This window comes from Sceloporus occidentalis, unplaced genomic scaffold (assembly GCF_023333645.1).
Source record: "Sceloporus occidentalis isolate IW3139 unplaced genomic scaffold, rSceOcc1.0.p SCAF_540, whole genome shotgun sequence".
Taxonomy (NCBI): Eukaryota; Metazoa; Chordata; class Lepidosauria; order Squamata; family Phrynosomatidae; genus Sceloporus; species Sceloporus occidentalis.
Genome location: NW_028317520.1, coordinates 1 through 72,089, shown reverse-complemented (window position 1 = coordinate 72,089; position 72,089 = coordinate 1). Strand labels below are relative to the sequence as shown.

Here is a 72,089-nt window from a genome sequence, read left to right as displayed (position 1 = left end):
ACTTCAAATGTGAAGTGGAGACAATGTATTTTTACATTCTATTCCTTGCAGCTCCACAAGCACCACTCGTGCCTCGGAAATCTCTTATCACCGACACAAACTGTGTGTCAACAAACCGCCTCATTCCCTGCCCTACAGAATTGTAGAATCTTTAAACTCCAGCATTATTTTGTCGGTGTGCGATATCATACGCAGCAACCAGATTCACTCGCCTGTCATAAAGATTGACACTGATATTTTTGCCAAAAGTTGGATGACGTTGGGGGTGAATGGAAGGGTTCTGTCTCTCTCTGACGGTCCAGTCCCTCTCTCTCTCTCTCTCTGACGGTCCAGTCCCTCTCTCTCTCTGACGGTCCAGTCCCTCTCTCTCTCTAACGGTCCAGTCCCTCTCTCTCTCTGACGGTCCAGTCCCTCTCTCTCTCTGACGGTCCAGTACCCCTCTCTCTCTGACGGTCCAGTCCCTCTCTCTCTCTAACGGTCCAGTCCCCCTCTCTCTCTGATGGTCCAGTACCCCTCTCTCTCTGACGGTCCAGTACCCCTCTCTCTCTGACGGTCCAGTACCCCTCTCTCTCTGACGGTCCAGTACCCCTCTCTCTGAAATATGGATTGGGTGAAAAGCGTAATCGCAATTTCCAGACTCCTGTGAAATAGAACTAAATTAACCATAGGAAATAGATTTTCACCATGCCTGCCCATCAATAGGATATGCGTGCTTAGGGACTTGCGCACAGAGCCGGCCTTAGGCGTTGTGGCGCCCTGTGCGGACTACTCCTCTGGCGCCCCCCCTTCAAACTACCCGCCCTCTCTGCCCCTTCAAACTACCCCCCCATGCCCCTTCAAACTACCGCCCCTCAAACTACCCCCCCTGCCCATTCAAACTACACCCCCCCTCTGCCCCTTCAAACTACACCCCCCTCCCTCTGCCCCTTCAAACTACACCCCCCTCCCTCTGCCCCTTCAAACTACACCCCCCTCCCTCTGCCCCTTCAAACTACACCCCCCCTCTGCCCCTTCAAACTACACCCCCCCTCTGCCCCTTCAAACTACACCCCCCCCCACTTACCTTGTTGCCGGAGTCCTGCGGTGAGAGCGGGAGGCATCCGTCTTCTCGCTCTGCTGCGGTGCCGGCATTTCATGTTGAGAGCCGGAATAGTCCGGTGCTCAACATGAGATGCCGGCACAGCGACGGAGTCACGGAGAGTAAGGGGCGCCGAGCGGTTGCGGAGAACTTCACGAGCAACCGCTCGGCGCCCCTGACCGGGACTTAGATTTAAGCATCGTTTTTTTTTTAAACTTTATTTAACATGAATGATGTTAAATAAAGTTTAAAAAAAAAAAACACAAAAAAAAAACTGATGCTTTAATCTAAGTCCCGGTCAGGCGCCCCTGCAACCATGGCGCCCTGTGCGGTCGCACAGGTCGCACACCCCTAAGGCCGGCCCTGCTTGCGCACATGGGGTTTTTACGAGACACGGTTATTTCGCTCATCTCATAAGCAAAAAGCACATAATTCTTAAAATTTCTATAAATCACCTTTTAAACTTCAAGTTGGGTAAACTATAAGATCAAACCTTTCGATGTTCGGGTTGCGCAAGCCAGACCGCTAGCCTGTGCGTAGATCAAAATGTATTTAGTTGTAGAACCACAACTGAAAACCAAAGTGACGCCAATCACCGGCACATTAAAAACCTGTATGTTTCGTTTGGTGGTTTTTTTAATAATTCATCAGTTATAAAGATATATTAGAAGCATCGGAAGGTTTCCTTCTTCCTTGGCTTTTCTTAGAACATATTTCCCGCGATGGCTTCTATGTTCATTGTAACCTTGCGGAGAATCCGTGTAACCGGTGTAGGCAGGCAGGCAGGTTGAACCGTCACTTAAATGTTTAGCTCCCCTGGCAGACGGTGTCCAGGTCCGGCTCCCACACACATTTCTCCTTGTTTTTTTCCCCTTTTTTGGTCTTTTGATGTGAGATCCTGATGAGTTTGTGTTTGTTTGGTCGGCCCCGGAGGGCAGGATGTGCAGGGTTTAGTTTGCTGTTTACAGAAACATTCACTTCGACGACAATATTTGTTGCACATCAGTTCCTTCACAATGGCCCAGCAGCCGAAAGTGAGGCGAGTGCTCGATCGGTGTCATCACAATGGAGTTTTTTAAACACTTTTTGTTTGATTTTTTGCAGAGAAAAAGGAAGCAGAGTTCTCAGGAACGAGATGACACCATCAGCGTCTGCAGCCTCGACACCGGCGATGTGAGTTCTAAATTCCGCATATTTATAAACATTAGAGCTCGTTGGCTTTATACGTCTTCCTGATATGAAGATTTCTGTGTGTAAAATTTCTGTTTTCTTGAGTAATGAATTCGATTCAGCGCGTCTCACACAGCCGTGTATCTTTGGGGTAAATATTTGAGGTTTGGCATTTAAATAGTGATTGGTCTGTGACACAGAACTATAATTTGCATCATTACATTTTAAATATTTTTGTTCACATTTCTCTATATTATATCACCTAATAAACTATAAAAGGCAAATAGGAGTTTTGTAGAAAAATAAAGTATTGGCATTTTCACCCCTTTCTGTTAAATTCCATTTTCCTGACTTCAGTAGAATCGGTTTATGTGAACGTTAGCCATATTTATCTTTTCTTATAGGCTAATAATTTCATACCTATAGTCACATGGCACAAGGAGAAGACTGTAGTAGCTGAAAGGCATTGTTGCCATATCATGAGAAAATATGCCATGAATTTCTGTTTTCTGTGTTAAATTCTTTTGAAAAAACAATCTGACCCCAACATGCATTTCTTGAACGCTTTGAGAAAACAGATTTAATGGATTGTAATAAAATGTATAAAAGAAGTCGAGAGAGTTGGTTTAAAATCTTCTTTAGATTGTAATTATTTGCATTCCAGGCCGCGTGTAAATCTTACAACTAAATTACAGGATTCACTCGGTATATATTATCCTGTAATTCCGATGCACGTATGTTTATAAATTATTTAGGGGATGATGTACCATTTATGTGAAATGATCTACGCCGAGGACAAAAATATATTATTTAAAATGTCAAAAGTACTTTTTTTAATCTGTTGATGAAACTGCTGGTTATAAATGTTCAAGAAGTTCTGTAACAAGAAAAGAACGTTCAATAAAAATGTACATTTTTTAAAGTGAGCAGAAGACAGAATGTTTAAAGAAGTTCCCACAGAACCACAAAGCACTTTTTATAGGTTTAAGTCTTGGCTTTTCGTACAGGTGTCCAGGAGATAAAAGGTTTCCGAGATCTCTGTGATGTTTTCCAGACTGAGTGATTCTGTTAGTTGGGTAATGAAGCCGGGGAGATGGGTAGAATCTCAGCCCCACTTAACCTTTCATGTTCAGAGCCCTGGTGAGCTCAAGACACTGTGGAAAATTGGGTCTGTTTACTGCCGGGGAGGTCAGTCGCCGACACATTCCAGGACCCACCGGCTTTCACTTAAAGTCCACCTATGGCCAATAACCAAGCGTGGCATCGTTACCGCTGAACAAATCCCTCTTGTTATTTCTTTCCAAGCAGCTGACGTGCAAAATAATCGGGGAGCGATAAATGTAGGTGGCCATCTTGATTCCTTTGCCTTCCTCGTTAGGTCAGGCATGCGCGTGTTTCTGCCGTCTCTAAATAGACGGTTCATTAGAAACTTTTGAGCTGTGGTCTAATCGACTGCCTCTGCCTTCATTTACACGATAATCACTAGTGGAAGAACCCCCCAATCTAGAAAGCGTTTAGCTCAGCAGCCTTATAACCCGGCGATTTCTACCAACACAAACAAGAAAAGCCGCTTTACATCCTCTGACAAAAACACATAAACTTTTCACCAGGTTCAGATTTTTACCCAAATGATGGATATATTCGCGTTGACAGAAAATGAATAGCGAGGTCTTTGTTGAAGCCAAAAAAGCGTGAAGTGTTCTCGGAAGCGGCAACGTCTCGGAGCTTCATTAAAATACATGCAGATAAAATGATATTAAAGAAGCCGGAAGCGCTACCAAGAGCTACAAGATTACAATTTCTATCAAAAAAACTTATCAGTGGGACCCAAGAATCAAAGGAGAGTTCACAATGGGTGGTGTTTGCTTTGATTAAGTGAATGGGCAGAATCGGGACATGGGAAGTTGTGTAAGAAAACTAACAAGTCCTCGTGATAACGGAGGAGATTTCCGTGTCGATGATAAGCGAGGAGATCTCTCTTCCTGTATGAGAGAGATAAGTCTGACCCTTGTGCTTCACTTAATAAACTGCATGCTGAGGTTCCCTATTCAGGTTATAAAAGCACCAAGGTTGGACATTTTCTGATACAATTGAATTAAAAAGGAAGCCTGATGTTTTGCTACAGCCTATGTTGACACCATAGGAATCCTCCAAAAAATCCGATCCCAAGGCTGAGGAAGGGGATGTGTTATATTTTATATTAGTAATTTATTACAGTCATCCTCAATCTCTAATCTCCCTGGCGTGGGATGAAGGAATGGATATACGGGGGGGGTAGTTATTAAGGGGCAACTTGGTGAAGTGCATTCATCGAGGCCTGGGATGAGTGGAGATCCATCTCATTAGCTCTGCGACTCTGAAGCTTCTCACTCACGTTTTCCAGTTTGGAAGTTTAAAGGAAGCTCATACTCCATTTCTAAGTGATCTCAGGAAGGTTAGAGGAAAAAGCGATCATTCTTGCGATGCTAAAGAATTAATTTCTGATAGGATCAATTTGTGATTTAGTGAATAAACCCCTAGAGAAGAAAGAGGGGAAGCAAAAGAAAGAAAAGGCAGAATTCACGCCAGACCAGTCTGTCCTAATGTATCAACAATGTATATCTATCTAATTAAACTGCAATAAACTCCACTCCTGTTCTATAAGTGTTTTCTAATCACTATATATATATAAATGCCTTATAAATATCAATAAAAATGGAGGTGCTGGCCGGCGTAGGGAATATGTAGCACATAGATATTACACATGTATAGGGACTATATAGCACATAGATATTACACATGTATAGGGACTATATAGCACATAGATATTACACATGTATAGGGACTATATAGCACGTATAGGTCGAACGTGGCAAACGTGTTTACTTCGTGAACCCATCGCGCACAGGGGTGCTGAAAAGAATAAATCTTATGATTTGGCTCTGAACATTGGAGCAAAATCATAACAAAACCAGGAAAATCATTTATAGTGACTCTGAGCTCCAAGCTGTCATTCATATCTGTATTTTCACTCCGAAATTCCACGTAATAAAGTTCTATTTTTCAGAAAAAGACAAAATTAATGACTTGGCACATTCCTGCGAATGCGCGTCTGTCATCTACAGGTTTTCAGATTTTTTTTTTAATACAACCATTATTAATGGTTTTCTGTCGCAGTTCGTAGGTTTTCTATGACTCTGCCAGAGACCGTGTTTTTTGCCTTTTATTACAGGCTTAGGGGTGTTTGTTGGATAAAAAGTTGGTCTTTCGGGGACGAGGTCAGTATATCAGTGAATAAGATTAGTTATTGAGAATAATTTTGCTTTATTGCAGTTCTGTGTCTTTGGACGTGTCCTTTTTTCAATGACTATAATGGAATATTCCAATCTGGCATTTATTCAAGGTCTGAAACCTTGATCGTAATCGCATTTGACTTATAGAGAGATTGATATAATTAAACTGCAAGGCCGTTATAACGAATGTAAGGACTTTTATAATGTGTATCAGTAGCACATAGGCACTGTGACAGCGCATGATCGAACCAATTATTTAAAGAATAAACTCTGTCATTAATAATAAAAAAAAAAAATAAAAAAAATGAATATCTTTAATTTGGCAGGATTTGATTGGCTGATGGATATTGCCGTGTTCTGCTGCCAGGTACAGGAGCTGGGGGGGGGGGGGCACAGTTAAACATACCTATCGGGGCAGAATAATGCTGGTTAACAGTGAACCCAGTAAAAGCTGCTCTGATAGGTAGTAGCTGCCCACCAACAAGGTAGGAAAGAGACTAGGTATCCGGTAAACCCCACGAAAAACTGGCTGCAAGGTATTCTGCCTCTCTCCTACCTCAGTGACGGATTCCCGGGGGATTTAGTTTCTCGTCTGTAAGACACGGATTCATCGCTGTTCATATTTACCTAAATTTCTCACAGGTTTTATGAAAGTCTGTGTATTACAGTCAATTATTTGTTTATTAATAAAATGTAGAAATCATAGCAAATCATAAATACCGCGGCAGTATTAGAGCTTGTCTCCTAGATCTGGGTGAAGAAAAGTAAATTTATATAATTATTTAGTTCTAGATAAACTACTACCTCGCCCTTTCCGAGTGTCTGTTTATTATGAAGAAGGTAACGTTACCTTAACAGAGTAAGAACATCACCCGGGTTCCCCAAAGGCAGAGGAATAACCTTATCTGTGAAATGTTTACAGCAAAACACACCTTGGCTTTGCAGGTGAGGATACACCTGTAATATAACACGGGCCCTGCTCCCGTTTCATGTGGTTCAGCCACATTCTAATTTAACACCAAGACAATGGCCGTCCTCTCGAGAACCAATTAGTGAAGCATCTGTTCTGCAAAACGGAATTTCTGCCCATGCACAATTCAGACAAGATTAAACTCGTTACTTCGCGGGGATCGTGTTCTGCAAGCTGGCTATAAACACATCACAAATATAAAACAAACCTCAGTGCATAAGGCTGACACGTTATTTTGAATTCTGTTTTTTGCCCTGTTAATGAACCATGAAATGTCTAAGTCCCTAGGTCTGGGCGTGTTGGTTAATATGGTATATAAAACAGGACAGGCAGCTTTTCGCATGTGAAGACAATCTCCGGGAGTCTTCTTCTTAGAGATTAACTTCCTTTGTCCTCTTGTTAAGCATTTTGACTGATAAAGTACTGTATTTGCTTCACATTAACCCTTTATAAGGTCCCACTGACTTCAGTTAGCTGGACACCAAGGTGTTAATAGGGTCATCTATAAGTCACCCAGTAGTAATCCACCGGGAATGTCAGTCACTCTTCATCTTTATTTCCAGTCTTGAATGACAACCTGCATGACAACTTTCTCATACAACAGAGTGCATTGTTCATGGGAAATATAATTTTGAAAAACATATTGGTGTGCATTGCAGAGCTATAGCTTTGCTGTGTGTGTGAATTATTGTATTTGAACATTTGATTGATTTGGAGTCCTTGCACGTAGGAAGCCATATTGTCTGTAAATGGACCCGCCCTCTTTCCTCTTTTACTCACGGGGTGACTGAAGACATCTCTTGCTGAACTGAGTGTACAGGTCACTTTTTTGGTGTGCTGTAAATATCAGGGAGGCATCCATAGGGTTTTTCAGGGTTTTTTAGGAAGGTTTGGCTGAATATTTCACTTTTAGATCTGTTTTATCATTTGGCCACCAAAGGAAGATTCTAATGCAGTTTTCTTCCCGAAGAAAATAGCATTTTGTTTCCAGATGTGTTTATTTCTGTCTCCGTGGCGTGTGCCCAGCCGCTAATAAATTAGGTGCTAAGTTTGATTTCTATATGCGGGGGTTACACCCAGGCCGAGGTCAGGGTGTTAATGGACATATTTCCTTTGCTTTGTTTTATTGTCCTCTTGTGTGTCGCATGAGAGAAGGTGTCCGGCACGATTACTCTTTATTATTTGCCTTTGTAGATGTTGGGGAATTGTCGGGAATAACAGGTCTGGGGAATTTAAATGATAGATGAGAGGTTTTGTTCTGGGGTAAATACAGAGCTTTGGGAAAGAACAAAGAAGAAAAATGGATGGCTGGCCACTGACTACCAGGTCAGGCTAATGGGAATTGAAGTACAAAACCAGCTAGACTCTTTCAGTGGGCTCGTTGGTGATGCAGAGCTTGGGCTGGAGATATTACTCCTAAAGAGGGAGTGCAGACTGGAATCCGGCACCGGGGGCATCTGTAGCCCTCCGAGCAGACATCGCTATTGTCATTCAGCAGGCAACACCCTGTCGTGGCCTAAACACAGGAAGGATGTTTATTCAGGGAAAAGCCAACTGCTTTTTGGAGTCAGAAAGTATCTCTCCAATATGGGTTTTTGAGGGTTTGATAATTTGATTGACAGGGGGTGCCAGTTAAATTTCTCCCCGCATAGACCATAGCCAGAGTCAGTGTGGTTCTGTGGGAGGCCCAAGGAATACTCCAGATGAAGTTAATGTAAGCTGGTGCAGATCCCGGACTGGAGTTACTCTATAAAAAGTGATATTTATTCTGTGTGTGGAAGTAATCACTGCTGGTAAAAGGGTCATTCTAATTAATTAGCGCCTCTTTGATTTGTGTGCAGCGGCGGAATCACTTTCATGTTGGGTTTTTGCGGCGGTTTTCAACTCACTGAACATCTGTCCGCAGCGGCTGATTCACTCTGTTATGTAACACAGTTTCTGATTACAGCATCTCATTAACATCTGAACATCAACCAAACAAAAGCCTGGCCCTGAATGGTGCAAACATGCGCCGCTACAGACTGGGGAGTGAGATACACACAATGTCGCTCTGAGGCTGGCTGAGAGTAATAAGGTGGTGAGATCTCAGCCCTGCCTTGTGTACAGAAGGAAATATTAATGGCTTAAATGGACAGAATTTGGAATAACCCTTTGATAAAAGCTCACCCAAACAACAATAAGATGAATGTAACGGGGAACCTGCACTGACCCTCCAGCACGGGGGTATCGCAGCCCTAGAGGCTCTGCTAATGAACCCGTGTGTTTGTGTCATTGGTAATGCGTGTTACCCGTGTAGCTTCACTGCTGTTGATTCCTTGGCTTAGTTTCTCTTTTACACCAACAATTACAGATTAAAAGATAACATGCGAGTTGCGTTCCAATAGGATTATTGTCATGATACACGTTATTCAAATGTTTTAATACAAACCATACATGAAAGCGGTTTATCCTCGAATCCGGTTACATTAATGTAAATTGCAGGTATTCATACATAATCCAAATGGTCCAAATGATCAACACATAATTATTATGATACTTTATTAATATGGCGCCAACAATTCCCGCAGCGCTTCTTACAGTCCCCTGACAGACCTAGAACCGACAGACTAAGACGGGCCGATACATGAATGACACGAAAATGTACGAAGACGGGTCCGGTTTTATCAGAAAATGAACAGAGTTGTAGGAGTTTTACTTCCCTTACTGACATTAAACTGGGTGTGGATGATCGGGCAGACACAGGCGGCCGGCCAAGGGAAAGACGGAGGAAGCGTTCCTCCAAACGGCACAGGCAGCTTTTGTTCTGTCCCCGAAATCCTCCCTCCTTCATTATGATCGATGCTGACAAATGCGGTTCCGCATGAGCGTTTTCACAAAAGGTGTTAACAGCTAAATGCAGCGACTTGCTTTTCACTGGCCCTGCACTTCTAAATATAGCAAACACAACCAGACATTTTTTGGCCAGTTTCAATAACCTTTAAAATATATTTTACAGAAGAAAAATCCACTTAGAGAGCTAGAAATCAAATAGGTCCGAACCCAGAGAGCGCATGAAGAGAGCGCATGGGCAGCTCAACCCGTCTAGGGCGTCTAGATGTACAAACCTAAGAAACATCTGCTATAGAAAGAAAGCCGTCCGAGTCGTCTCATGTGTAATAATGGAAGAAATGGAGAGATTTGTCGCATTTGGTTACTTTTTATATGTAGGGCAAAGGTTTTAAATATAGGTCAACATGTTTAGTTATTCACACTCCTATCTGCCCAAACTGTCATCCTCGTGTGTGTGTGTGTGTGTGTGTGTGTGTGTGTGTGTATATATATGTATATATATATATAATAATTATATTGATCATCCGACCCTAATACAGGACGAACAAAATGAAAAATGTGATGCGCTAATATACAATAAAGTTCAGAAGCCCATGCAGTTTTATGAAGTTTATTGAATTTGCCCCAGATAGAGATGTCGTTAGCTATTTGCCCTCTGCGTTAAAGCTCTACATAAGCAAACTTTTTATGCAAACAGATCACATGATTAGTTATTTGGCAAGCGCTCCATCACAAAACTAAACCGCTCCTCCCGTGACCGAGGCGCTTTATATCTGACTTACTGACTCTAATAATCAAACAGGATAATTTGCTGTGACAGCCAGAGCCTCTCACACCGTTTCCAGCTGGAAAGCAATTTACCCCGCCAGCTCCTCCCGGCTCAGCGCTGCCTGTTTAATTGAACTGCCAGGGACGTCACAATAAATCGCTCTGTTCATCTTAATATCTAGATTTTTGTTTCCAGAGAGGCCATTAATTGCAACAAGAATAAACACGAACAGATGCCAGGTGTATAACAAAGCAATACAAGTCACAGGACGCCTTCAAACTCTTCAAGCGCCAGCTTAAGGAGACGCAGTTACAAGCAGGAAGTGGATGGTGCACAGAGAAAATGCTTCCCCCTACATGCTAACAAACATGAAACAAAAAATATTTGTAAAAAATACCCAAAATTAAATAAAGGGCTCCTTGGATTCATTAAAAGTTGTGTTACTTTTAATTTTTAAATACATTTGAATAAAGTGGAGCTTTTTATATTTTAGAGTAGTTTTGGTTAATTGTATTCTTGGCTGTAGCGTGACATCCCTGGGGAAATATTTTCCGGTTGCTCTGATAACATCAATCCATGATAATGTGTGCTGATGGTTGTTAGACAGCGTGTCCAGGTGCTAACGTCTCCATTACCGCTGTCCCCAAATCATGGGGGCATGCTATGAAACATTCTGTGTGACAACCATGACCATTTTTATTATTTCTCTTTTTTGTGTGTTTTATTAATGTGTATATAGTCTATAATGGAGAAAAAACACAACACAAAAAGTATACTTTTCCCCTCCTGTCACAATGCGGAAAATCTGTAAAAACTGTAAACTTCTGCAAAAAAAATAATTAAAAAACTTGGGTGAAGTCATTTTCCTGAAAACTTGTGTCTGAAATGACGTGTTTTTCTGTCTGGGGTCCGGTGTCTGTTCCAGGAATCTCTGTTGCTGTACAAAGTCATCAATTCATCTTCCAGTTTGAGTGTCAGCCCTGTGAGTCTGACCGAGCCAGAGTGTGTGTGCGTGTGTGTGGTGGGATTGCGGCATCCCCCTCCAGCTCGTTGTGTTCTCAGATGGTTTATAAATGTCCCATGAATTAGGGGTAACAGAGTATGAGGCCATTTGCTCCCCCCCTTCCCATTTGTAATAATTTAGTTCTGAATGGCTCCGGCGTAGACCGCTCGCCTTGGAGGGGAGGCTGCGCACCGAGCATCCTAAGCTGATCCTTGCATATGAAAGCCAGGCTTGTTTTGCAATCAGATGAATTACAATGAGGTCCAGGTGTTTTGTTTTTTCCTTAAAGACCACATTTTGAGGATTTTAAGGCGTTTTTTGTTTTTTTTTTCCTTTTAATTGCAAAATATTTTCAAACCTCTCGATTATATTTACAGAGACAGCAGATCAATGTGTAATAATTATTAATGCTTCATGTTTTTAAGGAACCTTCACCCTTTGATAATGTTCTGGGCGAGCAGGCTCCCTTCCATCGCTGTAACGTCTCCTCCTCGCAGAGACTTATGAGAAGGATCAAAGTGTTAATTCGCGTGTAGGCTGAACACATGCCCCGTGGTACACGTGAACCGTACACTCATGAACTGAAAATGCTTGCAGGAAGCAGCTTGTTCCAGATGTCTGTATGTGAGCGCTCTAAAGAGAACTCGCTTGTCCAAGTACAAATTGTTTCGTGTTCTGCTGCCGTGATTGGCCATCAGGAGATTGCGTGAGAGAGTGCAGACTATCTCAACACGCGGCTCTTATTTAGACCTGGGGGCAAATGACACAGCCTAGCCCCGGCTGGTATGATCGCTTACAGCAAACGTATCAGCTGCTACCGAGAGCAGAGACGTCTTCATGCTTTCACACTCAGCTGGAGTTAATAAAATCAGTGCCGATAATACTCCGGAGGTTATAGAAAGGGGTAAAACGTGATTCGGTTTCATGGCGGTTCCCTAAATGTTTGATGAATGGATTTTTATATCTTTATTGATTATTTCTGTTTTATTTCAGTTTAATGTTACTCATTAAAAAAGTGTTTTCGGCCTCTGTGGGTCTGAAATCTGCTAAATATCATGTTTATCGCAGAAGAGCAACACACAACCAAAAACTTAACCACAATATAGTACGAAACTCATTTCATTTATAAAAGTACTTGGGTGAACCCAAAACATTTGATGATCGTACATATTGTTTCCGGTGAGTTTGGTTAAAGTTCTTTCCGCTTTACACTTGAGCTGGTTTTGAGGGATCAGGTAGGCAGAGAAGAAGCGCACAATGACTTCCCTGCACACTGACCAGCAGCGCGTGGAAATGCTTGCGCCACTTGGTAACCTATATTATTGACTTGCACGTTCTAGATTGCTGCTCTACATGCCATATAGCTTGTTTCTTTTGAGGACTCATTTTGTATAAGGTGTCTTTCTGCAGTAGCTCGTTACCTTTAATTGGATAATAGAATATTGTTTAAGTTTCAGTTAAAATTTCTCAGCCACTCTTGTTATATTTTATGCAAAGACAAAAAACTTTGAATTAAAAAAAATTCAGGCAGAGGTATTTCAGTTGCACTTTTCATTAATGTATAGTTTTCCCAGTTTATTGAAGTCCATCTTATAAGGGCCAAAGAAACATGTTAATATGTTGTTACCCCGCGGTTATTTGCCCCTCTCGGTGTGGTTATTGTAGCCCGTTACCCACTCAAGGTCCCTATGAGCTTTTTCAGAAATCAAGGTGTTTCCATTTTTCATTGTCCAGATTCTCTGCTTTTGTTTAGGTTTTTGAGTGTTCTGGGTTTTGTTAGAAATATTATGAATTCCCACACTCGGAGATGAAGTTATCTTTTGAAGGCTCTGGGACTGATTAATACCACACACCACGCTGCAGACATGAAACATATTGGACAAAAATCTGGCTCAGGACAATAGATTTCTACTGAAATATTACTGCCGAATGTTTCAGACGGTTTCAATGTTTCACTCCGTTAAATGTTTGGGTTTAAAGCAGAGACCCTCTCAAAATCTTGTGTTAGAGCTTTAATCATGACGTGATGCGGCTTTGTGCAAGAAATAAAATTCAATTTCTACGATTAACTGTTTAAATTGGGAAAAAAATGCCTCCGACTCTTGATGTGATCCGAGGTAGCAGCTCTCTCTCTATCGGCTGCGGGCCTTTCGTTATGTTTCGGTGATATTAAAGCTAAAGCAAAACCTTCAACCAACTGTATGAAAGTGTTTTTTTTGGTTCTGTACCCGGGTGACATTTACAGTCATGGTCTCCGGATACTTTATTATCCGGGAGAATTACACTCCCGCTAAATAAATTCAAGGTCCTTGGGCTGCCACCCACCACGTTACTGTCTGAAGGGGAAATACATGAATGATGATCCCTTGGATCGCCTGAATGTATTTGAATGATGTGACGGCCTCATCAGTCTGATAATTGAGCACAGGTTACGCATGGGTGAAATTTTTATTAATGAAAAAGTTTATGCTTTGGAGGAAAGTCGATCCCTCGTGTCTTTTATTTTTTTTCCCGGTGCTGCCCTAGGACTAAGCCTGCTCAGCGCCACCAGCAGCCCCTCCATGCCTTGTCCTTCTCCTGAATGTCAGCGTACAACATCATCGCTCAAACGTTTTCTAACATGACGGGTCATACAGATGATATGCCAGAGGGAGGTCAGATGGTATTTAGAAGAAGCAGGACTGAAGTTTGCTCTAGAGTTGGGAGAAGCTTGATTTTTAAATATTACATTTTCTGTTGGCCATCGGCGTTTATCAACGTGTTGCTTGTTCCCCTGGCAGTTAGATGGTTAACGAGTGATGTGTGTCTTATCCAGGAGAATTCCCCCAAAGCTATTATCAGAGCTTCTTTGGTGGCCAGCTACAGACACGTAGAAGCTTTATATAATCATCCGTCTCTTTCCTTGAGGCTTCTCCATGTTCTTAGTCATAGATTCCCAAAAACAGAAAATGTAGAAAACACCACATGACTGCGTACCATTCAGACAGCCGGCTTCCCCTAGATGGAAGGTTGACGTTGCGTTGTTCCTTGGGAGCCTGAACATTTTACCTCTTCCTAGCGATCGGTGGAGATTACACATTTTCAGTCTTTGAGGTCTGACGGTCCAGGACTGATACGCCTTATTGCCGGCTCTTAATGAACCAATCCAACCGGCCGAGTTCACACAAATATTTACGGGATAGATGTTTCTGCGCCTAATCATTGAAACACCCGATTACTTTAGATCGTTACACCAATAACATCAGGTGCAAAAGTTGTGTGCAATAGCCTTACTGTCAGGAACCACTTTTTCACTGCCTGAACCATGGCTTTTTCATACCTGTGGTATAGAAATCTGCTACCACTAGTGGCCATCCTCCGCCCTCTGGAGTGCTCAGAACGCAATTACTGGGATCAGGTGTGCCTTGTTACCTGGGTTGAGCCCCAGTCAATACATGCAGCTGGGCCTTGTTACCTGGAGTACCCTGCGTTTATGAACCTGCCCTGCTCTTCAGTCGGGGCCTTTGTATTGAAGTCTATGGACCTTTCCTGCTGTGGCTCTGCACCTGTACTGTTCCTGGTTCCCTGCTTTGTGTCCTTCCAAGCGGGCTCCCTGTCTGTCGTGCCCTTCCAAGCGGGCTCCCTGTCTGTCGTGGCCTTCCAAGCGGGCTCCCTGTCTGTCGTGCCCTTCCAAGCGGGCTCCCTGTCTGTCGTGCCCTTCCAAGCGGGCTCCCTGTCTGTCGTGCCCTTCCAAGCGGGCTCTCTGTCTGTCGTGCCCTTCCAAGCGGGCTCCCTGTCTGTCGTGCCCTTCCAAGCGGGCTCCCTGTCTGTCGTGCCCTTCCAAGCGGGCTCCCTGTCTGTCGTGCTCTTCCGAGCGGGCTCTCTGTCTGTCGTGCCCTTCCAAGCGGGCTCTCTGTCTGTCGTGCCCTTCCAAGCGGGCTCCCTGCCAAAAGACTTATTACCGGTATTTTATTTTGCCATACGTTTCTTGCTTAGACTGTATTACCCTTATTTGCTGGTCCTGTTATATACATAAAATACACTGCATTACCTGGATTTCTGCTTGTGGTGTCTTTGTTTGCATAATCATGCACCGTGGGTTACAGACTGAACCCCAAGTATCCCCTGATCCCCTGCGCATGGGCTCCTACCCGACCTGATCACCCGAGTCCTGACACTTACGGATGTTCATTACACAGAATTTTTCAAAAATGCTCAATCAAACAAAATCCTCGCCTCGATGGGGCAGAAGTAGCTCAGCTGAATTCCTGACGTTTAGAAGATGACAAATACCGCATGTGACGAGGGGCTTTGAAGCTCATTGATTCTGTCTTGAACACGTGCAAGAAATCCCATCCGGGTTATCTGGTTACACAGAGGACGAAGGGATAGCTCCGCTTGGCAGAATGATTAGCCTTCTTATTTCAGCTGCTCTCGGTGTTCATGTGATATGATTGTGAAATGCTGGATATAATAAAAAATATAAAAAAGGATCATATAATAGTTTGGCCAGCATGTTTCCCATGGACTCCCTGTAGTTGAAGCTTTGCTATTGGAAATGGCCAGTATCGGACACTTAGAAGCTTCAATGTGTCCAGTGTGACCATAATAAACTTAAAGACTCCGGAACTGGTTCAAAGGAGATGGAAAGCAAAGCCATGATCTTTAACCCTTCATTTAATGGGTCACAATACAAGAGTATATCGTCTATAAGTTATTAAAAGCTATTCTGTTCGATGTTATTTTTTAGACAATTACCTCCTGGCCGATTCATTATTACCAGCCATTGTAACATTATCGCATCATAACATGTTCCAAATCGTCCAAACTTTTTTATAATTTCATACATAGACTGTATTATCCCGCACGCACATTTACCAAGATCATACAACCCGAGATGGGTTTAGTTGGTTTGGTAAATATTTTCTTGTAGATTAGTGGGGCTATCCCTGGATATTTTTGTCTTCTGTAACGTGGATTGGGAACCCACTTGTACCTAATCACTTGAATCAGGTGTGAGGATGGACTAGAACATAGAGACAGAAAATTCGCCTTTTTCCAGGCATTTCCCGAAATCATCTGCCTTGTGCAATGCTAATCCCTGTAGATCTTAGACCATTAAACGTATTTCCCTCCCATCCAGAGACTGCAGTCCGGTTAGATTTGTAGAAGCAGGTTCCCAGCGACGGGGGATTTAAATCTTTTCCTGGTGTTGGTTTTCACATGAGTCAAGTAATACGGAGGAAGATACAGTAATTTGAAAAATGCCGTCTCGGAATGTAGTAGCTGATTTTCTGGGATCAAATCCAGTTTCAAAATTAAACCACAAGATATTAGAAAGTACCTGAGTCAAACCCCCACCTGAATAGAGAAAAACTTTAGTGGGGGAGCCTGCTTGGGCCCTTTGATGATGATAACTTTGCTCCATTTTCTTTTTACAGGAGCATTTTTGTGATGCAGGGGAGGGATGGATGATAGATAGACAAGGAATCATATCTACTGTGAATAAAAGATGTAAAAATAGCGCATTTGTCATGTTCAGCCATTTATCGTTTGTAGTAACGCATGTGCACCCAGATTGGCGAATACTATTTTCTCTGCTACACCAGACCTTTATAGATTTAGTGTTCCTTTAAAAAATTATATTTAGAAATATTATGGTTTATTTAATTTTAATACCGTATTTGCTCGATTATAAGACGACCCTGATTATAAGACGACCCCCCAAAATCTGAATATTAATTAATGAAAAAAAGAAAAAGCCTGAATATAAGACGACCCTATAGGAAAAAAGTTTTACCAGTAAATGTTAATTCATGTAAACTATGTGAACTATTGTTTGTTAATAAAAGCTATGATTGAGAAAAATCTGTTGTTTTTGTTTTTATTTTATTTTTTTCAACCTGCCCCCCCAGTTATGCACATCTGCCCCCAGGCTTGCCACTCTGCCCCAGAAATGCCTTATACCCTCTAAATGCCACTGTGCCCCATGATACGCCTTTTAACCCTCTATATGCCACTGTGCCCCATGATATGCCTTTTGACCCCCCTATGTGCCACTCTGCCTCCAGAATTGCCTTATACCACTATATGCCACTCTGGCATTTAGGGGGTTAAAAGGCATATTATGGCGCAGAGTGGCATATAGGGAGGTATAAGGCATTTCAGGAGGCAGAGTGGCGTATAGAGGATTAAAAGGCATTTCTGGAGGCAGAGTGGCATTAAGGGGGTTAAAAGGCATTTCACAGAGCACTCTGTCTCCAGAAATGCCTTATGCCCCCCCCCCCCCCCCCCCGTCCATTTAACACTCCCTCCCTCTCCCTCCTCCAAACTTAACGGTGCTTCTGAGTCCCCGGTGCTTAGTCCGGGCAGCATGTAGAGCTCTACGCGCTTGAGCGGAAGTTGTCTACGTGAATCACGTAGAGCTCTACGCGCTGCCCGGACTAAGCACCAGGGACTCAGAAGCACCGGTAAGTTGGGGGGGGGATAACACAGGAGGATCCAGGTCCCCTGCTTCTGAGTCCCCGGTGCTTAGTCCGGGCAGCGTGTAGAGCTCTACGCGATTTGTGTAGAGCTCTACACACTGCCCGGACTAAGCACCGGGGACTCAGAAGCACCGGTAAATTGGGGGGGGGCATAACACAGGCAGAAGATCCAGGTCTCCTGCATCGCTGCGGGGGATCTGGATCTTAGTCTCATAGTCAGACCTATTTGAGATTATAAGACGACCCCGATTATAAGACGAGGGGTATTTTTCAGAGCATTTGCTCTGGGGAAAAAAACCTCGCTTTATAATCTGGCGAATACGGTATATCAACATTCTGCTAAAATAAGAAGTAAATAAAGAAGTAAATAAGAAGTTAATAGACTTTTTATTAATGTCTTCATTTATTCCACATAACAAACCTTGTATTAAAAAGTAATATTATTGCATATATTTAAAAAAAAAAGGCCAAACTCTGGATATCTATGAAAAAATCGTTCCACAGACTCTCAGGATGCCCATGAAGGCCAAACTTGTTGAGGTTGTTGCATTGCATCTTTATGGAGCATGTCTTGGAACCTCAGCAAATGGTTACACTTCAGATGGATGAAGTGTCGGCCCCATGTGTGCTCTTTACTCTTTAAATGAAAATGTTCCGCCAGGTGATGCATCACGCCACATGTAGTGTTCATATGTAGTTACTGTCACAGCGGTGGCAATCCGGGTAGATTCTGTCCATTTAGTGCTTTCGAGTAGCCATCTGGCTCTAGGCAATCTTCACTGACATTGGAGGCTCTGGATGGCATATAGTGCCCCCCCGCAGGGAAAGATGACACCCCCAGCACAAACTTTTATCAGCTTGGCAGATGGCTGGTAGTCCTACTGAGTCGTCCGCCGTTTGCAAGATAATGTTTTTACATGCAGCAGGCTATGGGGAGCACGGTGGGTACAGGGGTCTCACTATGCATCTACTCTAAAGTTCAATCTTATCCCACTTTTCACCATCCGCTACTTATAGGATCTCATTGCGGGAGGTGAGCTTCACAATCTATACCAAGTGTGTCTTGGAGGAAACGGCAGATTTATAGCCACAGACAATAATTCTTAATGTGATTAGGACTCGGTACATGCAGTTACATTTTGCCTTTAGTTTTGGTTTTCTACAAAGACTTATTTTAGTAGAAAATGTTCATTCTTGACATCCGTGACGGATGTGTTTGGCGCGGCCTCTGGCCAAATAAATCCATATCGTTCTGTTCATCTGAAGCTGCAAATCTCTCTATCATTCCTCTTCCATTTCCTATACTGACAAAAACATCCAAATGGTCTAAATTGAAATTTCCTGACTATAATGAAAAGCTCAGGGTTTGGGCTGGATCAAAGTGAAAAGGGGAAAGAAAGAGAAAAAATATTACACTGTCCATGTTCCAAGTAGATAAATCGATTCATAGAACACAGGCGCTATTTTAGGCAATGTTGGTATATGGCTAAATTCTAAAAATATTGCTTATCTCAACAATATTAACAAAAAAGGTGTTTTTTTTGGGTGGGCTTTGCTTTCATTTCCTGCCATTTCAGTTCAGTCGGCTTATTGTCAAATAAAAAAGGACAAGTTTCCCTTATTGTGTGAACGATGTCATAAGTGTGACTCACGTGAGTGCTGAGTATTCGGGTACAGGACACTAGTAAGTGCCGTCTTGTTATGGACTACGCATGCCGCCGTTACCCAGAGCTTTTGCGGGCCTAGAACAAAAATTCAAACTTAATTATATTGCGAGCTGAATTTAAGGTGCTCAATAAAGTCATTTCCCGTCACCAAATAATAAGATTATTTTGCCGCGGAACGTCCTGATCTCTCCTAGTGAAACGTTACAAGTGCAGGGAGTTGAGGTTAATGATCCGGCGATGGTAATCTTGCTCTGTGCTGCCGCAGATCTGTAACTTACTCATTTTTTCTACTACTTTGTTTTAAATTTCATGTCATTTTATTTCCGGTACATTTTTATTCCAATGACTTATATTTGGGGCAGGGTTTCCCTTCTTAAAATACAATGGCCGTCCCTTGGCCGTGTGTTCCCAGGAAAACCTCATAAACTTACTTGGAATCAATAAACCAAACAAAAAAATAAACGCCAATTAAAGGGGACTTTATAACAAACTGGGATTTCTGGTTGCGATTAATTCTGATGTATTGTGAGAAGCAGTAAATATCCAAGTAATTTATAGGCTCCCTTGTTTTGGTAACTCCGTCAAAGGAGACGCACAAATAATCTCAGGAAATACTATGGCTGGCGGCGACGTCTTTTCTAAACATATAGGGGAAGTCCCATGAAAAATATTTTTCTCCTTTTGCATGAATCCCCAACTCTGTATACAGCATTATACCCCCCGCGCTGTATACAGTAATAACCCCATAGCTCTGTATACAGGACCGGCACAAGACAAAATGCCGCCTGGGGCGAAGTTTAAAATGCCCCCCCGCCCCATTATCTATCCTTCCTCTCCCTCCCTCCCTGCCGCCCCCCCATTATCTACCCCCCCCGTACTTATCTTTCAGCAGACCTGTGGCGAGTCTCCCTGCTTGTAATGCTGAGCACCAGAAATTACGCCATCTTCCGGCGCTCAGCATTACAAGCCGGCACCGAGACCGAGCTAGAGGGCTCGCAGAGGAGAGAGAGGGGCGCCGAGCGGGTACCGACAACTCTTGGTAAGCGAAAACCACTCGGCGCCCCTCTCTCTCTCCTGGAGCAGTTGCCCCACTTGGCTCCATTGTCGGGCTGGCCCTGTCTGTATACAGCATTATACCCCCAGTGATGTATACAGTAATAACCCCCCCAGCAGTGTATAAAGTAATATACCCCCCAGTGCTGACAAAAACTTGGCTTTATTTCATTTTATCCTAATAAACCCCCAATAAACATGCAGCCGCCGTTGCTGTCAGTCATGTGATGTTTTGGGTCACTTTCTGGCTCAAACACCACACTGAGCCGATGCTTTATGTTCCTCCATGGACTTCTAGTGTTCTGTTTCTCACAGACAGTATGAGGAGTCGGGGTGTTTGTCTCATAGATTGGGTGAAAGTAAAAGATATATATACGATATATATACATATATATGTTACATCACAGCGGTATTCCTAATCATCAGGCTGGAAAGGTCTTCGGGGGGTACTTTTTGGTTACAAGTTGTTTCTCTTTCTCACAGCTCATCATTTACAAAAGCTTTTTTAGGCCGTACCAGTCTCTCATGCCTCTGTTTGTATTTTCGTGAACTGTACTTTTATGGGGATTTGATCTCATAATCCTGCTGCGATAATCACAATTAGAATGTTAAATCGCGCTGAGCCTGTTCCGTGCAAGGATCCAGAACACTTGGCCTTTTGCAAGTACGCGATATTGCGAAAACATGTCTTTTTCATGTAGATACACTTTTATTGTGCTTCCAGTTACTGTCCTGTATCCGCTCCCCGTACCCTTTACACAAACAGTCTCCAGAACATCCCGGGTTAGAAGGGGATTTCGTATAATTCACTTGGCGCCGGGATCCGTGGCGTATAGCGGGAGGAATAAGTCAGGATAAACAGTTGGGAGGTGGCTGCAGATAAAATGTGTACGTTGCTGATTTACTATTTGGAAATTGAAAGTGAACTAAGTGTTCATGACGGTAAGTGGCAGCTTAGATCATGCGATTATTTTTACGACATACAGAGCCCAGAGTCGGATTAGGTGGCCGACAGAGAAATATTTCCCAGCGTGAGGATCCCACACGATGCTTTTACAAGCGACTCTGTATCTGTTTACAGTCAAGTGACTTTAAAGAAGCCGACGTCTTGGAGGGGAAATCCTCGGTGTTGTGACGTTTTCCCGCGCACTTCCAGTCTGCCATAGGAAGCATGAAGAGAAACCTGAGCGAGTTTGCTCCTCACAGGCTTCTTGACAACCTGCGGAAGGGTGTTTTGCTTCAGGTTCCTCCGGTAATGGTAATTACCGATGAGTCTGGAGACTTGTATTTAAAGCTAACACTTAATACCAAAGCTCCGCATTCTACGACTTTATTGTCCTTTCATATGCATCATTAGACAGAGAATCTCATGCTTATCTCGGAAATATTGTATCCAGTAATCATAATGTCACTAATTATATCTGCAAATTCTTCCATAGTTAATAATATTGAATATGTTAAAAAGAAAGAATACATGTGATGTCACTTGCATATATCCTCCTCTTCATTTATAAAACAAACAATGCCAGGAACGATATAAATATTATTAAATGTCTGCTCCCCGATTGATCTTCCACTGAATGATCCTTTCTCCTGGTTTATATAAAGTACATAAAGAGGATTATATTCTGGGTTTTTTTTACACATTTTTTATGTCTTAATAGTGTTGTTTGGAATATTTTTAGAATTGTATCCCTGCCTGCCCCCTGCCGCACCCAGGTGATTCCCCCCCCCCCCCGGTAGGACCCACCACAGTCAGTGCTGGGTGTGAGCAGAGGAGGCTCGTTACCCCGAACGGCAGGACGTTAACAGCATAAATCCGTCGGCCCAATCTGAAGGGGAGTTGGGGCTATTTGGGGAGATTTGCATTTTGTGATTAGAAGATTTTGGCAAAAGAAATGGCTGCTGTTAAAAGACTTTTTTCTGACCTTTCTAAGTAACTTTTTATCCTCAGATACTTTTTAGTATTTTAGTACAAACAATACTGACTACATTTTTGGGAAATACAGATGTTAAAATTCCTAAAAGGTTTGTATGATTAGATTTTTTTCACCAATAACTGGGAGCTGCTGGTAGTAAAGACGGTCGTGTTTCTGACAACCGGTGTTGGTGCGTTTCATGGAGTAAGGAGATTGAATGGATGGGATTGGAAGTCGAGATCATCTTTACTCCTGGTGGAGAGGGTAAGGGTTAAGTGCCACATAATTGGGGAGCAGAGATATTGAAAGCCTTTATGCCCTGAAAAGCTTAAAACGGTGACTCCGTGGAATCATTGCCCGGGGCGACCTTGTTTTAGTGAGCCTATGATTGCCCCTATAACCAGTCATCACGTTGACCGCCTGATGCCGCCTCTCTCCCCACAACCTTTCACACTGGACCTGACACAATATTCAAAGAATGATTCCTGTGTCCACTCGGTGACGATCTCGTGCTGAGGGGGAAAGTCACCCCATCCAGTTAAGGAAAGTGAGATTATTATATAGATATTGGATAGATATTCATTCTCCTCGACCTGCCGCTTTAACTGAAACATCTCCGACCCGGTTTAGCGGCCGGCGGTTCGGCTGACAGGTTGTGAGGGATACCGAGGCTTTAGAATTAAAACTGTACTTTCTGCAGCTTCGCCCGGAGGCTGAATTAATTTCTCTTTAATGTCCTCACTTTCCTCTGGAATTGTCATTGTTTTCATGGCTGGAAGGATTTTCCTCCCTTTGTGTGCTCTGATTGAGCTGTATAACTGTATTCTAACGCTGTTTAACCCTTTTCAGTGGCAAGAGTGCGTCCTACGCAGCGTTATTTATGAGAGTGTGACTTAGATTGACAAAATGATACAAAGGCTTGGCTCATAAGCTTGCAATCTAGAGGGAGAGACGTACAGGGGAGCTACTCTGTGGATCAGGAGAAGAGGTGAATGAGTGGAGCCGGACGGGTCATTGGATGGATGAACTCTAGTGGAATCATTTATGGCTCCCTAAATGTTTAGACTCTTCCCCTGTGTGTTTTGGGGTCACTCAGCTGCCGGGTGCTTCTCTTTTCATCACAGTTGTTTATGGAATAGTTAATAACTGTTCTGCTCTGCTGTTATAATGGGGCGAATTTATATATAAAACAGTAAAAATACGTTCTAGGTTTGCTGAATTCTAATCATGATTGTTGTACATAAGGGTGCAAAATAAAACCCACACTAAGACAGCGGAGGGGAGAGGGGTGATAGCCAGCGAGAGCGCAGCAGGTAGGCGAGAGGTGCCGCTTTTTCCTCTTCCTGGGGATGTGGTTTTCATTTACTCTGAATTCTTTACAGAATGGGCAAGTCGTGCGAGTGGCTGGTAACCGGGTTTCCTGATTAGAATTTGCTATAAATCAGCATGTTTCACTCTGGAAAGGTTTTGCTGCCGTGCGGCATTCTGGGTGCCAACATTCATTTGAGGAAATAATTCCCGTTTATGCTCTTTGCATTAGGTGTCAGTTTGGATAGATGAATTTTGGGGTCATACATCACAGGGTCGTCTCTCACGTGTATAAATAAGTTATTTTTACAGTCCTATTCATCAGAAGTTTGCTAAATGTTATTATCTGTTCTTTAATACTTACGAGTCAAACAGCTTCTCAAACTAAGCTTTAAAGAAACATAAAAGTCTCCACGAAGAAGCTCTCACCCGGGACAAACATACGTTATGCACAATGGGTAGGCATGGCACAGTCGCCATAGTAACTAATAGAATATTTCTGCCACTCTAGATTGTAAGCTCCTTCCCACTAGTCGAATTGATATGTTACATAGTACTTGTCATGTCCTCTTTATCCACTGTACAGCAATGCGGAATATGATGGCGCTATATAAGACAATAAATAATTGTCTTGCTATTGATATATAATCCGCAGTGAGTCGTCGTGCTCCATTTGCCTTTTAGTCTCTGCTCTGTTGGCCCCAAATCCCTCCCGGGAGATACGGTCTAAATCCAGGCCTTCTTGGAAAAAGTAATGAAGAATTTGTCAAACAGAGTAAGGTTCAGAGAGATTAATAATTCCTGACGCTACACTTTCCACACAACGATCCGGCCTCTGATCCCAACCAAATGCCCAACAGATGCATGTATGTAGGTAGTGTGTACCGTGCATTGCAAACCCGATACCATTTAACACACCAAATAACCACACGGAGACTGAAATTGGATAAAGCAGGCCACAGTACAATTTTATTATAAAACCAAAAAACACTGTGTTGGCCCAAAACACCATAAACCAATAAGAATAATATACAATAACCGATAAATAATAAATACAAATATACATAACACATTACCATAACATATTCAAACATAACCAACACAGGAACCGAATTAACCCCGTCCTTGCCGGCCTCTCACACTGCACAATCCAGACCACAGGTACTCACCTCCCCCCTCGTCCAAACAAAATTGACAGCTACCTTTCGCTGTCCCACCACCAATGCTAACCACCAGCCGACCATAAGCTCGGTGGGCACGTCCAATAAAACACCAGAGGTCAGGGGAGGACTGAGCCTTCCATTCCACCAGCATCCAAACTCCATCACTTACCAAAACCAGACCGGCAAGGACACACAAACCGCCAGCTGTGACAAAAGAAAGAAAGTTAGTACACAAAATAGGGAGGGAGGGTGGGAAGCAGGTAAGACTGTTGGCCGTGTCTGTAAAAAGGACAGTGACCGGGGTCACCCATAGGGCACCTTATATCACCTAGGGTCTCCCACCCCTCAATTAACATACCCCAATCAAAACACGGACATGTCTTGAGCATGCACTCACCCACACACATACATACATGCTCCCTGTCCATTTAGCTACGCTGATTCCCAGGAGCCTCCACAACAAGCACGTTCATCCCAATGAGCACGTGAACAACATCAGGGCCACCATCGCGCCTGGCGCGGGTTAAACAGCCATGTAGCCCAGAATAGGGGACAAGTCACAGCATGTTACCGGAGCGAAACCCCTTTTCCTTTTGCCGTCTCCTCGGGTCTCCATGGAGGGAGACTTTCTCTGAGGAGGGTTTTGCTTCCCCGCTGAGACTAGTTGCTATTGTGTTTGGATATCAGAGGCTCTTTTAATGCAAACATGAACCATTAATAAAGACGTGAATATATTAGGAATATAAAGGAGAGGAAGTGCCCCATTGTCATGCTTTTATGCTAATGAATGTTCCGCACTCAATGGATGCTTTTCACGGGGATGATTGTTTTATATCGGAGAGGTGTCTGCTTGCATGCATTTATATACATAATCTTTCCTCTCCATTAACATATACCCCTCTCTTACTGTCTCCCAATGTGCACCTTCACTGCTCACTGTCTTCTGAATGGCAGCTCCAGTCCCTGCATTCCCTATCATTTAAACTCTATCAGACATACCCGCTACGGACATCACATCATGCGCTAAATCTCTGTGACGGTGCCAATACTGAAAAAATAACCTTTAGAGTATGGGAGCTGATTTTGCCCAGAGAAACCTTTTATGTCACAATTTTATTATTAATTTGATGTCACATTTTTCAGAATGAAACGTTATATTGCAGGATAAAGCGTTTGTACGAGGCAGTTTGCAGACAGATACAGTAAAAATGTAAAAGTTTGGATTTGGAAACAAAGCATCCCGGAGGGGACGATCTTCACAATGAGCCTCCGTATTACCCCCTCCCATTTTACTTGGTACAGGAGGCTGTTTTGTAACTGCCACTTTAAAAAAAAAAAAAAAAATGCAACTGTATTTAGGGTAACTTGTTTCTTAAAGCTTGTTCTCTGCCAATAACAGAATAGAAACATGGAATTTGGTAGATAAAGGACCATTCAGCCCATCTAGCCCGCCTGACGTGTTAAATCACTTAGTATTGAAAATATTTTATATATATATATATTATACGTATATGTTTTTTACTTTTTGTGTTGGTGCTAGTTCTGTGGTTAAAGCGATAATATCTCCCTTTATATATAGAGAGACAGAAAGCTTTTCTCAGCACGATCCGGCAGCAGCTGCACAGAAATCATTTCCTGCCGCTAACCAGCGATTAGTTGCGTGTGCTGGTTCCTTTCCCCGACGATTAGCTGCGTGTGCCGGTTCTGTTCTCGACGATTAGCTGCGTGTGCCGGTTCTGTTTCCCAGCGATTAGCTGCGTGTGCCGGTTCTGTTCTCGACGATTAGCTGCGTGTGCCGGTTCTGTTTCCCAGCGATTAGCTGCGTGTGCCGGTTCTGTTCTCGACGATTAGCTGCGTGTGCCGGTTCTGTTCTCGACGATTAGCTGCGTGTGCCGGTTCTGTTCTCAGCGATTAGCTGCGTGTGCCGGTTCTGTTCTCAGCGATTAGCTGCGTGTGCCGGTTCTGTTCTCAGCGATTAGCTGCGTGTGCCGGTTCTGTTCTCAGCGATTAGCTGCGTGTGCCGGTTCTGTTCTCAGCGATTAGCTGCGTGTGCCGGTTCTGTTCCCCGAAGATTAGCTGCGTGTGCCGGTTCTGTTCCCCGACAATTAGCTGCGTGTGCCGGTTCTGTTCTCAGCGATTAGCTGCGTGTGCCGGTTCTGTTCTCAGCGATTAGCTGCGTGTGCCGGTTCTGTTCCCCAGCGATTAGCTGTATGTGCCGGTTCCATTCTCAGAAATTAGTTGCGTGTGCTGGTTCCGTTCCCCAGCGATTAGCTGTGTGTGCCGGTTCCGTTCCCCGGCGATTAGCTGTGTGTGCCGGTTCTCGGCATCTGCCGGTCCCGCTGATGTTCAGCACTATAGCAGCCGCTTCCTCCCCCTGCGGTAGGCGGGCTCTGTCTCTGATGACTGTGGGCTAGTGTTCTCGTTGCTGACACCATAAGCCAGTCTCACTCCGTCTCATTCAGGCTCAGCAGTCAGGCTGTGTAATGCAAACACACAACCCAGGGCTGGATTTCTGTAAGCTGCCTGGATCCCAAGGCAAAGCTCTCTGGAGGTGAGGGGGGACTCTGCTGGGTTTAGCAATCAGGATCAGCTGTGACCACCATACCAGCTAGCCCAGACGCCACGATGGTGGCAAAGGATTACCCATTCTACCTAACGGTCAAACGAGCAAACTTGACTCTGGAAGTGAAGGCTGCAGCTACTCCCATCAATGGAGCAGAGGTAAGCGTGAAGTTTTTGGATCATTTGGATCCGGTTTACAGAATGCAGAGGAGTTTGACGAGTTCTGTGCTGGGGAGAGGCTTACGGTGTCTGAGGTTTGTTCTGCTCTGAAGTTTGGGATTTAATTTCGTGCTCCTGCAAGGTCTGTCTGATTAGAGGGGGATTTTATTTCTGAGTGATTGATACAATTCAGCACTGAATCTCGTTAGAAAGCTGTGAATACACAGTGCTGATACATACGGCGATATTCAAATATATCATACTGAAGAATAACCCTTGATAATCCACACAAGTCTGCCGGGCAGATTAGAGTTACTCGTCTCTGCGGAATTTCAGTAGATGCCAACATTGAAAAAGATAGAAACTTACATAAACTTTCAGGTCCTAAAACCTTCAATTTGAGTTTCGAAAGACCAAACCGGCTGAGTGTGGCTTATTTTAAAATATTCTGCTAGATTCGGTGTTGGAGATAAATCTGTCACAAGTAACTGAATAGCTGTCCTTCCACAGATTGCCATGGGAAACATGAGATAAATGCAGTGATAGATTTATCTCAATTAATCTGGGCTGATATATCTGTTTTTATCTCATGCAGTCCATGGATTGCTATAGATTTATCGCCACAGTTGTCTCCATTCCAGTGTGTGCTGCGGAGCTACTTCCACTGTGTTTAGCTGCAGGTGTTCTTTCTTACTGGTTTGCGCTGGTTTTTTCGATTTGGAGCAATGCCTCTTTTTTTGTGTTCTGAAAGGGGTAAAGATGTGTTCTGTATGTGAGTTACAAGGATGTGTTTTAGTCCTCTGTCGTGTAATTAATGGGTTAAACTGAGCATGTGTTGCTGGATAATATTGAGACAGGACGGTGTCCGTGTCTCCAGATCTCTAGCTGGACCTGTCTGGACACGGCTCTACTTGCCAAACCAATTCCGTCAAGTGAGTGTGAGTGTCGATCACACAATGTTGCCATTGAGCATGCTTCTCTTTTTGCTAGCAGTTTGGCTGCTGTGTCTTGATAGTAAATTAGCCGTTAGTCCTGCTCGGTGCAGCGCACGGTATAACATCTGCAAGGTGCACACTTTGCCCATGGAGAGGAGTTTCACCGAGTTTATTCAACAACTGAACAGACTTAACATTCAAGACAGACCGCGACGCAGGACAGAACACCAACGGTTGCCCAACCGTGCATGCTGTCAAAAACCAAGAGGCCACCGAATGCAGAAAGTCATGCAAAATACAGAGAAGCGTCAGTGATGACATCACAACATTTAACACTTCCAGGGGCACAGACTTATCTGTCTAATTAAAACCTGTGGCTTCCTCTGCTGATATGTATTGTAGAGATAGCAGGAGTTCTGTAGGTCGGTCATTTATCGGGCCCCAGGGGTGACTGGATTATGACCCTCGCTCCCCCTCTGAGTGCTGTGTTCTCTGTCAGTGTACTCGCCTTAAGCTTGGAGGGGAGGGAGGTTACTCTTAGCTAAGCGTTTTCTGAAAGAAAATGACCTTTGTTTTCTCAGGCACTTCTAGACTTGCAGCAGCTGCCAAAATGTCCCTGCGATCAACAGTTTTTCCAGTCCTTGAAGCTGTATTAACAGCCAGGAAGGCAGCGCACCAGGGTCTACACAACACAGTTTAGCAACGATTGTGTAGAGAACTCAGATTGTGACACAACTAGAAACCAACACTTACTCATTATAGCAAATCATTCAACTATGAAGAAAATATGCTCTGTGGAATAAAGTGGTGCGGTGACCTATATACTGCCATGCAGGGGTGCAAACGTAACCACAGCCCCCAACTTGTGAACTTTTCTATGAGTTAATGTTGCGTTGTGGCATATTATTGACCCGACAGATATCCTGTCGTGATCACTGATCTCACGTTATAGATACATATTTACAGGAAATCCATTCACAAAATCTGCCTCTCCGGAGGTCTTCTAACCCCTAGAGCCATATTCTTGCTTATTTATAAGACCACCTTACTTTAAAATCCCTGCAGCAAAATAAAGTCTGATTATAGTGAATTCATCAAACTAGGAAATATTCTATTTCTTTTTAATCCATGAATCAACCTCCTTTCCCGCAAAACGACAGAGATGAGACACTCGTATAATGAAGTACAAACTCTAGAAATATATATTTTGTCCAAGGTCAGTGTTCCAACTTCGAGCTGTGTCCATCTGAATGCAAAAAGAAAAGATGACCTCAGCCTTTTTTATTTCCAAGCAAAGTATGCAGTAGAGAAGGATATATCATTCATCAAGACTCATAAGATTTAAAAAGCAAGGTCAGGAAGGGCTTCTTGGAGCCATGCGATCATTTTACTATTAATAGGCTAATACTGGAAGATAACAGATAGATGCCCTTGGTCACGGACAACTGTGCTGTCATTCAGGACATGGTGAAAATGTAGAAAAAAAAGCTCTTAATTTAAGGACAAGAACCATTCTATTTAATGGCATTGGCTTCCAGCTTCTCATAAATCTGCCCAATTATATTAATATTGACTTTTCCTTCATGTCTGGTGTTTTTTTTCTAAACATAGTTTATACACCTACAGGTGGCATGATGGGGTCATAACAGGGTTCAGTTCACTTAGCACGGTCTTTAGAATCCCAAATTCCTTTGTAAGTTTAATGAGAGTAATGCCTTTTTGACGCTCCCAAGTTCCCACTCCCATTTGTCCGGACAGGTTACAATGTGTGGTCCTACCGAGGGCCATCGTTTTCTTAAGAGGCCCTCAAATTAGCAACAAGAAATCTGTCAATATGGCTGAGCAGCTGAGTGATTCCTCCATGTTCACCAAAGGAATATCTTTAACACCCACAATGCTGGAGGTCTTCAGAACGGAATTACCTCGGAAATACATTTTTAAATAAATGTATTCATATTTAATATTTTTATGAACACAGTATGGATTTAGGATATATTTTATTGGTATGGAAAGTTTACTTCTATGCGGAGGTTGAAGGTCTTAATCTACTTTCTGTCTCCTGCAGTAGAAGCGCAGACAGCACATTCTGGTGGCCATGTATATAAAGTTTATTATACGTGTATTATAATAAAAGCCCGTTCACAGGACTTCAAGAAACGTTTAGTTGCCAAGTGTGTTCTTAGGCCAAACATAATGTCAGTTGGAATTGGAACAGGATAGGGATTTATCATCTGATATGGGACTTCAAACAACCTCCCTTATCTCCAGGTCACAGCTGATGAGCAAAAACCTTCATGCCTACAAACTCTTCCTCATAATCTGTGAAGCCTCCAGCCCTCCAAATGAACCCACCTAACCTCTTTAAATGACAATGGCCACCATAAAGAACAAACAGTAATCAGAGTTTTGCTAATTGCTTCCAAACAAACCATTCTATTGTTTATCTGAGCAGGAGGAGGTGAGATACTTACAGTTAGTAGCAGGGTGTAGGGAATAGTTCTAAAAAAAGTATTGATTATTTAATGGTTCATCAGTTTGAAGCCAATGAGAAGATTAACGAAAGTTTGCAAAATACTTTTTATTGTTGTGAATGTAAGACAATTCTGATGCAAACACCTTTAAAATATAAAGTCTCATTGTGTTTGGCGATTTCGGTATAATAGAATCAAAGTGGCATTTGCCGTCGATGCGAGATTATAATAAACTGGTGGGTGCAGCTGAAAGTTGACCTTGTTTTTCTGCTGTTCGGTCGGCGCTGTTAATTCAATTTGACCGGATGGATTGCATTCTGCCCAAAGGGGTAATACAGTAATATCAAGTCTCTCGAGTGTTCAATTGTAAAAATGACAAGCCGAGGAGTGGCTGTAACTGGCTTTTTGGGGTGTGCTGTATAGATCTGTAAGATATGCAGTGCATTTGTATCCCGGGGTGTAGGGTCGTGGGCTTTGTCCAGGTTGTCAACAAATCTTTTTGTGTTCCAGACTGACCACAATTTGCAGGGTTTGAAGACACGCTGGGTATGGTTTTAGTCCAAAGATTGTTGGGGGTCAAAACACTTGTCCAGAACTGTTAGCAGTATTTGTCGCTCTCCATCATGTGCTATGAACGTTCAGCTGCACAGGCCAGGAAGGTGGTTTTCTCAGACCCTGTCATAAAGGCCACCTTTTAAAAATTGAAATATTCCTTTAGTATCTGGTCTGGGATAGGTTTACGTCAGACCTGCTTTTATTTCTGCTGCAAAGAACTGGGAAGATTTAGTTCCTGCTTCACAAATACAGCGGATGTAAATTGAAATATTCAGTCGCAGGGAAACGCTATACATTCTATGATGTGATTCTCAACATTATTGCAGGAGCTCTTCCCATGCAGCTATGCATGCCCCGTGTCTAATAGGACATGGCAACTAAACCTTGGAGATATTCTTATGTATGGGTCAAGTGCCTGGTCCTGGGTAGTGTATTTCTTGATTTTTTGACAGTGCGTCCCTCATAAAGTTGGACGTCATTTGGAGCAGAGCTGTCACTCACAATCCTGCATGGCGTTACATTTCAAGAGGCAAAGATCAGATCACTTTCCTGGGACAAGCATCTGGGGCCTTCTGGTCCCACAAGGTGTTGTGGCTGCGCAAACTAACAGGTTTTTCCAGTTTTGGCTATTTATATAATGGCCAGGACGACCTGATAATAGGACCATTGGGTTTCACCCCCTCCTCCAGTCAAAACAATCGCTCAATCTCCGGTGTGCTCAGCATTGTGTGATCGCTCCCCAGGCAGGTAGGGATTTAGGCCTTTGTGGAAAGTTTAATGCTCACAAAATGAATGCCATTTAAAAGCGTTAACATTTTTGGGCAGGTGTGGCTCTTTATTGTGTGGGCCTCAAACGTCGCCTGCAGCTTCATTCTTAAAGGTAACATATTTCAAGCCAACCTAAAGTTTGACATTTATTGCTAAACTTGGGTGTTTTTATAGGCAGAACTTTTATGAAATGTCACTCAGTCGTTGTTCTTAAAAAGCTCTGTGTTTACTTTGTGTCTCTCTCTGCCTTTGAGCATATTGTACATTACAGCGGCGAGTGAAGTAAACCCTTAGACTTTACAGAATATAATGAAGGGGGATCTATGTGATTTCGGCTTATGAGATAAATGCACTCGGCAAAGCCCTTGATTTAAAATGAATTGGGTTTAAAACTTGCACAGCCAGCAGTCTGCCGCATTCAGGAGAATGATTTCTTTTTCTTAATCTTTTTTTCTTTTCTTCTTTAGCTGAATAATTCCAAATGTATTTTCCATCTAATGTAGATGTTTTCATAACTCCCAAAGTCAGGATTGATTGTGTCCCCCGTATGGGAGACGTTTAATGTGGTTTTTGGACCTGATTTTGTACGTTACGGCTTTGCGATGTCTGGGCCAATTTCGCCGGTAGCAGACTAATAAAAAAGTAATAAGCTCTGGCAAAAAACCACTCCAAATGTTGTCCTACCTCCGTAATACTGTCTGCATTTGATAACTTGTAAATGAAAACTCTTACACTGGCCAAGTGCTCTGTCACCATTTTATTTCTTTGTCCTTTTTCTTTTTGGCAAACATGTGGACATTAAAAAGATACTCTCTTAATGGCGAATCTACACCATGAATGTCCAGGTATAAGCAGCATGATCTTATTTTCCAGCCAGGACTGAATGCCTCGCAGCCTCAAGGCCACCTTTAATTCCCAAAACAAACAAAATCCCTGAACGTATGTTTCAATTTCCACCTTCAACATTAGACATTAAATGTAAGAGCTGAAGACACCTCATAAGAACTTTAGCAGAAAGACCTCAGTCTCCACCTGGCTGCATGATCCAGGTCACCGAGCCTTTCGTTCTCTTGCTTCTTTTATTCTTTCGGAAGCTGAATAAAGCAAATTCTCCAGCTGAGTGCGTTAATTGGAGGGATGTGGGTGGGCTTGCTTAGTGAAATTGAATAGTGAATTAATCAATACCATGACAAAACAATTTAACTCAATCTGACAGCCCCATTCCAGCTAATAATGTGGGGTGATTCCCTTTATCAAGTCCCATTGAGAGGCATCCAAGCCAAGTATTTGATTAACGGTGAACTGTAAGACACTCCAAGGGCAGACATTTGTCTGAAAGATCGTTCCTTTACTGCTTTGGGTTCGTTTTAAATGAACCTGGAGTAGCAATGCAGTAGATCATCTATCTATCTATCTCTCTATCACGCTGCGGAAAGGCTTTACAGTTGCTTATTCACAGAGTGCATATTATAATAGCTTTACAAACCAATTTGGCTGTAACCGTGTGTCATTCCATGGACAAATTCATTTATTCACATCTCTTTGTAACTGGGTGGTTTTAAGTTGCCAATTTCCTATTTTAAACTGGAGTATTGATGTCAAGCGCTTTATCTCCACGCAGGCAGCTTTTCGATGTTTCTGATGCCGTTTTGCCGTTAGCGTAGAGATGCAGTCTGTTGTAGTTGTTGTGGTAGTTTGTCACGTTGCTAAACTCCCTGGTTAAATGTTTTTAAAGTTTATGCGCAAATGTCAGGGTGTTCCCAGTGATCCGCCTTTAGGTGTTACCAATACATTAGCAGCTCTTTTGTAACTAATCTCCTATATTTGCTCAGAGCATTTGCAGCCTTGTAAATCTGACACTTTCAGGAATCCGACGCACTCTTTGCAAACAGTAAATCAAATAAACCGGCGTGGTGTGAAAGCCACGCATGCTGGAGTGGAATTAAAAGGCGGCTCTAATAATCACATCGACATCTGTCTTTTAATGCGAGATGACGCTTACATTTGACATCCGTACATTTTGTTATTTAATAGGAAACATTATAAGACGCAAACTGAAACATATGGCAGAAAACAGAAAAACCTGAACGCCTTGAAGTTCTGGGTTTGGGAATATAAGGAAACATTAACTGATGGCAGCAGCTGTGTTTCAGGGAAGCTTTCACTATGATCACCACGTCATGGATGGTCAAAGGTTGTCTGTTTTGGGGGAAACCATTTTTCGTACTTGTAGTAATGTTTTGATCTGTGAAATATACAGCCCTGTCCTGTATGCAGCAGACAATAATCAGCGGATGTTAAATGACTTCAACAAAGCGAATGTCAAAGAAAGCAGATCAGACTTCAATGGAATTTAGAGAGAAGAAAGGAACGAGTGAGGGAGGTCTGGCACGTAACGCATGTCATTAGCATAAACTGGGGTTCAGGACTGTGGTTTGTGACACGTTGTGGCATGAGCCCAGCCCTTAATATGTGCCATACACTGAATCCGTGCATGAATAATTTAGGGCCCAGAATCACAATCTCTCTCTATATATATATATAAAGAATTTCTTTTTATTATTCCCATATCTTTATCACGCTGCTAGTAGCCGATACACAAGCGGTGATAGTCATCTCAAAAACATACAGCAGAGAGGAAGGACAATCCCAATTCCATTATAAATCGCTACAAAAAAGGATTCTTGTGTTAACATAAACAAAATGGAATGGCACAAGCAAGGACCCACTCCTCAAAAACCAAATGAAACAGATGTAACTACTATTTACTTACTGCTAACTGCTAAAACCAGTTTCCATTATGCAATTACACCTGTACTGGGGGAAAGAATCGATTGGCTCTTTTTGCCTATGACTTTAGGGGGATATAAAAACTTTTCTGGTTCTTTACTTCCATGTCTAAGCCAACAGAGTGGGGATCATTAGTCTTTATTGATTTGACACATGATCATCATCCCTAAGCTTGGAGACACACAGACAATTTCTGGCACAAAATCCCAAGGAGTCCGTTTTATTTATGGGTCAACGGTGAAAAATATTATCCGGAATGGCTCTGGGGAAGTCTGGTGTAAAGGAAATAGGCCAATAAACATCATGTTTCTTTGAAGATAAAAATGCAGAACAATAGGGGTGCGAGACATCGGAGGGCCGTGTCTTCTGCCAGGTCTGGAGAAGGAGGCCAGTAGGCAGAGACGATACGCAAGAAGCCTCCAGCGGAGAGGAAACAAAAGCAATATATTTTCCTTGTGTTTGGAAAATAGCCAGTTTGTGTTATTCGCTGTTGTTGGTTTTGTAGTGCCAACTTTCTTTGTTTGAGTTTGTGACTGACTGTGGTTATTTCTAATCAGAATACAAAGTAATATTCTAATCTGAATAAACAAAGTACCATTTTTTTTATTGGAATGGAAGTGCCGGGATGGGGCATATGACATAAAAACTGATATACCTTATAAACAGATTCTCTCTCTCCCCGTAACCTGTAGAATGCCTCTCATGCTCAGCGCATTTTGCTTTTACCTTTCTGACTCCCACCCTGTAAAATGTCTATAATACATTAGATTGGATTTGCTTGCCGATGGATGATGCCATATAAGTGCAATTAGGATCGTCAATTCTTACTGTTTTTGCAAATGTTTTTTCGTTACCATTGATGGTTATTCTACATGGGGTGTTTATCTAATCACATATATATGTGTTTTTCTTTTCTGCTTGCATTATAGGAACCTAGTACTAAGCGGGTTAAACCTCTGTCCAGAGTCACATCACTTGCCAACCTTATACCACCGGTGAGGGCAACACCCCTAAAACGCTTCAGCCAATCACTGCAGGTAAGAGCACACCTGACTTTGCCCTATATTTAATTTAAAACTTAAAAAAATGTTCTTCTGTAAAGAATGAGAGGTCAGAAGTCCATGAATCTATTGACGCCATAGCAAGTAACTGAGATTAGTGATCAGCTCTGCCAACCCTCAATAAATCATAGATTTTCCTGGGATAACCCCAACACCCTGCAAGGAACACGTCTTAATATGACTTTCTCTACTGACTTAACGTCTGCAGAAGGGGTTAAAAGAGGAATACATGAAGGTAAAAAGAAAATGACATTGTCAGTTGGAAAAATATCTCTTTATATTTTGTTGATTTTTTTTGTGCAGCTTGGTGATGAAAGGTCTGATTACTGCTGCTCCCAGTCTGCATGTGAAGCCTTTGACATGTGATATGCATGGCTGTAAATTATAACGCATAACTTTATATGAAACCGTAGCCGCAGTATACACAATGAAATAATGTCTAGCCAGGGTCAGGAGCGGAAACTCGAGACCTCTCAACTCATCTGTACACTTTATGTACACAGTATATATATATATATATATATATATATATATATATATATATATATTAGAGAGAGAGAGAGAGAGACTGACTTAGTGTAGAACAGAAAAGGGCTTGTTTTCCTTGTTTTTTTGCTCTCTGTATCTGAGTTGCATACAAAAGCTGCATTTATTAGAGAGAAACGTAAGGCAGACGGATCTGGGGCCGCACGCCTCGTGCGTAATCTAGAAAATAGTGGATTGAATGACTAGAACAGAAACGACTAACCGGCTGGGAAAGAAACCTCTGAGTACCACTAGGGAGAAGCTATATAATCGTTCTCACAAGCCAATTGCTATGGGAGAGGTCAGGGTGGTGGGGGTTCTGGTTCCTGGCTGAAAAGAAGACATTATTAGTTCCAGTTGTACGCACTAGCGTGGAAAGTAGATGATGTTTTGGCGAGACTTCTTTTCCGAGGTTGAACACCCGTCTTTAAGCAGCTGTGAGTGCTCACTGTGTGTCTGTGAGCTTCTGATCTAAGCTTACTTACCTCTCGCAAATTTAAAGCCTGTTTCCTGTTAAAACTTCTCTTGAGAGACTTTGACAGAGCAGTGACTACACACATCCCAAACCGCTGCACATACTGCATCGAGGCGTAAGAAGTTCATCGAATAAATCAGACACTTAAAAAAACTTTAGTCACACAGCATGCCCGGTACTATGCGATCCAGGTTGGGGACAACGTCCAGTCCATGAGGCCGGACTCCATGAATAACAGCAGAACTTGTACAAATATCTTGTTTTATTTGATGTTTTTCAGCGCTCCATAAGTTTCAGGAGTGATAGCCGGCCTGAATTGTTTACCCCTCGACCATGGGCAAGAAATGCCCCCCCTGCCATCACAAAACGAAGAGACAGCAAGTTATGGAGCGAGACCTTCGATGTTTGTGTCAACCAGGTTCTCACGTCTAAAGAAATAAAACGCCAGGAGGTTGGTATTTCCATGCATGACGGGCTGTTTGCTCACAAACATAACGACCGGGCAGTCAGTATGTTGGAAGTCTAATAATTAGAATGTAATAAAACTGATTATTTTGTATCTTCTGACAATTCTTTCACAATGGTTTCATGATGTAAGCTCTAAATGTACTTAAAAGGGATATCACTCCTTTGATGTGAAGGAAAATGCCCTCTTTTAACCTATTTCATCTGCAGTTTTCAATGGAACTATTGTGCATCGACTTACTAAGTAGAGGAGACATATAGTATTACCACGTTACTGTTTTTTTATTCTAAAGACACTAATCTACTTATTTATTTTTTTATTATTTTTTATTTATTATTTACAATGTCTACTATAGTAGTCAAGACACTGGGACAGGGCCCCCTACTTATTTCATAGGGAGATCAATACATGAACAGGTTACAGGTTTCAGTGTTTTGTTAAAATGTTTTCAGTTTTGTGGCTTTTTAATAATCCCAGCAGGAGTCTATAAAACCAAGTCCACAAATAGCAGCTCTTAACTTAGAAACATCCCGCTTTTTTAAATGTAAAATTTGTTCAGTGCTTTTGACTAATGAATTCTTGGAAATTAGGTACATGACAACATCAAAGGGAATCTTAAAAAAAATCACATAGGGTGCCCCCCCCCAACAATTTAGCTCATTAGAGAATATTTATTACCATAAACTTGTTTTTCACAAGAGTATCGAAAAGGTGTTAGTTGTCCCTTTTTCTTTTTTTTTGTACAAAATCTTCCATAAATTAATCTGTTTGGCAGGTGATATCCCATCCTGAGACTTTCTGTCTCTTTGATCTCAACATGTTGGGATTTTAAAGACAGAAAAAATTGTGCAGATTTGCCCAGGATCATGCCGCTCCGCTAAAGGCCGTCCTTTCCAAAGCAGGAAACCACAGTTCGTTTGGAAATCTTAAAAAGCATTTAAAGTTAAATTGTCCGTTGGCGGATGACTTGGTTGAAGTGGTCGCAGTGCATGCGCCTGCATTAACCGGGTAGGCAGCTCATCATCCGGTCATTAGCTGTGTCCTGGGAGTGTGGCAGTTACCTTTCGCCACATTTACAGCCTGAAAAGACAGATACAGTACCCTATCTCATCACTTTTTATCAAGTAAGCTTGATGAAAAAACACTAGTTTATAAAAGCCAGATTGAGCAAATCTTATGAGAAATCTCTTTAAGAAAATACAAATAATGGTCGTGTCCTGGCGTCTAAGAGTCATCCAGTTATCGACAGATATGACTTTTCTGTACAAAATATTAATGATATATTCCTGTTTATTTATGTGGATCTATTTATAATGATTTCCTTATATTACTAAAATTCACACAAAAGTCTGAGCGTCCAAACCAACACAGCAGACGTATGTGGAGCGTTTTCCTATTTTACCACCGTGCAGCCTCATTCTCCGTCACGCTGACGCTTGGGTTATATTAGCCGTGTTTTGGTTTTTGGAGATTTCCTGTGCCAGTGATCCGTTACAGAACAAAACAAATTAATGGCTCAGGGAGTTTGTCCTAAAACACGAGTTAATTAAAAATATAAGCCTCGTTGAATTCTTCACTTTTTGTTTTTATTTTTTTAAATGTCCTGTTAACTTAGATTTGTGTGTTTTTTGCAGGCTATTTTCGAGCTATCACAAGGAGAGGAAGATTTAATAGAAGATTTGAAGTTGGCAAAAAAGGTATCTATACTTTGCTGTCCTGAATTCTGCAGTGAATATTGGGGAGCAGAAATGCCTAAAAATCAGGGAGTCCCCTTCTAGTTTTCCTTTCTTTCTAATAGACCCCACCAGTCAGGATGTTACATCTGAGTTTTTTCCTTTGTTTTTAAGGCATACCATGACCCCATGCTGAAACTCTCAATAATGACAGAGCAGGAATTAACCCAAATATTCGGGACCTTGGACTCCCTTATCCCGCTGCATGAAGGTAAAAACTTGGTACATTCGGACTTTCATATTTGCTTTAATGGTTTTCTTAGAAAAAGTAACATTTTGTAAAAATCTATTTGCAGATCTCTTTCGAAGGCTCCGTGAAGTCAGGAAACCTGACGGATCCACAGAGCATGTCGGCCACGTCTTAGTGGAATGGGTAAGAAAATTATTAATCTAAAATAAAACTGGTTTAATATAGTGTTTTCTGACTGGCTTTTGAGAGATCATTTTCAGAGTTTTACATGTTTATGATGTTTTTACCAACATTACTACCGATTTCAGCCATTTCTCTGCACTATTATTCAGTAAGGGGGTCTGTCGATCTAAATGTTCACACAGGATATGAGGCAGGGCCAACCCTGATTACAATCTTCTACAACACAAAAGGATGCTTTTCTGAGCCTCTATTACCTGTATAAAAGAGGCCTTTGTGATTAAATACAAGTGCTTGCGGGATTCAGAGGCTGGCCGGTAGCCTTTGGGCATCTCATTGTGTTGGGAGAGTATTGTAAATGCACGCGGAGTACGTTTCCTATACATATGCAAGGCCAGCGGACATTTACCAATAAGGCTGGGTTCCCAACCCTGTACAGTATTGTGGGAAATTGGTGAATATCTCCACCTTATCTTTTATGCTTTTAAAGATAACCCAGTGAACCTGGGAATAATTTGGGCATTGAGTGCTGAACCTTTAACATGTCTAACATGCTCTTTAGCAACAACAATGAATTTACGCGTTTTTGGTCATTTCTTCTATTGGGCAGGTTAAATCAGCGTAATTATTGCAGGTGCAGGCAGTGCTCTGAGTTTATCTTTTTAAATACGTAGTTTTTCAAAAGAAAAATAAAATAAATAAAAGCTGAAAATGTGCACTCATACTATAAAATGATTTATTGACCTGGGACGCCAGCATGCATGGAGACAAACCGTGTGGGGTTGTGTCTGTACATGGAGCCCGAGAAATTCATGGCCTGTCCTAATGAACTCGTCATTTTATTTTTGAAGAAGGCTGGCAAGTTAAGAATCCAACTTTCCCAGATTATCCCGTTTAAAAGTATCGCTGACGTAGGACAGACAGCCTCACAAACTGGCTTCACTATGAAGCAGCAAATGATGAAGTGCTGTGTAATTCTGTAATTGCAGATTATTACATGCAATATACTTAATTTGGGATAATGTCACATCATTTTTTTTTTGATGATCTTTGATCTGGTGTAAAACAGTTCTAGTATTATCAGCCACTTTGTGACACCATTTTGGTTTGTGTCGTAAATGATTCTTGAGAAGCTAGAGACACCAACTAAGGAAATCCAGCGCCGGACTGTAAGCACGAGCTTCGCACAAAGCAATGTGTTTGCAGGAATAAGAGCAGAATGCTGCGTCTGACTTACTGAGAGTTATTTTAACTCATTTGTTGGAACTCAATAGGCTGTCAATCTGGCTTTGTGAAAACTCTTTTTAATGCCATCTGTGAAAAGAGGGGAGGCGTAAAAACTTCTCTTTGATTCGTCTTTGTGACACGGTGTTTACAGTCTGTCACTGGCGAAACATGTCAGAGAACATTATCATTTAGGTTGAAGGAAGACAAAGGACCCTGAAATTACCAGCAGCCTTATTCTTTGAGTACTTTCAGCAGAGAACCTCTCTTTCATCTTCATGACCCTCATCAAATTTAAAAGGGTTTCTTGAAGTTCATAAATTGAACTTAAGTCTTTTATGGGACACGGTTATGAGAACTGAAGTATTTAACTTGTGTTAACTAGAAGGTGGTTAATGAGAGAACACTAATTAGATTTAGACGCCAATTAATGGCGATAACTGCTTTATGTATTAAATACATTCTAAAGGAAGGGTATATATAAAGCTATGTATAGTACAGTTAAGGCATTGCTACACACCATATTAAGTAAACACTTGTGGGCTCTTTTTATATTTAAAATGAAGCCGCTTTAATGAGGCTAAATTTAATTTAATGTTTGTTTATGAACTCTTATCAAGTTATTCTCTAGCATTCATTACAACACTGTTTAGAAACTGAGGATTAGGTTTTTAATAGCATTTAGATTTAGAAATAACAAAAATGGATTGTTTTGAAAACTTTTCTTCATGGCGGTATTTCTGAAATGCTGTTTTGCCCTAATGTGTCCTCCTACAATCACTGACCCCGTCTATTGCCTCTGTCTGCAGCTGCCCTGTTTAAACTCATATGACAGTTACTGCAGTAATCAGGTGGCAGCAAAAGCCCTTCTGGATCACAAGAAGCAGGACCACCGGGTGCAGGATTTCCTCCAGCGGTGCCTCGAGTCACCTTTTAGCCGCAAACTAGACTTATGGAATTTCCTTGACATCCCAAGAAGTAGACTTGTAAAGTATCATTTACTACTGAAAGAGATCCTGCGGCATACCCCCAATGATCACCCGGACCAACAGCATCTCGAAGAAGCTGTGAGTATGCCCTTCTGTGATATACGTTTAACCATAAATGTGTTAGCTGCGTGGACAGTATTATTTTCTTTTTTCGTTTCCAATTATTCCTTTTGCAAAACTCAAAAAAAGAAAGTCCAGGCACAGATTCAGAGATTGCATTACACTGAGAAATAATTCATGGCCGAATATAATGTTCTCAGGATGTAGATATTTTTAGAAGGTATTTAATCACCATCTAAGATGTCGGTTTAAACTGCTATATTTTATTCTTTTTCTATGAATTCATTATGAGCAAAGTCCTCTCAGATGAACATGGATTAGTAGAAGGTTTTTAACCAGAATCTTTTTTTTTTTTTTCCCTGACAGATTAATATCATTCAAGGGATTGTGACAGAAATTAATGTAAAAACCGGGGAGTCCGAATGTCATTATTATAAGGAGAGATTGATTTATTCCGACGAGTGCCAAAGAGACCCACTGATAGATAATTCCAGAGCTCTGTGCTGTCACGGGGAACTGAAAAACAATAGGGGAGCGGTGAGTGTCTGTCTTTAGCCTCTATATATTCCGTAGATCATGTAACCTCCATCATCATTACGTTTCGGTTCCGTCACCCACGGAATGCTATGTATTTGTTTAAACGTTACTTGCTGGTAACATTGTGGTACATAAAAGTGATGTGCTGACAGCTGGTATAAGCGTGGAACCGTGTTTCACTAACAAACTGCTACATTTCGGGATAAGAGTGTGAGATAAAGGCCACAGAAGCCTTGTTGTGTCTCTTAGCCCTTTTATGTGACAACCTTAGCTAAGGTCATTGTTTTTCTTTTTTAATCTTTCCTTTTCATACACAACACACATCAGGCGATGCTCACCCCCTCATGTGATCCCCGTTGACCTTTCAACAACAGAGAATAATTTGACAGAAGCCAGAAGTGATGTTCTTTGATCATTTGCTTTGTAGCCAGTTGGCCCCGCTGTATGTTCATTTGCTTCAATTTGCTGATTACATTATCATTAGCAAATGAACGTACTTCAAGCACATGGACTTTATCCACGAGTGATTTGACTTCTACATAGGAATAGCTGTGGGCCCAGCCAGATTAGTTTCCAAACAGCCTCAAAGCTTTTTTATTGTCCAAAACATAGTTATTGCTGCAGGTGCTGATTAAAAAAATCTACTGTCCCTCCGCAGAAGTTTCACGTCTTCCTGTTTCAAGACGTTCTGGCCATCACAAGAACGATAACTCAAAATGAGAAGCCTTACTACCAGCTGTACCGGCAACCCATCCCAGTGAGAGATCTTGTTGTAGAAGACCTACAGGATGGCGAGGTGCGACTAGCGGGATCGTTACGAGGAGCCTTTAGCAACAACGAGAGAAGTGAGTTATCTGCCTTTTCTATATTGTACTTTGACATCAAATTACTGCCAGCAAACATGGACTGCATGTTCTACAAGAACCGTGTTTGATCTATAATTACCTCTACAATTAACCGTCTTTAGTTAGACCACGAGAGCAAAACTGTGCATAAAGCACCAATGTGTGTGTGTGTGTGTGTATGTATATGTATGTGTATATATATATATGTGTATATATATATATATATGTGTGTGCGTGATCAAAAATGTTGTATTTATTGTTTTTCTACTGTTTATTTGCAGTTAAGAATTTCTTCCGAGTTGGCTTCAAAAACAATGTACACAGCCAGTCTTATTCTCTGCAAGCGAATGACAGTTTCAACAAGCAGCAGTGGCTCAACTGCATCCGACAAGCCAAAGAGTCTGTTTTATGTTCTGGGGGAGATGAAATGCTGACCTCAGAGGGACACTATTTAATATCTCCCGGTGTAAATAGAAATTCCCAGCCGCCAATGAGGTTTGAGCAAATGGAACAATCGGACAGTATTTCAGACTGCAGCATGGACACAGGAGAGGTTGGCATGGACTGTGAGCACATGGAACAGACAGACTCAAATGCTGACAGCCGGCATGTGGAAAGCGATGTTTGATAAGACACTTGGTGTCTTCTGGAAATGGTGACTTGTTACCTGTACAGTATTTGCATTCCAAAGAAGCACTTTCAAAACTAACGTCTTTGCTTGTATTATCCATTGACATTAGTACCGTAACCACAAAATTGGCTCACTTGTCCTCTACAATCAGAACGGCAGCATCTCTGTGAGCATTTACCGTGGCTCGGGTTAGATGACATGCTGGTAAAGCTAATGTATGACATTATACCACCTGCAGTCTGTGTGAGTTACATGGAGGGTACATGTTTACTGTTACAGCTTAACACTGTATCTTATAAAAGTATCATTAGTTAGTATATATGTGAAGTAGAATCCCAGTATGTAAAATACAGATAGTTATTATTTTGTGAAGAAAATCTTTGCATCCAAAGAGTTATTAGCCAACTGTATTAGCAAAACACATGTAGGTCATAAGACAAAGCTGATTGGCGCATGCCAAGGTTTCCTAATTAACCCACTTATTATCCGAACCAGCGAAACTATATATACTTTTTTATTTTGGGCAAATGGATTCTAATGTGAAAAGAGTTTGGCTGCAAAAAAACAAATCACCTGATGTTGTATGTATGTAGATAGAGGGTCATTTCAGATACGAGGTCAGTTACGAGTTTGTATAGTGGAAGTGTTGTAATGGTGCTCCAAAGCAGACTGTGACAGCTCCTCGTTCTGAGAGGCTCAGCCGGGTGTGTCGAATATCTGCTTACAGAATTCTGCAAATTTGCAAAAAAAGGCAGAATGCTAAATGGCCTCTGTATATTGCTGAGTAAAAATTCCTCTAGCTTTTGCAGTGACAAGGAAGACACCGTACTGGTATATAAATCACTTTGTCTAGCGCAGCACAGGTATAACGCAATTAGATCAGATACTGGGGCAGAACCGAAACTAAAACCAAATGAGGACGCCTAACGTTATTGGTGCCTAAAAAATTTCTATGGTGTGATAATCGCGCATAATTAGGCAGGGTTATTTCACTGCTTGGCCTATAGATTTAAATAACTGCATAATCAGCATTATCAGTAAAGTAAAATCTGTGCCCCCACATTAATAATTCACCTAAAATAAACTGTTTATATAGAGACTTTCCCTTTTTTGAAAATAACATTATTAGTAATCGATACCATACACAGAAACGCTCTGCATATCAGCCCTCAATGATTATACTGTATACACTATACATAAGTTCCAGTGAAGTAGCACTTGGTTACAGCATTAGCTATATCGTTAGTTTAATGTACATAGAAATGTGAGAGACATCCAGCTGAGTAATAATTTGGATCAGAATTTTGAATTTGCAAAGATACGCTGAAATAAGGAACAAGAGATTTCTTTTCTATTGTAAAGATTATATATTCTGTAAATAACAGCGATATTATGTCTAAAGGTGAAACATTTTAATTACTGGTGGGAAACAGACGCACTGTTCTCATGGTTTCTATTGAAGAGGTATACCAGGTTCTACATTTTTATGAGAAATTGATTACAGGTATACAGTGCTATTTAATGTAAACATGAACACAAAATAATGTGCTTTATTTTACTTGTTCATTTTTTATTTATAGTTTACAATATGATTAGTTTGTGGTTTATTCAGCTTCAAAGTCTGTTAAATGAATGTGTTTAAAATGGACAGTGTCGGGAATGGTTGGACAAAAGGTAAAAGAGAGGGTATTGTATGTTTGGCCACGGAAGCCTATATTATTTATATATATATATATATATATATATATATATATATATATAATAAAGGCATTGATGCTGTGGAAGCTAAAATAAATCACATGCAACTCTTCATTCTTTGTGTTGTTTTTATGCTTTCCTGGTGGATTGCACTCAAAGGGCCTCTTCTAGAATTCATATGAAAGTCAACAAATTAAATATTGGTATTGCTCTCCAACTGTGTACTCCCCCTAGGTACACAATCATACCAAAATGAACACAAAGTGTCTTCACAACACCATAGTGGTCTTGGTCGATAAAAAAAAATTGTCAGTGTTTTCCTGTAGGAACACGTTACTGTTAATGAACCCTTAAGCACACTCAGCTCATATACAGGCAAGGCCTCCTGAGATCGAGTTCAAGTCCTAGCGTGTTAGGAAAGTGCCTGAAAACTATGAATCAATCAACCTGTGAGATGCGAGCTGATGGATGAGAATTTTTTGGGACAAAGTCTTGGGTGAAGACCACAGGATTATGTTTGCAACGTGTTCCATAGATTGTTTATCTCTTTTCTGATGGTGTTTTATTTGCTTATGTGAATTGGACTTTATAACAAAACCGTTCTGTCTTGGCAATCCTTTCCGCGGTTATTGTTCTAAAACATCCATTTCTCAATGGTCCGTACCAATGTTTCACCAAGTTCATTAATTTCCCTCCTCCATAGAGAGACAGAGGAAGAAATACCGTCCCACTCCAGCAATGCCTTGTTTCTCCGTGATGCTCTTCTGGTCTGAGCATCTAAATACTGTTAGATGACAAGTATTGTCTGCAGTTAAACTGGACTTCTGGCCCCTGTTGTCTGGTGTTCAGCCCATAACCATTGACAAAGCCGACACCAATCGCATATAAGCCTTACAAAATAAAAACCGATTGCAGGTATAATGCAGTCATCGCATCAGACGATGTTAAGTGGTTTTCATTACGGGAAAAAGCCTTAATCACCCGACATAAAATATATTACTATAATGTAATATATATACTGACCGGTCACTTTTTTAGGTACACCTTGCTAGTACCGGGTTGGACCCCTTTTTGCCTTCATTCTTCATGACATACTTTCTTCAAGGTGCTGGAAACATTCCTCATTGATTTTGGTCCGTGTGGACATGATGGCATCACACGGTTGCTGCACATCCATGATGCTAATCTCCCGTCCACCATCTAGTGACTGTGGAGGCTGTTGGGAGTTCAATGAACTCATTGTCATGTTCAAGAAACCAGTTTGAGATGATTTGATTAGCTATTTGTGTTAACAAGCAAGTGAACAGGTTTACCTAATAAAGTGGCCAATGAGTGCATGTGTGTGTTTTTATATATATATATATATATATATATATAATACATACACTGATAAAAAAATGTTTAGAACAGAATGCTGCACCCCAAAACAAAGTGTTCTGGTTTTCTTAAAACATCTTTACACAGCAATATATTTTGGCTTTAGTTTTCATTTCCTAGGGCTGCCATGCTATTGTTTATTTTGGCATAGACCTGGACAACCCTTGTCGGGACGTTGGCAGTACTTGAATTGTAAGCCTGGACTGACTCATGTACTTTGTAATGGCCATTTGTTATCTCTGGGCTTGCCGAATATAGAAATTATTTTGGCTGGAGGATTGGCTTTTACCAGCGCAGATGAGGTTACATACTGAAGATGAAGTAGAACAGTTTATAATGATCAGCAAAGTGGATAAAAGTTGGCATCACCATATAAACAAGAGATAGAAAAGGTAAGAACACTGAAACCTAAACAGAACGTTCTGGACAATTACCGAACACGAGAAGTTGAGGCACGGACAAAGTTCATCAAGGTATTAAGAACATCTAATATGCATATCGGTTTCTGGACAGATTTGTGTAACGCATGTAAAGAAGTTATATTGTTACAAACGTAAACAGATTTTCTGTGGCTGGTGTATGAAACAATGAGGATTAGAAGTTCTGATGCCTATTGCTTTTCTAAGAAAATGCTAAAGTAAAGTTGCACGGAAAAAGTGCAAGTTATGTGTGTGAGTCCCTTGGGTGAAGCATTTAGAGAGCGGGATAGGCCGATGCTCCAACTCCTATTTTTTGCAAAAGACTGGATGTCTGCAGGATCCAGTCCAGGATTTGTATCAGGTAGAGTACCGGACTGGACCTGTGAGCTGTTTTAGGGAGGCTTCCAGAGCCCGGCTAAACTGGGTCTAGGGAGGGTCAGTGAATAATTGGGCTGGTCAGTCTAGGCCAGCAACATCTAGCCAATGACGGTTCTAATCGGGAGATTTATTTTATGATTTTGTTTTGAGCACCTGTAAATAAAACACAGAGTTTACCTGAAATGCAATGTTCCTGAGCCTCATTGGACTAGAAGACATAAGTGCTTAATATCCCTGAATGTGGCTTTATTGGCCCTCAGCTACAACATTCTGTCACAATATATATATATATATATATATATATATATATATATATATATATATATATATATATATATATATATATATATATATATATATATATATATATATATATATACACACACTATATAATAGTAATGCTAGTGTGGCTGGTTCATCCCTAACAGCGGCACTTTTACCTATTGTGCAACTCTAGCCTCTGTAAGTTGAATTGATATGTTATATACTACTTTTTAATGTATTTTTTACTCATTGTACAGCACTGCAAAATATGATGGCACTATATAAAATAATAAATAACCTCATCTGTTCTCTCCAACAGAAATTAGTTTACAGTGACGGGATTTCTGTTTAAAACCAGCATGATTTACATTACTTCATATCTCTTTTGGGGCAGGTGAGTATAAATGTGTAAAAGTGCCTGGCTTTCGGACTCCTATAACGTATATGGTGGACTGGCCGACTTTCCGCAATTGGTGTGAACGTTATAACATGTGGCATTAAATAAATTGCTTTATGCCTTTTTGTTACAATCGCAGAAACCTCACCCCATGTCTGATTTTTTGCTGCCACCTGCTGGAACCATTGCTTTACACACTTGGCAACCGTCAACCTTCCTTTTTTTGATTGTTCACTCTCTGTTTGAAGGGGTTGCTGGGTGGGATATATCCTGCGCCCCCCCCTTTTTTTTTACTAGTAGATGGTCTCCTGGACAGCCGTGTTATTTGTGCTCAGCCATGTGAGTGTGAAATGTCTTTTTTGGCAGTTGTGCTTACATGATATTATCATATACAAAACCTCAAGCAGTTTTGCACAACATTAACTGAACTAGTGCTGGAAACCACAGTAATATTTTATCAGTACAGACAAGAGGCACAGCATAAACAGCAATATAACACTTATCTTAATCTCTTCATATTGTTTAATACTGCAAAAGAGCAGTAATAGCTTATTAGTACTATAAATGCCCACCGCAAGATAACAGAAACCCAAACCGGCACGATTATTTTCCATTAGAAAGTGGACAGCTTTATCTATTTGGTAAATTCATACTATATTATTCCTTAGATAATCTGTAGGTATCCTTATGCTTATTTTTTAATATAATTTTTTTTTTAAAAACCATTGCAACATCTTCACACTGTTTGCTGACACGGTCCCTGCTCTCCCCGAAGTTCTCCTAAGGACATGATGCAACACCAGGTAACCATAAAGCATCTTGCATCACTGAACGACATCCACCCAGCACCCTTACATCAGACGGGAGAGCCGTGGAGAATAGTAGAGATAATTGTCCGTAACCATGGGCACCAGCGATATATACCCATTTTAAATTTAAGGTGTATTTGCTCCAGTCCACATGTGTTCCAGCATGATTCGTAGCCACAATTACTATATAGCAGTAGAATACGGTTGTACCGAGGTGGAAGAAGGCACTTCAATACTGCTGACGCCGGAGACCGGTGCCCTGCAGAGAGGTGGGATATTTGTACCTTTTGGCACAATTCCACTATTTGCGGTATTCAAGTTACACCTAAGTGTCTGGAAAGGAAAGGACATCCATTTGCAGGAAGGGCAGCCTCTTGGAACGTGCATTTGTTTATAAGTAACCTTAAATGCCTGAGTTTAAGCTTGCAGGAAAACTACATTTCGATTCAAACCAAATAAAGTAAATATCAAATTAGAAAAGGGATGCTTTTCATTTTGCGGATATGGAGCATTTCATCCATCTCACATGCTGTAATCTCCCACAGACATCCAACAAAAAGGAGCACAGACACTGGGATGACTAAACGTACGGTCGTCTCTCTACAGCACTCACCATGACAAGCGTGTGCTCAACACCTTCAAACCAGAAAAGTTGGATTTCCTTGCATCCAAAGAAGGCTTGGCTGCGTGCTGCGTATATGCTGGTTAAAGGTTAAAGTTATTTTTTTACAGCTCCCCTTCTATTCCCTTTGTTGGATATTTGGTTAATAAAATTTAAAATTCTGAAACATTCTGAATTCAAATAACACGAGTATGAATGTGAAATCCAAAAATGCTGTTCTCAAAAGAAAAAACAAAATGAGAGAATCAAAAATTGAGAATCAACAAACTCTTTAAGGAAGTCTTCTTGCCCAGTGGCATTCTTTTCCAAATGCATGGTGCTGTAACATGTGCTATATTGCATGATCAATGAGACCCCATCTTTTTAGACTCCACTCTCCTTTGTATATTTCTAAAACCACCCAGGCTAACATGAAGTATTGAGCCACATTTAGATTCTGAAGCAGCAGCAGGATAATGCAAGAAAGCTGAGTTCAGCAAACATTTCGTTCTCCTCCATGTCTCAGAATCCATGAAACTTGTGAATGTTCGGGTCTTCGGGTCATGCTCCAGTTCCAGCCAAAAACAGCACCATCTTCTGCGCCACTTGGACATTTCCCTACCGACTTCCATCAAGATGTGCCTTGGTCACAACAGGATCGGCTCACAGTTATGTTAATCACACAATCCATATCCAAGCCGTTATCAACACACCTGTAATCTCCAGCAGGGGAGGTGCTTGAACGTTATTAAATACAATTATTGGTGCACGGCGAGAAAGCGTCCAGGTCACTATCTTGTTTTAATCAGATCTGACACATATCACTGGCTACATTTATTAAGATGATTTTGTCAATTTTAGATTCCAACTTTTTTTTCTAGATTCCTTTTTTCTTCATCAAGCTTTCAAAGATCCACCAGCCTGGACAAAAATATTTCTTCCTGTCGGATTGAAACACATTGTCTTCTGTTTTCGTAGGCAGGTTTCTCTTCTCTACTTACACCTTGGAAACACCATGCTTTGTAAACAGTTACTAGACTGTATTCCTTACGTGTTCCAAGATGACCACGGTCTCACCAGTCAGCATTCCAAATACATAAACTGTTTCAGTTCCGTAAATATTTCCATTTATTTAAGATCCTACCTATAAATGATCATATGTGTAAGTCTGCATTGCTTGTCCATTCTAGATATCTGACTTGAGCAGGTGATAAAGGATTTACATGTTTTCTTTAATAGTTAAATGTCTGAATATTTTTGGTTGATGAGTCATGGCTGTCTGTTAAATGTAAAGTAGGCTGCCATTTTTAGGTGGGGGATGGGAATCTGGCAGGTTACACGCTGCTCATTGTAACCCCCGGTAACTGATGTCACAAGGATTTGGCAGACTTTTTCACCTGAGCTGCGTAATAATCTGAACAGGTCTCAGCCTCACTAGGACCCAGCGTCAATGCCTCTTGGTAAATAAAGCTACGTTTGTATATTGGGTTATTATATCCTGCTGCTGTTATCCTCGGTCAGATACATTTCCTCCCTCCAGCTCACAATGGTTTGACACCAGAGGACAATCCATGTCTATGGCAGAAATTTGCATTGCCGCCATCATCGAAAGGTTGAGCCACTTTCCTTCATTTTTTAAGAGCAGCAAGTCTCATGTGTAGCACAGTTCATCGAAAATCCGTTTGTGGTTCTTCACAGAAACATAAGACACACAGCCACAAGTTTTTCAAATGTTTTAATTACTTTTTTAAATAAAAAAAAATTCATTTAAAAGTTGCGCGCCTGTATTTGCTCCTCAAGCTTACATCATTTTATCACGTTTGAGTATGCCTGCTACAGCCTGTCTGCTAGAGCTCCGGCAGAGAACCCAGGTACGGCCTAACAAGCCAAAGCTTCACAGGTACGCAGCCCCCTATGGAACACGAGTACGCTGCTTATATAGTATGAACACTACACTTCACAGCGCTTTCGCCCAATAGTTCGAACTTTTTAGTGCTGCTATACTTTATACTATTCTTTGCCATACAATGTCCACTTGAAGTTGATACTGCTATCACCTAACTATGCATGCTTTAAAGTAGGTACTAACACTCCATTATTGCACCACCATGGGGCACGTTGTTCATTCATTGCATTAAACGGGTTCATGATGGTTTTTGATCAGGTATATTAATATGGCACAAAACCATAAAAACAGTTATGGCTTCTGATTGCCTTGTTAAGGTTTACCAAACTGAACCATGAGCAGCATCTTGATTATGGCTTGAAGATGTAAGTCTAAAAAGCCTCATCGACTATTCTTCAGGTTTGTTACCTCATACTTTCTAAGCATCCAAAATCTATTGCCCGAGACCAGATCTTCTGCCTGACGCTCTTACCTGTAAGAGGTGCTCATCTCTTCTACAGCCATTTAAGATGTTTCTTCCGCCTTGAACAACTCGTACAGTCTGGGCACTTCAGTAGCGGCAGCCCCAGAGGAATCACCTAAGTATAGCATCGCCTCAGACTTTAGGGGTAATCTGACCTCCAAATAATATATTTTCTAATTTATCGGTCCCCTTTCTAGACCTCTTCTACCTATCGTAAACCTATTTAGACTGACCTCTGGTACCAGAATAGACTCATCGCAAATTGAAAAAGAAACTATTTACATTCTTGTCAATGAAGAATAATAAAAATGATTAAAAGTAACCACGGTAATATTTTCAAGGTTACATGTCAGCGGGCTGCGCCATATTCTGTTTGAGAAAAGATCTACAAAATGTCTTATACTTAATTCTGGTTTCCACCGCCTATCACCTGGCTAAGAAGCCAGAAAAAATCATGTGTAACGTGGGGAAATGCACCATTTTGACGACTCTGACCAACATGGCTGCAGCATCGCATCCCCTTAACACCAGAGAACATCTAGGGATGATTTCTCCACATCTTCCCAACAAAGATTATTGCATATTAAATCTACTAATATTTAACTTTTCCATGTTGTTGGTAGCCTACGTGCTTTCATTTACGTGGGTTATCTGCAAGCACATATAACCTTCAAACCACTTTATCAACGGCCTCCATTTCAAATTGGATGCTCCAATAACATAAGCTGACCCAAGATGGACAAATTATCGCAAATAACCGGCACAAGACAGTCTATTCCACAAAGCAAGTAACATCAACACCACTGAGGGCAAACTGCTGCACCCCTCCCCCCCAAAACTATAGAAATCTATACCAAATCTGCCTCCTCGCAGTTACCTGACTAGTTCCCGGAGTCACAGCAGAATTTGACTGATATTGACGTAGAAAACTGCAAAACAAATAACATGGCTCTTGTCATGATGTTATTGTGATATTTGGTCAAATTACTTTATTTTTTACTGGAAATAACAGACTTTAAGGAAAAGATAAAATAAGGGTTTTCTTTCAACGACCTAAACAGATGGCAATGAAATTACATTTTTGCGTACATCATTCTTATTGAACGATTTTATTATTCTAAGATAATTTTTTGCGGATTTACCTCAGGGAAGCCATTCACCAGCAGCATACCTGGAAATACATAAAATATTATTAACAAATGGACACAGTGCATACCCCGACCTCCTCCCTGCAAATTATTCTGGACAGAGGATCCCCTTGCGATGTCTGGAGAGCTCTTGCCCCGTCTTACCACCGGTCAGCCACACACCAAAGACGTGAACACCGCGAACCGCACTGAGCTGCGGACACACTGCGACACAACATGGCGCTCGTCCCTGACAGGATTTCAGCACCAGCCGCCTATTGGCCACCACCCTCCAGCTCCGCCTCTGCAAGCTTCGGCTCCGCCCTCCGACTGCGTCACCGTTGGTCGCATTTAGAAATAAGAGTGAAGGCGGCGAAGAGGAAGCTGCGAGATGGCGCCGTGAGGGAAAGCTAGGGGGCATGTGGTGGCCTCACTGGGAGTAACGGACCATCAGAGCGCGGACGCAGTGTATCTCTACCCCTCACCGGGGTACGCACTGTACACGCCCCCGCAGCGGATACTTGATACACACACGGGATCCTCGCGTGATCTGGGTGCTCGGTTGTGAGAAGATGTCGAGCGGCTGCCCTGATAAAGCTCACGCCGACACAATGAAGGATGAGAAACCAGTCATGGAGGACAGCGTGGGAGGCGGCGTGCAAGGCTCGGCTGCGCAAAATGGCGGCGGCCTTCCCCAGGCTGAGGAGGCGCCGGGGACAGAGAGAAGTGACTTCCCGCGCATGGGTTGCGCCGGCAACGAGAGCAACGCGGGGACCCGACCCCAAGAGGAAGCTCCTCGGAAACGATTTCAGATCCCGAGAAAAAGCAGAGATAAGAGAGGTCAATAGAGAAAACTAACGCTTCGGGCACTGAAGTGGCCCCTGGGTGGGTCAGGTAGTGGTACGAGCTAGTGAACAGAGTTATCCTGTAAGCAGGATGTGTGCACCCTCTTCGGGACAGCACCTTGTGTATCGCTGTTTAAAGAATCCGCGCAGTGAGCTCACACGCTCTGAGGAGTTCAAGACCACGCCCCCGCAGAACCCTGTGTTCTGTGTAAGCATAGTCTTTTAAAAGATTAGGCTGCTGCCTCAACCCTCAAGGTTGGGTGTGTAACCATAGGAGGCATTAAGACCACCTTTTAAGAACAGAAGGCATGATTTTTTTTCACATTTAATACAGCAGATGTCAAAAATGGGCTGCAGTGCTTACCCAATAGAGCCTGGTTTACAAATGCACTATGGGAAGCATGTGATAAGTGTGATGCTCAAGCATATCTTTTAAAATGGAATTCAGAATTTTTTTCTTTAGCTCTAGAGGTATAGTTTGGAGCCCAATATTAATATTCAATCAAGATCTAGTTATTGCTACTTGGAAAAATACCTGGCTTTTGTCCAAAGTGAAATAAGATTATATTGTACTGGAAGCTTCTGACTCTATGGTTACATAGAAAATTGTTCCTATTTAGAGTATTCTTTTAGTAATTATTAGCTAGCCTTTTTAGAACGTGTAATTAGGGTCTCATATCTCATCCCCAGAAGAGTTACAGGTTTTCTAATTTTACGTGATTAAGAACCCTTAATGTGGTGAAATGAATACTTTGGGATTCAATAAGTGTTATTATTGGTGAAACAGAGATGTTCCATGTTAGCGAGAAACCCTTAAAATGCCTGTTGGGAATAGCTTGGGTTCCAGGGAATATCCAGTTTGCAAAACCTGCCTTCTGTTTGGATTTTTATTATTATGCCAACATATGCTCAATTTCAGAGTTTTTTTCACAATCGTGATGTCTTTTTTCCACTAGAGCTAATTTTTAGAGCCGTTGACCTGGCATTTTTATGTATTTTCAGTTACGTGTGCAATATAGTCTCCTCCCACGAGGTCCTGAAATCGAGTCAGTGCTTCGGTTCTGCATGCGTATGGGAAGTAATGATTTAATTCAGCGAACAGGTATCAGATAATATTAAGACGGTCCAGTAGTGAATCGTAGTTGATGGAGAAATAATGACATTCAACGCTGGCCATGGATGAAGATGTAATCATGGGAGGAAGTGTATTACTCTGTCTATTATTGGACGCGCATCTATGTTTTTATGTACGGCGGAGGTAAAATAAACTCTTTCAATATGCGTTTCGCTTTGTCAATTTCATTGCGTGGACCTGAGTTTCTTAACCAGGGATGCCAGGAAAGTACTTTTAAGGGTCACGTTTCGTTTAGCTTGGTGCGTGATCTGTTCAGAAATGGTACTTTGCCAGTAACACTATTTTTATTATTTTTTTTTTTTCCCTCGTTTTAGCTCAACTAATTAGTTCTGACTCTCGGGAGTTTGAAGAGATTTTGAAAATTCTTCACTCGGCATACTTGGATGCAAACTCCAAGGCAAATTTCACTTACAAATGTGCCCGACTGGTTCATAATGAATTCTTGGAGAAAGAGGTTAGTGAACATGGTGCAGCAATCGCTTACAATCACTTCTGGACATCGGTCAGGGATCTGAATCTTATCCTTAGTCTCTCGCTACTTCAACCCAACGGTATCCTCGCTACTATCCTACTTTTTATATGATGTTGAGCTGTAAACAGGAACCATTTGCATGTAGAATCAACCGGTTAAAGTCTAAAGGAAATCTAGGATGAATGTAGTTCTGGTAAAATTAGCTTATTGGAAACTTTATAACGAGTGAGATGTACGTGGGGAAATGAAGTTAAAAGTATCGTATTTCTATTTTAAGAAAATGCAACCAACAAGGAAAATTGCAACCAATTGATACTTAAACTCCTTTTGTCTTTCTCCCCATCCCGCCTGCCCACGTTCTCTAGTTTACTGAGAAACGAAGGGAGTTGAAAATTGAAGGCCGTCTAGATAAAGAGCTTGCCGAGTCTTATGCGTTTCTTTTGGTTAATCAAGAGCAGGTAAGGAGAGACCGGAGTATTTTAATTAAAAGTTTACTTTGCAGCAATCTTGAGTTTTTTTGTGTCTGGGTTTTTTAAATTTTTGGGATTACAACTCATTTTCTCTATTAATCCAAAAAATTTGCTCCAAATAGTGTGTGCGCTGGCCTTTTTTTTTTTTTGATGAAGAGCGGTTTATTATCCTTGGGTTAATCAGAAGTCCTCGGCGGCTTTTCCAGGACAAGCATGCTATGTTTTGATAAGTTTTCCTGGCGCAAAGTCTATAGATTGAGAGGACTGCCTAAAAACTTTGTAGTGTGTACCGGCAGAAGATGTTTGAGAACGTGCTCGAGTTGGCTTTCACATGAATGCATTTTTTTCTGCTAGTAGATACACTAAATCTCTTGCCTATAATTCTCCCATATTGCACATGGTTGCATATCGGGATACTGAAATTGAAAGTGTCAAGACTAAGCCCTACGAATCGCACCCTTGTAGTACTCTTCTAAGAGTTGCATACATTTCCAGGCACCCCTGCCTACGATCATCTTTTTCCTTTTAAGAGGTCTTTGCTTTGGGGGGGGGGGGAAGCAATAGCTGCAGCAAAAGTAGCCAGCGGCTAAATTAGAAGTCTTGGTTACGTTGGCAATTTCTTTAAAGTGTGACTGTTACACAAAGCATAAGGAAGTCCAAGTGTAGAATTTGCCAATGTAATGAGCACCCAATGCATGACTCTCCGCTTGTGTGGGGAGTGGAGAACACGGACCTGTATGTATAAAGTCTCTCCCTCCACCTCCACCCAGCTCCTAGATAAGGAAACTAATGAGCGAGGTACCCCCAGCCCTGGAAATGACAATATTCCACATGGTACTGTCTCCCAACCAACTGGCTAAACATGCCAAAAAAATCCAGTAACGTGCTAACATTTCTCGTAAAAACAGCGTAACACCCAGTGTTACATTTTGTGCTAAACCCCATTCTGTTCTGGTGCAAGTCAAACACATTTTATGCTCGGATAAATATACCGTTTAAAATAGGAGGCAATGCCTATAGTTTATTCTTGGACCAAGAAACTTAACGGTCAATGTGAAACGCACCGGCGTGACTGCTGCTGTGTAGGAATGGACTGCATGTGGGGAATTCCATAGAGATGATAGATAGATATATATCTATCTATCTATCGATCTGTATTTCGCATAACGTGTACCTTATGTTGAAATAAATCCTACGCTGGTGAGATGTTAGGCTGGCGCTTGGGAGCCGCATCGTGCACGCACAATAAGCACAACTGAAAGCAAAACATTCAGCCATGAACGGTCCTCATCGGGCAAAATTATTTTGCAAGATGGAGACCGACTCCTGCTGAGGTTCAGAAGGAAGCAGCTGGTCTTCATGTTGAGACGCGTCTTCCACGCGTGAGAAAACTATACCATACCCTGCCGCCTTCTTCCTTTCGTAGAGGTGTTAGGAGGTATAATGGCCCCATTTGCCCCATCTTTCAGTTTGCAGAAGTATTTGGGAAGATCTTACAGCTGTGCTGTCCGTGGGAAAATAATTCCTCCTACAAATTAGCATCAGAATGTCTGCCTGAAGATATTCTGCTGGTATATAAAGTTAGCTGCCAACTGGCCCTGGGTGTTCTAACCCCCACATGCCGGCAGCAGATGGATCTTGTCTTTCTTGTCCCTCGCTGATCCTTTCTGACTAAACCTGTGACTCCACATCCTTACTCGGTGTCACTGCGGCATCAGGAGGCAGTAGAGGATTTTTGGTGGGGAATTTAGCGTCCCGTTTTAAAATTGGACATTGAAAAGGGTGATGAGGATTCAAGAAATTTGCCCCCGGGACTGTAAAGCTCTTAATTCTGCTGCTGACAAGAATATAACGGGTTTTAAAGATTAAACGTGTCAGGGTATCGGAGTGGTTTATGTCGGGGAGGCCTTATTTTCACTTACTGGTATATTTGTGATTGATTCTAGGTGCACAGTATGTCAGAAAGAGGACTACATGTGGGGCATTCTAGACTGACTACCCTTGGGAAGCCGTCCATGGGTAAGGAGAAGACTTCATGGTTGGGTTTCCTGGGTCAGGAATGGCCGTTGGATACATTGTTTTATATCTTAGGGGTTCTCTAATATTTCCTGTGATCATAAACGGCCCTGACAGATCTTACCATCCATAGAATTTTAAAGACAACATGGAGACGTCCTCCAAGGCTAATGGAAAAGATTTCATGTTGGGAGCAAAAAGAAGCCTTTTCATAGTCTGGGCAGTTATAGAAAGACATTCTGAATTATATTAGTTTACCTTCAGCATAGATAATGAATGCCTTTGGGTTTTATAATAAATATCCCAACTTTCAGAAATCTAAGGTGCGAGGACTTTTGTTAGTCTGCATACGATACGTGTGTTTAGTTTTCTAAAATGCTGTCTGGTTTAATGATTTCTTCTGTTGATTGATCAATATATTCTTTCCCACAGGGGTGTATCTCTCAAAGTTTGCTGATCTATTACAGCCCAATCCCTTAGAGGCAGGGCTGGCTGGCAATATATTCATATTTAAAGTAATCAAGGTAAATAGCTTGAACGGAGTTGTGTGAAGAGCCTGTAAATTATTTTCAGTGTAAATAAGTACTTTTCTTGTTTGTTGTGTATTTTTCTGGCTCTCTTTTTATCTTTATGAGCAGTCAGAATAGCGATGTCTGTCTGTCTGTCTGTAGAAAATCATTTCTATATAAAACCCTTCTCGCTGTAAGCAAAGGAACCTGATTCAAAAGTGAAGCTCTACGGCACCCGTTGTCATGGAGGATGTTGAAGAAACACGGATGTGCATTTTTATTTTTAGATGTTTAGGCTAATTGAAGGAACAGATGTTGCAGTGAAAGGAGCTGCTTAGGGTCCTTAGTCATTAGAGGATTGGGCCTGTCTGAAGGTCGTCTGTAATGTCCAAGGGGCAAATAACACCAGTGGTTTGTAGCAGCGCTGGCCTCTGTGCTTTATCCAGAAATTCACTCTGAGTACTCTCTGAGTACTCACTCTTGTTGCCTTAGTACATTTTTTGTAGTGTAGGTGTACGTTGTGCTTTCAGTCGGTATTCCCCACTTAATTTTTTGTTTCCAATGTTGCATAATAGGGAAAGATTAAATACATTTACGACAACGTGCGGAATAATCAGATGGACTCCCATGGTGGGTCTTGGGCCTCGGATCCGGCCCCTAAGCATGAATGCCATGTCTTAAAGAACATGAACACGGTGAATTCGTTGCTGAGTTACAGAGCGTTTGAACGTACTCAGGTACTTGTACACGTATTCTCCATCTCAATGCAAACATCATTTCAATCACCTGCAAGCTAAACGCTTATTCATAGACTTGACTCGCTGTTATAAGTATGCGGCATCTCAATCCATACACTTTTATCATAAAACGTTTTGGTTACCTGGATAGCCAACACGTACCATGGTAGACTTTGCTTCTGTATCTTAAAAACGGGCGTCTCATTCAATTCTTTGTAGTTAATTATCTTGTGTTTGTCATGAATAAAAAAAGTGACAAAAGCCAAACACTTCTGGTGGGTCGTTGGCTATATGCCGTCACAGATTCACCTTTCATGAGCTAGAACTGTTCCTGTCCTGCCTCGAAGAGATCTAAAAAGATCACAATTGTAGGCATTCTCCTAAGCTTGTACTTTAGTCATATGCTTTGCTAAAACAGCAGACATATGCATATAATCCTGCCTGTCTCATTCTTACACTTAATTATATTATATTTTACATGCACCCGCTAACAGCGTTCTGGTATATAAAATAACTAAAACCCGGAGCAGGCATCCCGTTTTCAGGTTCTGTATATTACAGGGTCAAAACATGGCTTTATTAAAGTACAAGTTTAACATCCTTTAAACAGATAACCCCTTTTTAAATGGAATTATTACAAATTCGATGCTGAAGCCAGCAAGATAAAACTAACCATATTTTATCTTTGTATATAGAAATATAACTTTAGGGGTTACCGGGTTCTATAAAGGCTGAATCTGTAGTATTCTGAGTTTCTTTCTCCTGTCTGTAGTATTACTTCTATGAATACGCCGTCGACGAGATCCGTAGCAGACCGAGGCACGTTTGCCCGCATGCAGTTGTGTCCTTTGGTTATCAGGAAGACATGATGCACAGACAGCCGTCCGTCTCGGGGTAAGTAAATAATTGAGAAACGTTTGTTCTATTGGCTGGGTGTTTCGTGTCCTAAACATGTTTGGAGTACGTGATGATTGCAGCATTTGGAAAGTTAATATTGTAGTCGGTACTGTGCGTTATAACACACCAATTGACCGAAAGACTTTTTGTTGGAGCAGAAAAACTATTTGCTTTTCTTTATTTTCCTAGAACTGTAAACTTCAACGCTGACAGGAGCAATGGTACGTACTACTTTCTCAAACGCGTATTCCGCTTCGCACCTTTTCATGAAATATTTGTTATTTCAGTTTATCGAGACTCATTGTAAGTGCTGGCTGTTTTCTACTGGATAACTTATACGACATTTACTGGAACTAATGTTAGAATTTCTTCAGACAGGAGCATCTTTACATTATGGAGAGGACAGCTTCTTAGTAAAGGGAAACTATTGTGCTATGCATCTTTTAAATCCATGAACGGCCCCTTCTTCCCATACAGATTGTGAGTATGTTTGATTTCTCAGGTATTTCTTGCAAGCTGTAGTGTTTAGCACAGAACTAATAAATGCTGGAAGACGTTGTAGCCAGTTTATTGTTGCTATAGATGTTGAACCCTCGTTGCCGAACCAGCATTGAACAAGCCGGTCCGATGCCCTTTTGAAATCTTAATGATTCTTCCATTCCGCGAACATGTTGCCTCCAATTATTAACATTTTCCGCAGATGAGCGGTATGTCTGTTTGCCCACCTAAAGCAAATCTCATTTGGCTAGTGCGGATTAAAAAAAAAAGTGTTTCCGGAGTATTAAACAAATCCATTCTTTTAACTTTTTTTTCCTTATATCTAAGACCTGAGAAGCTGGACCTGGAAATTCTTGTGCGACTTGACCAGATAAAAAAGAAAATTCCATCAATTTTGTTCTGTAAAGAAACTCACAACAAGCCAAAGGAAGGTGCGTAATTTCTTGTAGTAGTCCCTGAAGTATTTGGAGATGGCAAGTAAACCAGAACTAAGCGTTGGTTCACAGCCTTATTTAGCTGTATTTTAATCTTCAACACATGCAGTGTGCGTGCAAAGCATTCGGATATGATGGTGTTTTGTGTCGCTTGCCAAGTGAAATAGATGCGGCAAAACACCGCTTGTATGTAAGGCATATGCAGCTACTTCACTTAAATGCTTTCTTTTTCATTATAATTACATGTTGCGCTTTAACAGTCATGGTTGGTGGAATATTCAGTCGTCTCTATGAAGTTTGTGACAAAACACGGACTGGAAACCACTTGCAGAGTTTGCTGCAGAAACTCGATAGGGAAAAACTGGTGAGTCCCCTTTCTTTAAACTGATTGCGTTTGATCGCGCTAATTGTACGTGGAGAACCATCGGCAGCTTATTTGTTTTTCCCTCAGTGCAGCATGTTGTGTGTCTAGAATATTAATACCCCTAGTGTTTTATTATCGGTTATTTATGTGTATATATATATATAGCCCCAACAATTTAAACAGCTATTTCAGCGCTATAGATTAGGTAAAGAGGGCCCTGCAAGGTTATTTACGCAGATACAGGGTAGTCAGAATGTCTGTCTGTTTAAAAAGCTCCGGCCGTAAACATGTGGTTTATCTTATCAAATATTTCACTTATTTCAACATCTTATGTTTTGATTTTAAACAGGCATTGGTTAAACCCTTGGCAGACAAAGGATTTTTATTTCTGTATTTCCCATCACAAATGACATCATCGTATAGTAGGTATTTTTTTTTAAAATTTTAATTAACTAAAAAGGGATTATAAAAAATACTATATGCCAGCCATCTGTTTTCTAGCGGTGGATTATATCTCTGAGACAGCAGAATAACTGCCCTTCTAAAAGTAACAACTTTGTTTCTCTGCAATACACATCGTACGAAAGAACGTGTGGACCTCAGACATCCTAAAAATGTAGTACTGGTTTAAGCATGACCTCATCACACCTTAAATATTTAATTCTAGGGCATTCTAGTACGGCTTTACTATCCCTCCGTCACTCCTGCATTTGAAAATGTTGCTGAAACACATGCTCTCGTTGTAGGTTCCCAGAGCGGCAAATCCCGCGCCCTTCATGCGCTGTTTATTTACCCCGAGTCGCGGGAAACCCTGACACCCGGTGAGTGCGCTTCGTGGTTCTTTCGTCTTGCTAGTTGTCATCCTGAAATAATACATTTATTTTATACCTTCCGTGCGCTCCTGATTCAGAATGATTCGCGCTGTCTAAGGGAGGCCTGTGAAGCCTTTGCAGCGGGTTTTGTGTTCTGTAAATACTCTCTTATTCTGTAGTGGACAAATGTCTGCGTCGCTTCAGGTTCTAAGAGATTAGTTACCATTGCTTGTGTCATTTATTGATTTATTTTTACCTTAAGTACATTTAATAATTGCGTTCATTGTCTTTTTTTTTTTTTCCCCACCAGCTTCACACTTTTCGAAGGGTTCAACCGTCACAGCAGACAACAATATAATCATGCCAGACCTAACAACCTTTGTGTCCGCTATGCGCATGGCTCTCCACAAGAGCCAGGGAGATACCTCTGCCGAGTTAAACATGGTAGTTGAAAAACACATTCGTATATATCTTAAAAGAAAGGCAGAGGGATCTTATAAATACAAAGAGTATGTCCCAAAGCCATACGACTCTCGCCTGGATTACAAAAAAAGTCTTTATCTGGCTCCCAGAGATAAAAGCCGCATTGAGGATGATTTACGTAAATATATGTTAGGACCTGAGGCGTATGTGCTGACGGTGGATAAAGCACAAGAGTTAAGTAGGGAACATTCAAGGTTCCAGCAGTTTAGTCCGGTGTCTGACTACGAGCCTATAGAGGAAGACCACGAAGGCCCAAAGCCGCTTAGCCGAAAAGGTTCTGCACTGGCGTCCCCTGCTGAAAGTGGCCCTCAAAGAGTAGGTGATCACTCGGATCAGTATGATTTGGACAAGATAACGGGTCTAATTAACTTAATTCAGAGTAGGAAACAGAATGCGTATAGCAATCCTGAAGCAGCTGAGGTTTCAGTGAGTGGGCTCAAAAGAAAACTTGAAAGTGGAGAGGAGAACGAGTGGAAACACCAAAAAACTGAGGACGTTCATCAAAACTGTAAGTGGAGTTAGTTTTCCATTTTCTTTTATATTGGCTTCCTACATTGGTTAGAAGGATTAGTTTCTTGTATTAACCCATGGCTGATAATTAAGGATCTTTATTTTGCTGTTGATGCACTTAATAATATGGGTGCATTTCATGAACTAATATTTCAAGAGGAAGTTCCATTAAAAACAACTCTCCTTGGGCTTAAAATCTATTGCTGGATACAGTAATTACCCCCCAGCCCTGGATACAGTAATTTCGGTTGGTGACAAAAACCTGTGTTTTTTTTACATTTTGTGCCAATAGTTTCCCTTGATCTGGAGCCGCCATTGTTGTCAGTCATCTGATATTTTGGGTGACTTTCCCGGTTCAAACACCACACTGAACTGATGCTTTATGGTAACGCTAATGAAGTCCGTTCCTCCATGGACTTTCATTAGTCTGACTGTGCTAAAGACCGAGCCATTCTATTGTTCCCCACAGGCAGTATAAGGAGTCGGGGTGTTTGTCTAGTAGATTAGAGCTAAAATAACTAAGCGAGAACTCATAAGAAAGGCTAATATGCAGCTGCCTGAAAACATATTATAAGCAGAAACTACAACTGGTTTAAACCAGCATAATAAAAAAAAATATATATATATTATATATATTTCATCTGATATTAGGAATAAAAAATGTAGGGTGATTTTTCTGGCTATTGGATAATATGCTGCATATCTAAATACATATTACCCTATGAGATGTTTCCTTTGAGACAATGTTTCTAGACCACGGTAGGAGTCTACTACAAACTTTTATACAGAAATGTGAATAAATAGTATTTATTTGTTAATATAAACCATTCATGTATATCCTCCAAGGTGAAACATCTGAAAATACACATTCAATGTCCTCTTTTATCTCTGCGCTTGGCGGACAAGACACGGACCTGCGCCAGGAGAATCCTGAATCCCCGATTGATGACTCAACAGACTGTGTTAAAGCGCTACTGTCTTGCCTGGCGGACACTTATTTTAACTCTTCACTAACCGACAGTCTAAACAAAGTGTTTGATGGAGAAAGTGAAAATAAAAACCATGAGAATTTTCAGAACAGTGAATACGTTCCCTCCACGCATGACACGGACAGAGACATCGCAAGGCGTCACGAAAACAAATTCTATGGAGAATGCGGACCACAAAGCCTCGAGCCTCGAGAAAGTAGCCCAGCCGTTTTGACATCGCCTACAAATGACACCTTTCAGCCTGGGGAAGAAATGATCATTGAAGAAAGTGCGGTAAGAAGAAACAACTCTTTATACGGTCAGAGACCATTTGCCTTTCCATGTGAAAGGGTTCACGTTCTGCCACCCCAGCTCTGTAGGCCCGAGGAACACGAAGTCCGTATGGTTGGTGACGGCTTCCCGTTACAATGAGATAGGGGGGATCTTAGTCTGATAATGTGGCTTTACTGGATTTGTTGGGAGAAGTGGCATTTGCTGACACGATGGGGATTCTTTGTTGGTTAAGGTGACGTCCCTTGGTGACATTGAGTGCCCTCAATCTGTCTAAAGTATGTTACATGAGGTTTGGTTACCCTCGTGTAACAAATGTTTTAATGATTTCCCCTTGATGGCCTTGAGAGGAAGATAGGGGCTAAATCACTAATGAATTGATTCATCCTTACTTCTATTAGTTGCCTGTTTTTTCTGTCTGTGTTTTAGGAGCCACCTTCTGAAAGCCTCAGTCCTTGCCCCAGTACTCCAACTGAATGCCTCTACCGCCAGAGCTCTGCTGCGAGTAACACGGAGTCTGGAATGCACTGGAAACTTATTCCGATCACAGGTAGGATACGATGGCAAACACGAAACATTAAACAAATGCAATGCTTTGTGTGCGTTTACCTTGTATGAAAGGTCACAATGCAAGACGTTCGCTTTTTAGCTGAGATGAGTTTACTCTGTTGTGCTTTATCTGGTCGTTGACCTCCTTAAATTGATCATCCGACTGGGAGAAAAAAATAAGGCATTCAGTTTGGTTTTGGATGCATTGTGTTTTTTTTTTTTTTGTTTGTTTTTATTATTTTATTTTTTTTTGACCACTCATTACCTGTTTTCACTAAAATGTGCAATCTCAAACATTCTCTGGAGTGATGAATCGCACTCCGCTACTTGGAAGTCGAATCTGTGTGTGCGGATCACACGGAGATCACTACCTACCAGAATTATAGCGCCGCCTGTAAAGATTGATGGAGGGGTAATAATGGCCTGGGGCTTTGTGGCCCGGTTTGGGGAGGGCATGATTGCGTTCCTGCGCACAAAGCAAGGTCCCTGAAGACCCCAGTGAACACCATCAGGACGAACAGGAACTCTGATTACAAGCCAGGTCTTCTGATCCAACCTCTTTCTATGGGAAACAGCAGCTCAGTGTGGTGTTTGAGCCAGGAAAACTCACCCAAAATATCACAAATTCCACATCAGAATAAGACCTAATAACTGGTACATTAGGAAAAATCGGCAATTAAGGATTCTGTGCCAAAACACACGCGACTCCTTCAGTGCCTTGCAGCGCTGGGTTTCCAGGACCGATGCTGGTATTATAGGGAGGAAATCTTTGAAACATCTTGGATCTGCTTATTAATTAACGCTAAACGTCCAACATTTATCTTTTAGCTTCAAGGCTGTGGTGTTATCACTTCCGGGAAGGCTTGGAATGGCGCGTCTAACATCCTTTTCCACGTGTTTTAGTTTTTCAGCTCTTCGTTTCATCTGTTTTATGGAAGTTTTTTCTTGAACAGCTTGCTTGTGTGTATTAAATACACTGTGAATTATTTTTCTGTTAACGTCTTTGACTAAGTGGAAGCGTCTGTGAGACTCCTCAGGCTGCGAGTCCTCCATACTAGTATCGTCTGGCTAGCAGCCTTTGGGCTTTCGCTTGGTGGGTTAGTGGTACTTAAGAAGATATAGGTATCCCTCAGATGTTTCATCGTGTTTTCACGGAATCTTTTCATTTTATTCATGTAGCGCCAGCAGATTTCATTGTGGTGCAAATAACCTCTTTAGTGAATAGCCATTTGATATGTATCCACAGCAAAATACTCTACATAAGCTAAACATACAATACCATAAACCACTCTGTGGTATAACCACATGGAGCTTCTCATGCTGACCGCTGTCCATGCTTTATTCTTTGCTGCAGGCCTGGCCATCTCAGAAGAACAGATTGTGTCCCCGGGAGGTGCTCCCCCCGGAGATCCGAGGGCGCTGCACAGGAGGAGGCAGAGAAGTGCCAGCTCCTCGTCGCTTCAGGACAACAGGAAAGAAAGGAGCAAGACACTAAGACTCAAAGGCAATTACAGGGAGCACTCCGCAACGCCGCCAAAGAGGGAGCAGCACTTCAAAGCGAAGCACAAAGACAATGGTCTAATTGAGAATGCGGTAATGGACGCCTACAGAACTTTCTCTGAGAGCCTTCACAAGGTTTTAAAACAGAAAGACGTGGAGTATACCGGCCAAGCACCAGCGCCCCTGCTCTCATCCGACGAGCGCGTCGCCAGACTTTCCGACTGGCTGACCGAGCAGGCGTCCAACATCTCTGTGGACGCGTATGTAGAAGATCTACGCGAAAAGTTAGACAGTGTAGTTGCTTCCTGTAGTAACCCGAGAGAGCGAGTGCATTGTAACGTAGACACTGAAATCAAAACGGAGCCAGAGGTTTCAGAACACCTACGAGAAAACGCTGAATGTGGTCAACCTCAACCCGGAACAGATGCTTCTCAGAATGCACATCACTTTTATCGAGCCGAAAGGGAAGATATTAAGCCATTCTCCAAAGACACTGAGCACGACCTTGCTGTAGGACATGCCCTGGACAAGGATAGTGCTCCAGTCCATGACATCCAAGCGGACGCTCGCGAAAAGCCCATATCGAGCGTCCCGGAACAACTGTCTGCTTCGCAAACGGCCCTCGTGGACGTGATCAGCCAAATGCACCCCGAGGTGTTCAACAACTTGGTAAAGATATTCACGCACGTGAACAAAAATGTCATCAAATTTTACATTCACGCAGAGGAAGAAAATGCAGTTTGTGAGGAAATAAGGGTACGTTTCTTCTTTGTATTTAATATATTTTTTGGGTGTACGCTAAAGTACGAAAATCCTTTTTTTCATGCTTATTTTAAGTTTGACTTCAAGTATATAATGTGTGTGAATGCAGCGTGGCACGGGCTCTACAGCGGAAGTTGCTCTGAGACGAGGGTTTAATTACATAAAACAAAAAAACCTGTGAAATGTAAAAATCTCAATCCGTTTATTTCACCTTTTTATTAAGCTTGTAAAAAGTAAGGTATAGCCTTATAGGGTGTTCAGACCGTACATTTATAGTTTTCATGGGAATGTGAATTCAAATGAAAGATGGAAACTTAAATCAGGGTGACCCAAATGCATAAAGTTAAAGAAAAGGCTCATTATAGAGCATTAACTGCATTTTTGCTTCTATTTTTAGGACTATCTTCTGCAACTTGGCAATGCGCAATGCCATCCGGACACGTTTCTGTCGTGCAGCGTGTCCTCAGATAAACTATTAATAATTATTCAGAATGAAGACATCGCTCACTTCATTCATAAGGTAAGAGACAATGTGAATCGGGGGCCTGATGTGTTTCATAATGAGCAAATCTGAAAAAAGTAGCTTTGTACAATAAAAATGGCATCGATTTGGTTAATCTGTCTCTTAGCCAGCGTTCTTTGAGTGATTCATGCGACGGCCACAGAACGTTTTAATGAACTGCGCCGTTTTTCGTTGACAGATACCGTCTTTAATAACGCTGAAGAAGCTGCCGTGTGTGAGTTTTGCTGGCATCGACTCGCTGGATGATTTGAAAAACTACACTTACAACGAACTGTTTGTCTCCGGGGGGTTTGTCGTGTCTGATGAAACGGTGCTAAATCCTGAAACCATGACAGTTGGTAAGAATTTACCAGTCTAAAATATTACTTATTTTCTATATGTAATATGGCAAATTTAAAAATTAGCCCTTTTTTTCTATTAAAATAGCCATATCATTATTCATTCTAGTCTTCAAGCTGCGGAAATAGCAAAGCTTGTGATTGGTAAATTGTCGGCTTTCCTAAAGCGGCGAAATTTTAATATATTAATCAATGTGGCGGTTAAACTCGCTAAATAAAATCACAATAACCAAATGTTTCCTTTTTTCTCCACAGATGCACTGAAAAAATTCCTCGCGTTTCTGGAAGAAATAGCTATCGCTGCGAAGTGGCAGTGGAAGATTCATTGTAAATTTCAAAAGAAACTCAAGGAATTGGGAAGGTGAGGCGTCTTATTTTTTTTCTTCGTAACGTTGTCGTCGTCTTTTATTTTATACTTATTTAATTCTGCCTTTTTTTTCCGCCCCATGCAGATTAAATGCAAACGCACTGAATATTCTGACTCTCTTAAACACCTATCAAAAGAAACACTTGGTGGAGATTCTCTCGTATCATAATTGCGATTCAAAGACGAGACAAGCTCCGGAGCTGGACTGTTTAATCCGGCTGCAGGTCCAGAACATCCAGCAGCGACACGTTCTCTTTCTAACAGGTGAAAACCGTCAACGTGTCTGGTAAACGTGGACCGTGGCTATGCTCTGCTTCATCGTGTTCTCTTTCGTTTTGACAGAAAAGGATCCTTCCTTGTTCCCCAATTATTCCGACAACGGGATTGTGGTCACAAGAATGGAGGATTTTATGCGGAATTTTACGAGCCAAGTTGGTTTCTGTAGTTCAAATCCTGAGGAAAACTGCCTATCCCAGTTGGTGAGAGGAGAGACTCAGACAGGTATCCAAATCTGTATGAATTAATGGCCCCTTTTCTGTTTTCCAAGCAGCGAGCCATCTAGATCTTTCTGCGCTGGTTGACAGGTGACTTCTTTTTCTAACTTAATTGGATCTGCCGCTTTACAGCTCGATGACATAAACCTACTTAATGGTGTTACAGCTAAAATAATCAGTAAAAATGCGTAGAATTCCACCGCATGAAGGCACGGCATATGTTTAGGTTAGCCCCCAGAAAAAACTATTTAATAACCGAAATGCTGTGTCGGTGTCAGTCCACTCTAATATTGTGATTCACTAACCCCTTTATCTCTATTTGTTGTGAGTGAAAATTAAAGGGAAATGTTCAATCATAGAGAATATGAAATAAATTGAAATGTTTAGACTGTAGTGTCGTTTCCCTTTAATTTCTAATTGCATCAGCAGCTGGCTTGCTTTGTATTAAGTGCAGCGGTTTCCAGATATCTCTCCACTAACATCCAGGCTTTATCCTGCAACGAACCATTGGGAAGCAAGCTGGGACATCAATAGCAATGTTTTTGTTTTGTTTTTGTTTTTTTGCCAACTTTCACCCCAAAGGTCCCTCACGGCACCACAAATGATTGAAGATGCCAGCATGCTGATCTCGGAAAGTCTTCTGAGTGAGTAGGGTTTTTAACATTATAAATTCAGGGCGTTCTCTTTTTAATGTAGGCTCCTGGAGAAACCGATGTGAAGGAGGAAGAAGATATGTCTCTGGATTCGGAGGACGAGACACCGCAGATAGAAGTTTGCACAGATTCTCTCAAACTTGAACCTCACACCTTGGAGGGTACTAAGCAGCCAGACTTTATAGCGACATCTCAGCCCGAGGCTACAGGAAGCATAGCACAAAACCCAACTCCAAATCCCGACCCAACTGAGCTTCATCCGGTAACTCCGGTTTCCACCACGGGCTCCGCTGCCGCAGAAAACAGCACACCCGCCGCGGACGAAGTGTTGAGTGGTTTCCAGGAATATCCCAACACGCAGCTGGGCATTTCCCAACAGCTCAACCATTTCAACGTCCTCACTCATCAGACATTTCTTCCGGCAATGTACCCCATTTCTCGCGAACCAGACTCTGCCCGGAAATTATTTTCTAAATTCATACAGTCAAGTGCCAGAATCGGACCCCTCGCAAAACTCAGAATGGGAAAAACCATGGCATCTAAAATAGGGTTTGGGGTTTTTTTCAGTATATTTGGGGGGGAAAAGATATTTATATATGTATATAAAGACTTTTTCTAAGACTCTTCAGTTTCATACAAAGTGAATTATGCATTTTATTATACTTAGCAAGAAAAAGTCCTTTTTTCTTTGTTGCTCATTTTGAAATTATGGCATGTACCACTAAAAAACATCAACAAGCAAATAAATATTTTTTTTTTAAGTCCATTGTATTGAAAGGATTGTTTGCACTTTTTAATTTTTTTTATATATATGAACAGTATTTGTGGCTGTTATAATGCAGTTCTAAGTCAAATTTATTTTGAATGTTTTTGTAAACTCCCACAAGCCACACTTTATTTTATGGATACCTCAAAATATTTGTAAATATTTAAAAACATTGAAATTTTTGTAGTTTTTTTTTTTTTTTTAAATAGGTACAAAACGTTGTTTTAACAGCTATTTACACTGACCAAACCTTTAGACTATGGAAATGGTGCATTAATTCTATAATAAACTTATATGCACTTGGTTGTCTGGTATCATACCTATTTACTCAAAAGCATTGAGTTAAAAAAAATAAATATATATATATATATATATATATATATATATATATATATAATTTCTGTACACGGTCAGAAACGACAGCACGCACTTTAATGCATATGGTAGCTGAGCGGTCCCTTTACATTTTTATTTAATAGTCTCTGTTGTAAAATCTGCTGAATTTTGCTTCTTTGTCCAGCTGACGGCTCCTCCGTTTACCTACGATCGCATCATCTCCTGCATGTGAGTGCATGCTAGCTTTATTTTTTTAGTGAATTTACAAATTCTATTTTTCCAGATTTTGCTGCTGTAAATCCGCAGGTTTTTTTTGCCAATTTACAAGCCCTCGCGCTGGTGTCCCTAGCAACGTGTAGTGTTTGAAAGCGTATATAAAGGCTGTATTGGTCCAGTGTTGAATTCAGTTGGTATCAAGAGGATTTTGATAATATTCCTGCTATTTTATTGTGCAATGTGATCTGCTGAGACGTGGTCTCTTTAGGCAACAGTCCCAGATTATTAACCCATATTAAAGTACGTTGTTGGTATAGAACTGTCTTGAATGTGTAGTTACAGCTGAGCCGCTATCCACCCAAGAATTGTTTGCTCTGGGGACTGAACTGCTTACAAAAATTGCGTGGTTTTAATGTGGTTTTTTTTTTTTCTTCCCTTTGACTGGCTTTTTAAAGGATCACTTTGATCTAACAGCGGTTATTGGCCATTTGGACTGATCCACCGTTTAGTGGTCTGTACCTGGTGTTCCAAAGGGCAGATTTAAAGCCATGAGTAAAATGGATGTTATCCCCTAATTGCTTTTGGGGAGCTTTAATAGTAAATGGGGATAATGCAGGAACTTCCAAAGTATACTCAACTAAAACTAGTAGCTTTAGCATGTTTTTTTGCATTAATGGGAAAGAGCTATAAACACACAGGCGAGGGACAAACGTATTTAAAAAATATTTATTCATCAAAAAGCAACATTTAAATTCTATAAAATATACACACTGCTATAAGACACCCAATAAATACATCTTTCACAGCATCAACCACATGAAATTCACGACTTAACGCTGACGTAGTATTAAGTCACAAACAAACACAACATATAAAACCACAGT

The 72,089-nt window shown here is 41.5% G+C and overlaps 2 protein-coding genes across 2 annotated transcripts; both read left to right on the top strand.

Moving 5' to 3' along the window:
* The first annotated feature begins 27,290 nt into the window (after nt 1-27,290).
* LOC149271186 (rho guanine nucleotide exchange factor 3-like) lies at nt 27,291-43,818 on the top strand. The gene is made up of 10 exons (XM_089507560.1): nt 27,291-27,386; nt 35,835-35,942; nt 37,247-37,417; nt 39,067-39,129; nt 39,280-39,376; nt 39,462-39,538; nt 41,569-41,826; nt 42,175-42,345; nt 43,004-43,190; nt 43,472-43,818. The coding sequence occupies exons 1-10, from the start codon at nt 27,291-27,293 to the stop codon at nt 43,816-43,818; spliced, it is 1,575 nt and encodes a 524-aa protein (XP_089363686.1).
* Nucleotides 43,819-53,832: 10,014 nt separating this feature from the next.
* LOC149271185 (protein TASOR-like) lies at nt 53,833-71,217 on the top strand (the record flags this gene model as incomplete). The annotated part of the gene is given in 24 exon segments (XM_089507562.1): nt 53,833-54,119; nt 55,568-55,694; nt 56,078-56,170; nt 58,129-58,201; nt 58,631-58,722; nt 59,283-59,444; nt 60,217-60,338; nt 60,531-60,562; nt 60,716-60,821; nt 61,167-61,270; nt 61,534-61,637; nt 61,987-62,059; nt 62,384-62,458; nt 62,760-63,440; nt 64,349-64,704; nt 65,131-65,251; nt 66,605-67,506; nt 67,910-68,032; nt 68,214-68,373; nt 68,629-68,734; nt 68,826-69,004; nt 69,083-69,241; nt 69,941-70,308; nt 71,174-71,217. Coding segments are annotated over 24 exon segments (4,649 nt in total), but the record flags the coding sequence as incomplete, so codon positions are not given.
* Nucleotides 71,218-72,089: the final 872 nt, after the last annotated feature.

Excerpts from the sequence above, each read along its gene's own strand:
- LOC149271186 (XM_089507560.1), top strand. The coding sequence starts at position 27,291 with ATGGTGGCAAAGGATTACCCATTCTACCTAACGGTCAAACGAGCAAAC. Across the intron at positions 27,387-35,834 it reads CTCCCATCAATGGAGCAGAG|GAACCTAGTACTAAGCGGGT; the intron begins GTAAGCGTGAAG and ends CTTGCATTATAG. Across the intron at positions 41,827-42,174 it reads AACAGCATCTCGAAGAAGCT|ATTAATATCATTCAAGGGAT; the intron begins GTGAGTATGCCC and ends TTTCCCTGACAG.